A 72,089-nucleotide genomic window follows, 5' to 3' on the forward strand; every position below is an offset into this window, starting at 1 on the left:
GGCCATCATCACCGGTGGCCATGGAGGAGTATCCCGGAGAGGCCATCATCGCCATGAAGGCCAAGGACCAGAGGGAGAACCTTTCCCCATCCAGGGGCTAGGCCATGGAAGAGGAAGCACAAGGGGGAGAACCTCTCCTCCTCTCTCTTGGTGGCACCGGAGTGCCATCGAGAGGGGAATCATCGCCGCGGTGATCGTCTTCATCAACATCACCATCATCATCTCTTTTACGCGGTCCACTCTCCCGCACCCTGCTGTAATCCCTACTTGAACATGGTGCTTTATGCCACATATTATGATCCAATGATGTGTTGCCATCCTATAATGTTTTGAGTAGATATCCTTTGTCTTTGGGTTGATTGATGATCTAGATTGGTATGAGTTGTATGTTTTATTTTGGTGTTGTCCTATGGTGCCCTCCGTGTCGCGCAAGCGTGAGGGATTCCCCGCTGTAGGGTGTTGCAGTATGTTCATGATTCACTTATAGTGGGTTGGTGAGTGACTGAAACACAAACCCGAGTAAGGGGGTTGTTGCGTATGGGAATAAAGAGGACTTGATGCTTTAATGCTATGGTTGGGTTTTACCTTAATGATCTTTAGTAGTTGCGGATGCTTGCTTGAGTTCCAATCATAAGTGCATATTATCCAAGTAGAGAAAGTATGTTAGCTTATGCCTCTCCCTCATATGAAATTGCAATGACGACTACCGGTCTTGTTAACAATTGCCTAGGACAATTCCGCACACCGATCCACCATTATTCCACACTCGCTATTTATAATATTTAGTAATATATTCTAACTTTATGATAACAACAACTACTTTTATATTTTAGCTCTCCGATACCATGCAAAGTTATCCTCTTCATACCCACAACGTAGTTTTATTTCTCGTTTCTAGTTGGAAGCAAACGTTCGGTATAGTAGAGTCGTATCAGTGGCAGATAGGGCTTGAGAGAATATTGATCTTACCTTTAGCTCCTTGTGGGTTCGACACTCCATACTTATCACTTCCACCTTTGGAAATTGCTACGATGATTCCCTGCACTTGGGGATTATCATGGACGACCGCCCATCCTTCACGGTCTTCATGAAAACATATAGATAATCATCGTGTTCTGGTTTAACCTTTGCATGCCCACCAATCATGTAGTTTGAGAGGTAATCTTGAGTAAACTTCTTTGGCAACCACTGCAAAGGAAAACGATTCAGACATTGTCATCTAACACAACTCATTATGGGCAGTAAAAAGAAGGCTGCAGAGTTCTTACTTACCATCCTGCAGTTTGCTATTGTCTTGGATAAAGTGTAAACAAATAGTTTAATTGCCATCTTTGGACCCATTTTACTAACAATCTTTATTAGCTTCCTCACTTGATGCTGGTTCATCGATATCTCATTGCCACATACATAGAAAGGGTTGAAACGCGGATCTTTACCAATGACGTATGTACCTGAAAGCACCAAGTTAATATTAGAAGCTAAACAGCAATTGCACAATGATGTAGTACAACACTCTTTTATAATATGTCTATATACATCCATATGTGGTAGTCCATTTGAAATCTCTAAAAAGACAAATATTTAGGAACGGAGGGAGTATCTTATACCATCCAATATACTCACATATTAGATGAATTAACATCTTATATTATGGGCCGGAAGGAGTTTAGTTCATTCTTACAAATTATCGACTGATTAACTGCTGTTGTATCCATGGGTTACAGTTAGTTTGAGCTAGTTCGGGCTCAAATAGCCCTAAAGTATATCTAAACATGAGGGCCAGTTTGAGCTAGTTGCGTCTATAACCCACCAAAAAAAACTATCCAACCCAAGAAGTGCTAATTGGAGCTAGTTTTCCTAGTGCATTTACTGTCAATCTAACCATGCCATCCAAACAACTCTTTGGATGGAGTTAGTTCAGGGTTAGTAATGAGCTAGAAACTAATTTTAACCTCTAGCTAAGTTGAGTATCCAAACAGGGCTGTGTTGTTGCTGTTGCTGTTGCTGCTCTTCTACGTATATCTAGACATCATTAGAACATTAATGTAACACTCTTCCTTGTTGCTATGAAGCCTAGGATTGCATATTGAGGCATTAAGTACAGTGCATGTTGCTATGTAGCCTTAGATATATTACATATGGCCCTAGTTAACCTAACGAAAGATGGGTTGCAGATATATTCAATTGAAAGTCCGATTCACCGATTAGTCCCTTATCAGCCGCCGGCCTATATGGTACCAGCTACCGATATCCTGAACAGTGAGCAGATATAAGCCATGGGATGAAACTAACGTCGATGGAAAACAACAGTCATTCCCAAAATTGTCCTGTGTAGGTACATCGAGAAGCATGTTAAGCACAACAGGCTAAACATCAACCAAAATTATACATGGCAGACAAAATAATCTCCAAAATATAGCTTTAGTGTGCAGGTTTAAGCACGCTAGTAAAGCAAAACAAGTGGAAAGGTGTGCTAACTGCAACAGGCCTAACATTTAACAACAAGCAAACATAGTCATTCAAACTGCTATTGTGCCGGTCTAAGTACACTGGTTATGGTTAAATAAATATGGAAAGGCGTGTTAACTACAAGATGCAGCAACCAAATGTAGTCATTCGTAGTGGTATTGTTGAAACTGGTACTGATGAAATTGAACTGCACAGTTCATACTTGCACATATAGAACATCACGTTGTGAATAACTGGAATAAATAAGGCATACTACGAACAACCAAAGATAGCATTTGAAACTGAACATATGCTAACTACAAACAACTGAACAATCAAAAAACTTTAAAAGAGGCATATGCTAGCTATAACAGGCTTAACAGCAAGCACATATATGCATTCCTATCGGTATGTTTAAAACTGGATTGATGAAAGGTACTGCACAGTAAATAATTGCACATATAGAGCATCACATTGTGAACAACTGAAATAAAGAAATCATGGGTTTCCTCACTTGTCACAGATGGGCTCGTTCCCGTGGGAAGAGCACGGACCCTGGATGCGCTCCATGTTGTTGCAGATGGGCTCCTTCCCATTGGAAGAGCATGGTTGTAGGGTGCCCTCCCTGATGTCGCAGACGAGCGCTTTCCCCTTGGAAGAGCAGATGGGCTCCCCTTGGAAGAGCCGAAGAGGGTGCCCTCCTCGTGGTCGCCGTCGATGAGGTCTGACTTGGAAGCAGTGGATCCCAAGCTAGCATCGCAGAACGTGTCCTTCAGAAATGACAAAAGGGGCTCGATGGCGATGTAGAATGGAAAATTGTTGACAGTGAGCCAAAGGAGATCAGCGCGGGGCCATGGATGAGATCGATGGCGGTTGAACCCGAGGGGTTGGGGGTGGGCCACTTAACCCGTGACACAGCCTGCCTCAGGCCGTCGCTATCGATGACCTCGATGTCGTAGCCGGCAGCCGAGACATGCCCGCATACTCTAGCCCGCTGCTTGAGTGCCTGCCGCCAGTAATGGTCGTCAGCTTCCTCGGCGACGTCGGACGAAGAGACCGCTGTCGGATTTTGGGTTCTAGCAAAACCCTTGAGGTTCGAACACTGGGGTGCACGCGAAGATCTCCCCTACCAAATCACGCCCTCAGCCTCACCGCGATCTCTAAGGCTAAACTCGACGAACTCGCAACACAAGGGACACAAGATTTATACTGGTTCGGGCCACCGTTGTGGTGTAATACCCTACTCCAGTGTGGTGGTGGTGGATTGCCTCTTGGGCTGAGGATGAACAGTATAAGGGGAAGAACAGCCTCCTGAGATGAGGTGTTCTTGTGCTTAGTGGGTGTGAGAATTGCTCAAGCTGAGTTGCCTCCTATGGTGGTGGCTTGTCCTATTTATAGAGGCCTTGGTCCTCTTCCCAAATATTGAGCGGGAAGGGATGCCACAACGGCCAGTTTGAAGGGGGACAACTAGTACAAGCTATCCTAACAAAAGGTGGTCTTCGCCTGCTAAAGGCTCTGGCGGTGATGCCGTCTTGGGCTCCACGGTGACCTCCGTCTTGCCGTCCTGCTGGTCTTGGTCTTGTTGCACCCATACGGAAACCTTTGCCTAATGCCTCGGTACTCCGCGCCTGTGCTTGCCTCCTTAGCACCAAAGAGGAAATGAGGACACTGCGCGCGCTGGCGCCCGCCTGGTCTTGGTCGTCATGGCTTGCATCATGGGAACCTCGCGAGGTTCGCCTTGCCTTGATCTCTCCGCCCCTCACAAGCCAGCCTAGTGAGGCCGCTCCCGAGGAGGTCTTGTGTCATCCGCCTCGCAAGGCTTGGTCCCTCGCGACGGTCTTGAGTGTTTGTTGGTGAAGAGGGGCCATACTGGGCCGTGAGTGGAGCCACACCATGGGCCGCAGGCAGGCAAGTCTGGGGACCCCCATTCCCAGAACACCGACAGTAGCCCCCGGGCCCAAGGCGCGCTCAGACTTGGCTTCGAGGTGAAGCCAAAGGGCAAGTGCGGAGCGCCACGGGCCCCAACAGCCTGCGGCCTTGGTCGACGCATGGCGATTGATTGGACGTGGGCGGCCCCGCTTCCCCATGCAACCTTGAAATCCGCCTGGCTAGGCGGCCACGGCATCCTACATAGTTATTTCCCCATTGCTGGCAACACATTCCCCAACTTCTTCGCTTCCTCGTACCTCTGCTTCCTCTTCCAATCCGACTCGAGCTCAGTCCTCTCTACCGCCATGGCACCGAACCGGACGGAGAAAGAGAAGAAGCCCCTGTCCTCAGCCAGCCCACCTCTGGCCGTCGAGCCCGCTGTCGGCCGATCGCGGGTGCTCAACCAGGAGGCCATGGATAAGGTCCGCCCGGCGCTCGCTACCGACTTCAACGAATGGGGGGGGGGACGGTGGCCTAGCCTGCGTCCCGATCCACAATAGAAGGACAGCCACCGAGGTCCAGTTCTTCGTTGACGCCCTATGGGCTGGCCTGGTTCCTCCCTTCTCCGCCTTCTTTGATGCCGTGCTTTCCCATTACCAGATCCATATGCTGCACCTTGATCCCCAATCTGTCGCCCTTCTCGCTGTCTTCGCCTTTGTCTGCGAAGCCATGGTGGGCATCGGTCCTTCTGTGGCTCTCTTGCGCCATTTCTTCTCGCTGCACTTGACCAACCCTCGGCAGTGCTCGGGGTGCCTGAGCTTCCAGGCCGTGGCGGCGACAGCTGGCTCGGGGATTGACTTTGATCTCCCGCCGTCTTCGAGCGAGTTTCGGATGCGGTGGGTGTATCTTGATGTCGGAGTACTCAGCCCCCTGCTCTCGCCTCCATTGTCACCCGCCGTCCCCAGCTCCGGCTGGGGTCACGAGGAGCTCGTGAGCTCCCGTCTTTCTTTCGTCTGGCTCCGGCTGAGGAGGCTAAAGGATCTTGGTGTGACCGTGCCCAAGGTGATGAAGGAGTTCCTCCGACGCCGCATAGCCCCACTCCAGCACCATTCCCAGCCGATGTGGGCCCTGACCGGCGACCAGGATCACATGAGGCTTCAGGCGTCGGGGCTTCCAGCCGAGGCACGAAGAACGGTGCTCGAAGTCTTGGCTGGTGACCCCTCGCCAGGTGATTTGCCGCAGGAGGGTTGTTGCTTGTACAACTGCTCAAACAAGGTGGAGTTCGCGGGGCAGATGCCCTCCTTCGATGAATGGGGGTTGCGTCCAACCAGCCTTGTGGGGCCCCGTGAGAACCCCGTCATCATGGTTCCTCTCCTTGTGACCGGCGCCGAGCTTGCCCCAAGAGTGGACGCAGGGAGGCAAGCACCGCTGGAGACCGGAGGCGTGGGTGCCGAGGTATTGATGCTGCCTGAGGCTCCCGAGGCGTCATCCTCTGGAACCCGTGATTCTCGCCCTGGAGCGGCAGCTGAGGGGGTAACGCAGTCTGCTGCTCCTGAGGCCGAAGCTCCTGAGGCCTCGATAGGCCGCCGTGAGGCGGAGCCCGATGGCTCTCCCCAGCTTGGCCCTCCTGAGGTCGCCTCCTTGGGTGCCTATCCAGTCGCGCCCCGCGCTGGTTGCCACGTCCAACGCTTGGGCCGGTTTCGCGTGGACTTCACGGCGCTCCGCAAGAGGAAGGAGTCTCTGAGCTGCAGCAGTGGCACCGTCCGGCCGTTGAAGCGTAGGAAGTACATCGCCATAGACGAGTGAGTACCTCATCTTTGTAACTCTTTGAGTGTTGCTTCCCTTCGTGACGGTGGCTCTTCAGGATCCCTTCCGCCAAGGCCGTGGAGTCTCCTGAGAAGCAACCTCCTCTTGCCTCGTCTCCCCCGCTAGCCTTGAGCGCCCCAAGCCTGCACGCCGCCCCTGGCGCGGGGTCAGCTGGAGAAGCAAGCCTGCCTGCCAGGCGCCTCGAGCCCGTGCCCTTGCCGTTTCTTATTCGCGGCCTTGCTTGGAGTGCGGCCAGCGTGCCAAGGGCTCCTCCTCTGATCGTGGACGGCGGATAGTTGGCTTTGATCCTGGGCCCCTCTTCAAGCAGCGGGCCTACGCCAATCCAGGCCTCTCGCAGAGCCTGGTCGGCGGCCGAGGGGGCGCCAGCCCCCAGCCCCCTGCTGAGAGGGGGTGAGCCGCTTCGGATCCCGTTGACGGCCCCCATGATGGAGGACGACATCGGCCGCGTGCTCAAGCACGCGCGCGAACGAAGCGCCGTCCGCCACGGGCTCTTTCAGGAAGCGATGGGTGCGATGAGCCGGCTCGGTGGAGAACTCGCGGAGGTAGATGCGCACCTCGAAGCCGAGGGCCTTGCCTGATGGAGGAGTGGCATAAGCTGAAGGTGGCCATCAGCCTCGGGCGGCACCAGCGCGAGCTTGACAATGCGAAGGCCGAGGTGTCTCTCGCGACCTCGCGTGAGGCCTGCTCCTGAGCCTTGGAGGAAGCCCGGGAAGCCGACCGCCGCCGCGAGATCGCGGAGAAACGCGCGTGGGAGCTCCAGGCCTGGAGCGCCTCCTTGGAGCAGCAGGTGGAGGCGTGCCAAGCCGCCCTTGCGTCGATGAGGGGGACGCTTGCCGAGGAGGAAGAGATCCTGAAGCGCGAGGAAGCGCTGGCACTGGAAGCCATGGAGCGCAGCCTTGAGCTTGAGAGGTTGGAGATGAGGGAGCGCCAGGTTGCCCAAGCGGAGGATGCCACTAACGCGCGCGAGGCGAGGATCCAGAAGGAGGTCGACAGCAGGGTGGAGTAGGCGCGCACGGATCTTGTCGGCATGTACGACCTGAAGCTGGAGCTTGTGGAGACCGAAGCCATGGGCCGGACTACCGCCCTCAGGACGGAGTTGGCTGAGGTGGAGCAGCGTGAGAAGGCCACCGCGGCCGCCCTGATCTCGACGCAGGCTGAGCTGACCTCCGCCCGCGCCGAGCTGCTTTCTCTTCAGCAGCGAGTCACCAATGCCGAGTCCATCACGCATCAGAGTAGGGAGGAAGTGCTTCAACGGTGGAGCTAGAGCGCGTGCACGCCCCCATGCTCCAAGACCTCAGGAACAGGGCCAACACAGCGCTGGGCTTCATCTGCGACGAAAACGCCCCTCATCCCCACGCGAACGACTATGCCAGTCACCTCCGCTTCTTCGCCGACATGGTGACATGCCTGGAGAATCGTTCCGAGAGGGCTCACCAGCTTGTTGAAGAGAGGAGCCGCAGCCTGCTCGGGCGCGCATTCTCCCGCGTCTTCAGCCATCTCCAGAACACCTACCTGGACTTCGATTTTGACGCCGCCATTGCTCCCGTACCCGCGGCCATCCCGGGCGACCTGGCGCGATGGGTGGAAGACAATGTGGACGCGCTGGTCAGGGCCTTCGCTTCTGATGACGACGCGGTGGTGGTCGCAGCGGATGAAGGCGACGTGGTCGACGACAGCGAGGGCGGCGCCGGCGAAGGTGATTATGATGCCAGTGACGGCGACAGCGACGCCAGCGACGCATCTAAAGGCGACCCGGGGGGGCGCAGTGAGCGACATGTCCGATTGAACCCGTGCTTCCCTGCTGTTTATCTTGCACGCAAAAGCTCTGGTGCGGCCCTGGAAGTTGTGAGAGGATTTTGGGAGGGGAAGCCCCTCGTGTAAAAAGATTATTGCTTCTATTCTTTGGATCGAGCTGGGGATGTACTTTCGCGAACCCGCGAGTTCTGCCATGAGCTTACCATTGTGATTTACCTGAGTCAGGACGAGTTCCACATTGGCTCGTGAGGCCGTGAACTTTTGCCGATCCGCCCGAGTGGGCCTCGCGAGGAGCAAGCGCCAGCCTTGGTAGGTCGTGCGCGTGGCGCGCGTGTGCTTCGACCAGCCCCCACTCGCGAGGAGCTCACGAAAGGAGGCAACAAGCACGACTTCCAAATTAAGGTGAGGAACCAGGTTGCAAGAAATCGCACGAACGAGAAAATATACCCCCCGCGCATTCGAATGAAAATTCAACTTCGAACTTAAATCCAAGGCCAGAAAGCAAGGCTACAGAAAAGAGGTTAAAAGCAAATGGCCGCGTCCGGCGCGTAGTCTAGTCTTCTTGTCTTCTCACCAGCGCGGAGCTAAGTGCTGCCACTAGGACGTGGGAGGGAGCCCCAGAGGCCCGAGGGCGGCACTCCTGAGACTCCAGGGCCTGTGCAGCCCCACTCATTATTACGTGAGAGTGTCACGAGCGGAGACCTTCACAGGCGCGAGCCTTACTTCATATCGCCAGACGAGGGCCCCGCCTTGCGCCGCCCTCGACCACCATTGAGGGCATCCGGAAACCAGAACATCGCCAAGGGGCAAAGGGGACGCCAGCGGCGCCCTCGGGGACCATGGGTCCTCTGCCGGGGGGAAGGCTCTCCTGCGCCTCTTCGGAGAGGGCCTACCTCTGGGGGACTCCCTGCTCCGTGCGTCGCGGGAAGGGGCCCTGCTCCTGGCCCCTCTCCTGCAGCCCCTAGTGCGCTCCTCCTGGCGGAAGGGAGGCTGCCAAGCTGGGGCCGCCATCCGCTGCTGTGACCTGACCCTCCTGCGACCCATGGTTAGCGTAAGCTTGCTCCTGAGAAACTAGTGGTACCCTGTAACTGTTGTCGCCGACGCGGTCTGTGAGGCTCTCGGGAGGCCCCTGAAAGGTCTCAACTTCTAGCGCCTCCTCCTCCAAGCCCGGCTCAAGGAACGAGCTGGGGTCGTCTTCCAGCGCGTACTCCTGGTCCACCATGTGGGGCACGTAGGCTTTCAAGGCCGTCGCCTCAAAGAGCTCGCCGTAGTGCCCCATGCTCCATGTTGCCCGGCCCAGCGCGCCGCCATGAGGATGGTAGGGAGGCAGCCCGCCGGGGCTGTAGGTGGCGACGCTCGTGCCCGCGCTTATCGGAGGTGGCGCGGGTGCGAACGGGCGTTCGGTACCGTTGGTTGCGCCGGTGTTGATGAAGCCTGAGGGCGCGCCAGGGGGCACGCGGGCACGGCGAGGCCCGCCGTGCGATCTGGCCACGGCTTGTGGTGTAAGCAGGGAGCAGAAGGGCGGTGCTCCCGAGGCCGCGGCGTCCAGGAGCTCGGTGACGCGCTCTGGCAACGCATCCCAGCCGCTCTCCATTAACCGGCATCGCAGCAGCTCCCGAGCCACCGTGAGCGCGGCCCTCATGTTTGCTTGTTCCTGTCGGGTGTGTGGCGCCGTGGCCGCGGCGTGGCTTGAGGCCCTTGCGGCTGCCCGCGCTTGTCGAGGAGTGATGGCAGAAAGCGTGTGACCGCGCTGCCCGCGCCCCATAGCGTTTGGCGGTGCACGTGCTGCCTGGAGCGCGGGGTTGAGGTCTTCTTGGGCAGGCGGCACCGCCCGGGCTGGCCAAGCTGCCCAGCGGTCGGCGTTGGTCCTCGGGTCGCCGGACATTGGAACCGCGGAGTGTCGGTGGATCAACCGGCGGAAGGAAAGCTCCGGCGCACCCCTACCTGGCCCGCCAAATGTCAGATTTTGGGTTCCGGCAAAACCCTTGAGGTTCGAACACTGGGGTGCCCGCGAAGATCTCCCCCTACCAAATCACGCCCTCAGCCTCACCGTGATCTCTAAGGCTAAACTCGATGAACTCGCAACACAAGGGACACAAGATTTATACTGGTTCGGGCCACCGTTGTGGTGTAATACCCTACTCCAGTGTGGTGGTGGTGGATTGCCTCTTGGGCTGAGGAGAACAGTACAAGGGGAAGAACAGCCTCCTGAGATAAGGTGTTCTTGTGCTTGGTGGGTGTGGGGATTGCTCAAGATGAGTTGCCTCCTATGGTGGTGGCTCGTCCTATTTTTAGAGGCCTTGGTCCTCTTCCCAAATATTGAGAGGGAAGGGATGCCACAACGGCCAGTTTGAAGGGGGACAGCTAGTACAAGCTATCCTGGCAAAAGGTGGTCTTCGCCTGCTAAAGGCTCTGGCAGTGACGCCGTCTTGGGCTCCACGGTGACCTCCGTCTTGCTGTCTTGCTGGTCTTGGTCTTGTTGCACCCATACGGAAACCTTTGCCTGATGCCTCGGTACTCCGCGCCTGTGCTTGCCTCCTTAGCACCAAAGAGTAAACGAGGACACTGCGCGCTGGCGCCCGCCTGGTCTTGGTCATCATGGCTTGCGTCATGGGAACCTCGCGAGGTTCGCCTTGCCTTGATCTCTCCGCCCCTCAAGAGCCAGCCTGGTGAGGCCGCTCCCGAGGAGGTCTTGTGTCGTCCGCCTCGCGAGGCTTGGCCCCTCGCGAGGGTCTTGAGTGTTTGTTGGTGAAGATGGGCCGTACTGGGCCGCGAGTGGAGCCACGGCGTGGGCCGCAGGCTGGCAAGTCTGGGGACCCCCGTTCCCAGAACGCCGACAACTGCTATACACCTCTTTTGGGCCAGTCGCTCCTCGAGCTCCACAGGAAGCGTAGCCGGGCTTAGGCTGCGATGCTCTGGAGTGGGGGATGGTGATGGGGATCTGTGGGAAAGGGGGCGTTTGGCAGGCGTCATCTAAGAAACTCAGGGCGGTCTGGGTATGAGATCGGTGGGTAAGCTGCACGGGCAAACCGGCAGATGTTGACAATGGAGGCCTTGCGGCGGCAGCGACGGCGGGGAACTTGCTAGAGTTTCGAGCGAGGGAGGGGGTGTGTGTGTGTGCGCGTGCACGCCCGAGGAGGTTTTGGTGTGTGTGTGTGTGTGTGGAGGGGGGCGCAGGGTATTTGAGGAAATGACGCGGGTACTGAAAATTTTACTACGCGGGAGTCAAACGTGGGAGTGAAATGTCGGGCTATTGAAAATTTTGATGATAGTGCATCACACACGGTCCGGAGATAACACCCGCGTGTTATGAAACAGAAAACCTCGAGGCGGGCAGATATTTTCTAGGGTTGCAGGCGGTATTGGGAACAAGAAACATCGCACACGGTCCGGAGGTAACAACTGTGTGTTATGAAATAGAAAAACCCTCGAGGCGGGCAGATATTTTTGAGAGGGGGAGCCTCGTGGAGCCCAATGTACTGTGCGGATGTGTGCGTGACAGGTGCACCGGCGTGGCACACGGTTAATTTGAGTGAACTGTGTCTTTTGCGTCATCCGACTTGTCTAATGTTCATAAATTTGGCGAAAAATGACGTGGGAGAGGGTCAGAACACGAACACACTTGCATGTGGACCAAATTTATGTATCAAAAGGGTGGTTTGATTTTCAAATACCAAATGCAACTTCAATGTGGCACCTCTCTCACAAAGCGCACGGTATTGCTTGCCCCCCCTCGTGTCGGCACGAAGGGAATCCTAAACTATGAATGCATGTCCCCTCCCCCCAACTGAGGTTCACCTAGCAAAGTGCAAAGTAGCTAGGATCCCCCCTCCTCCCTCGTGTCGGCACGAAGGGAATCCTAAGCTATGAATGCATGCCCCCCAACCGAGGTTCATTCACCTAGCAAAGTGCGAAGTAGCTAGCAGCCCCCCTCCCTCGTGTCGGCACGAAGGGAATCCTAAGCTATGAATGCATGCCCCCCAACCGAGGTTCACCCTAGCAAAGTGTGAAGTAGCTAGCAGCCCCCCCACCCTCGTGTCGGCACAAAGGGAATCCTAAGCTATGAATGCATGCCCCCCAACCGAGGTTCACCCTAGCGAAGTGCGAAGTAGCTAGTAGCCCCCTCCCTCGTGTCGGCACGAAGGGAATCCTAAGCTATGAATGCATGCCCCCCAACCGAGGTTCACCTAGCAAAGTGTGAAGTAGCTAGCAGCCCATCCCTCGTGTCGGCATGAAGGGATTCCTAAGCTATGAATTCATGCCCCCCAACCGAGGTTCACCTAGCAAAGTGCGAAGTAGCTAGCAGGCCCCCTCCCTCGTGTTGGCACGAAGGGAATCCTAAGCTATATATGAATGCATGCCCTCCCCCCCCCCCAAACTGAGGTTCACCCTAGCAAAGTGTAGCGACCCGAGTTGGCAAGAGTCGAAGTCTCTGTGCTTACCATGCTAGTCCCTGGATCGACTTGCTAGCACACAGTACTCGATGAAATAACAGAAATAACACACATCTCTTTATTACATCGTTAGTCCAGGAGCAATACATTTATTACAAAATAGGGCATAGAGCCAATAAACAAATACTGCGGAAGCAAAGTAGTAAATGAGTCCAACTCCACGAGCAAGGTTGAGTGTAGAACATCGACCTATCGCACCTTAATCCTCGTCGGATATATCTGCAATGTGATAAGTTGCAGCCATATAGGTCAGTACATTGAATGTACTGGCAAGTCACATCATAAGTGTAAAGAACCTACTTGTACATGCAATTTGGCTGGTGGAAAGCTCTAAGTTTAGTTTTTTGCATAAAGCTAGTTTTTCCCTATTAGGAAAGATGTTATTCTACTACTACACATCTCCATAGGATGAGTTGGCAAACCCAACTCCATCCGTTCCCAAGTTTCATTTAAAACCCAACTATTTAATTAAAGGTGAGGAGATCTCCCGGCATTTTCACTACTAGATGCTCAAGTTGTCCGTAACCGGGGACACGGCTAATCGATTAGGTTGACACTCTCCAGAGGTTGCGCACTTTTCCCCACAAGACTCGACCACCTCCATGATCGGAAGATCGAGACATAGTCTTTCGAAAATGTTCCCCCTTAACACACGGATAGGCCGGTACACCTACATCATTCTACATCTGCTAGCCCATCCCGAAAGGGGTCACACTAACTACTCAACTAAGCCAGAGCCCATATTGGCTTGTGGCTGCACACGTAAGCTTCTAGACATGAGAATACGATTGATCTCTTTGAGCCTGAGCAGACGGTCCACTAGCGGTGCACCACCATGGATTTCCCATGCGTGCCCCACTGTACTTCGCCACCATTCCAACAAGTTTCCGCCCAGGCAGTTCATTGATTATCTTAGGTCCTATTTACTACATTGTCACTCATACTTTACAATTATCACTCCCCAAATCCGCGTCTACTTAGCGAAGCAACATAATGTAAAACGATGGCGACAATGTTATAAGGTTTAGACCTACCTCAATGAACTACTGGGTGAAAAGCATAGTCATGCGGCATCAATTCCTACCATGCAGTCCTACCGCAAAGAACTAAGTGCATAATAGAAACATAGGTAATGAAACATGATCAAGTTGCAACTTGCCTTGGTACTGCTGGTTGAATTCTAAAGACTGATAATATTCTGCTTCGCACTCCGCGCAATCTATCGCAAAGAAGATAAACAAACATAAGCAAACATTTCAGAGAACCAAGAAGAACGTGCAAAGCAAGAAGTCTCGGAAAAACCAAATGAACAAACAACACTTAACTTGCACGAAAATATTCTAAGTGCCAAAACAACATAGGCCTATAGTTCAAGAAGTGATGTGAACTATAGTGCATACTATGCATACTAGTAAAAATATTAATGGACAGATCCTAGTGTGTGTAAAATATTGTGACAAAGGTCCAGGTGATAGGGTTTGTCTACGGTGACAGAATGCAAAAAGAATCAACTTAATCGGAGCTACAGTTTGAGAGAGATGGCCATTTGAAGTTCGAATTCAAATCTGAATAAATTCAAATTTGAATCTGACAAAAGTTTGCAAAAAGGATACCACTGGATAGATCTAAATAATACGAAGAATTTGCCGCTGGTTTCATCGAGTTTGGATCTACGGTTTAAAAGTTATGGCTAATCTAATCTCAGGGACTAATCTGTGATAAAAGGGACTAAACAGTGAAGAAAAACTATCACAAACAGGTCCCTGGCGCGTGGCAGATTCCTACTGGCTGAAAGGTGTTCACCGCGTAGCTTATACAGCGGACGGCCACAATCTAAGAAAAACGACGGCGGCGGCTAACTTATACACAAACCGATCGGTTTTTTAGAAATAAACCCGCGGTTAACCACGTACCGGTTCAACTAAAAAAAACTAACCTAATCTAATCTAGGTCGTCGGTGATCGATCTAACAGGCGGGAGTGGGGCGGCGGCATACAATGGCTGGCGACGTCGGCGACGAGCAGAGGACGGAGGCGCGGCGTCGGGCGGTGGCGGGGCAGCGGCTACGGCGGTCCTCGGCGTCGGGGAAGAAGACGGGGAGACGGTGGTGTCGGCATTTGTCGGCGGCGTCGGGACGGGGCGAGGCGAAGACGGCGGCGTTCGGTGCTCCGGCGGTTCTGGCGTCGACGGTGCGGCGGCTCCGACGGGACCTAGGGGCAAAAAACGTGTCAAACAGATGCGCGTTATCGCGGTGATCCAATTGAAAAAGGAAGGAGAGCTATGGGGTGCCATAGACGACGAATTGGACGAGAAGTGGCGCGGCTCCGGCGAGATGCGAATGGCGACAGCAAGCGGTAGGGGCGGCGTGGGAAGAAGCGGGGCGGCGAGGATGGAAGAGGGGGTCGAGGGGCATTTATAGGCGAGGGCAGAGGGCTCGGGGTCGACGGATAAGCATTATCCGAGCGCGAGGCGGCCGGCGGTTGCGGGAGCGCGGCGAGGATGTTTATCCCGCGGGTTGCGGGAGGTTGGGGATGGGCTGACGTGCGGGGCCCGCCTGGCAGCGGCAGCAAGAGGAGGCGAGCGAGGGCGAGCACGGGGCGGTCGACCGGGCGGAAGGCGTCGGGCGCTGGGGTGCTGGGGCGCTGGCCTTGGGCCAAATGGCCAGCTCGGCCGGTTGGGGCGCTCCTGGGCCGAACCCAGTTTCGTTCCAGGCTGCGGTGAGTGCGTGCGTGCGTTTTTTTAAACCGAAGACTAAAGTGGCCCTAAACAATTCTAATGAATTAATAAAAACACCACAATAATTTCTAAAATAACTATACAATATTTAGAGCCTAATGAACATTAACTTAAGCACAAAATATTTTGAAAATATTTTCCTAATGCAATTAATGCATTTTTTGCAGATAAAATAAATACCAATAAACTCCAAAACTTCAAATAATATTCAAAATAAAATTTCCCACTCTTGTATAAATTTGAGGAAGTCATCTTATCCCCTCTCATTTGTTTTTTTTCTCGAGTGGAAAAATATTATTTGAATATTTCAAAAACTCCAAAATGCAAAGAAATATGATATGCATTGAATGATTCTATTAACATCCAAATTTAATAAAAATTGGGATGTTACAAACCTACCCCCTTAAGATGAATCTCGTCCTCGAGATTCGGGTTGGCCAGCAAAAAGGTGTGGATGGTCCTGTCTAAGATCTTCCTCTCGTTCCCAAGTAGCTTCCTCCTCGGTGTGGTGACTCCACTGAACCTTGCAGAACTTGATGATCTTGGTACGAGTGATTCTCTCTGCAGTCTCAAGAATCTTAATAGGTTTCTCCTCATAAGTCAGATCATTCTCCAACTGAATTGCCTCCAGTGGCACTGTATCTCTCAAAGGAATGTCCGCCATCTCTGCATGACACTTCTTCAGCTGGGAAACATGAAACACATCATGAACTCCCGACAAAGCCTCTGGTAATTCCAACTGGTACGCAACCTCTCCTCTATGTTCCAGAACTCTGTATGGTCCCACAAACCGTGGTGCTAACGTACGTTTGACTCAAAATCTCTTAATACCTCAAAGTGGAGACACTCGAAGATATGCTCTATCTCCTACTTCATAGATCACTTCCTTGCGTTTAGTATCGGCATAACTTTTCTGCCTTGACTGAGCTATCTTAAGTCTGTCACGAATCAACTTTACCTTCTCCTCAGAATCCCTAATCAAATCAGGTCCAAACAATTTGCGATCTCCAACTCCATCCCACATCAAAGGTGTCCTGCATTTCCTGCCATACAATGCCTCGAAAGGGGCCATCTGCAAACTGGCTTGGTAGCTGTTGTTGTACGAGAACTCTACGTAGGGTAAGTTATCATCCCAACTAGACCCATAGTCTAGCGCACAAGCTCTCAGCATGTCCTCCAGAATCTGATTGACTCTCTCTGTCTGCCCATCAGTCTGTGGATGGAAGGCTGTACTGAACTCTAGCCTGGTACCCAAAGTTTCATGCAACTGATTCCAAAACTTTGAGGTAAACTGTGTTCCTCTATCTGATACGATGCTCCCCGGAACTCCATGCAGACATACGATCCTGGTCATATATATCTTTGCCAGCTTAGCACTTGTATAGGTGGTCTTCACTGGAATGAAGTGAGCAACCTTGGTCAAACGATCCACTATCACCCAAATGGAATCATAACCTGAACGGGTCCTGGGTAACCCCATGATAAAGTCCATACCAAGTTTATCCCATTTCCAATCAGGTATCGGCAACGGCTGAAGTAAACCTGCTGGTTTCTGATGCTCCGCCTTTACTCTCTGACATACATCACATATTGCCACATACTCAGCAATCTCTCTCTTCATACCGGCCCACCAAAAAAAATTCTTCAAGTCCAAGTACATCTTGGTGTTGCCTGGGTGTATCGAATATGGTGAGTCATGAGCCTCCTGAAGAATCAACTTCCTGATCTCCGGGTCATTGGGTACACAAATCCGTTGCTCAAACCATATGATTCCATTTTCATCCTCACGGAATCCTTCTGCTTTCCCTTTGCTCATATTTCCTTTATCTCAGCAATACCTTGGTCCAACTTCTGGGCCTCTCTGATCCTTCCCAACAAGGTGGACTGTACCTCGAGTGTAGCAACATAACCTCTTGGAACTATTTCCAACTGAATGTCTCTAAGCTCATCACATAACTCCTGAGGTAAACCTCCTGCTGTAAGGGTATTAACATAACTCTTACGGCTCAAAGCATCCGCCACAACATTGGCTTTTCCTGGATGATAATGCAGACTCATGTCATAATCCTTTATAAGTTCCAACCATCTCCTTTGCCTGAGATTCAACTCCTTCTGCGTGAAAATGTACTTCAAACTCTTGTGATCCGTGTAAACATCACAACGATTCCCAATAAGATAGTGTCTCCATGTCTTGAGCGCATGCACTACGGCTGCCAACTCCAAATCATGCGTGGCATAGTTCAACTCATGAGGTCGAAGCTGTCATGAAGCATCAGCTACAACCTTTCCCTCTTGCATAAGAACACCTCCAAGTCCCAGACGTGAAGCATCACAATACACCTGAAAGTCCTTGTGCACGTCAGGCAGGATTAGCACTGGGGCTGTGACCAAACGCTTCTTCAACTCTTGAAAGCTGGCTTCACACTCTTTAGTCCAAACAAACTTGGTGTCCTTCTTCAACAACGCTGTCATGGGCCTTCCAATCTTGGAAAAAATTTCAATAAATCTCCGGTAATATCCAGCAAGTCCAAGAAAACTACGAATCTCGCCAACTGTGGTGGGTGCATTCCATTCTGTGACTGACTCTACCTTGGTAGGGTCCACTGCAATCCCTTCGCCTGACACTACATGTCCAAGGAATCCGACTTCCTTGAGCCAAAACTCACACTTGCTAAACTTGGCATAAAGTTGATGTTCTCTGAGCTTCTCCAAAACTAAGCGCAGATGTTCAGCGTGTTCCTCCTCATTCTTGGAGAAAACCAATATGTCATAAATGAATACCACAACGAACTTATCCAAGAACTCCATGAACACCTTGTTCATCATGCTCATAAAATAAGCAGGGCCATTAGTCAAACCAAAGGACATGACTGTATACTCATAAAGCCCATACCTTGTGGGAAAAGATGTCTTGGGTATATCCTTCTCACGGATCTTCAATTGGTGATAACCCGATCGAAGATCGATCTTGGAGAAAACACTAGCTCCTTCTAGCTGGTCAAACAAGTCATTGATCATCGGTAGGGGATACTTGTTCTTGATGGTCACCTCGTTCAAAGAGCGGTAATACACACACATCCTCAAGGTTCCATCCTTCCTCTCCACTAAGAGTACCGGGGCTCCCCAAGGTGATGAACTCGGGCGAATATACCCTTTCTCTAGCAACTCCTTAATATGTTTCTTGACTTCCTCCAAATCATTAGCGGGCATCCGATACGGCCTCTTGGAGATAGGTCATGTACCTGCCAGCAACTCAATCAAAAACCCAATCTCCCGATCTGGCGGCATACCCGGTAACTCCTCCGGAAATACATCGGGATAATCCTTCACCACTGGTACTTCTTCCTGGACAACTCCCGTAAGAGAGTTCACCTGAGTCCTCTTAGGCTTAAGCCTAGATACATACTTGATCCTCTTCTTCTCTAGGGTGGTGAGAAAAATCGATCTCCTAGCACAATCAATGTTCCCCTCATACTTGGACATCCAATCCATCCCTAGGATTACATCCAACCCTTGTGACTCTAGTATGATCATGTCTGTGGGAAAAACATGTCCCCCTATGTTCAAAGGCAACTGGAAACATCCCTAACTAGCCATAGACTCGGCTCCTGGGGAACTCACTAGAATGGGTGACTTAAGAGCTATGGTAGGCAACTTATGTTTATCCACAAATCCCCTTGATATGAATGAGTGCGATGCACCAGTGTAAAAAAGAATGAGTGCTGGAAATGAATTAACCAAGAACTTACCAATCACTGCGTCAGTCTGCTCATAGACCTCTTCCACATTGACATGGTTCACATGCCCCTTAGTGAAAGGATTAGGCTTCTTGCCTCCAGAATTCCCATTTCCATTCCCATTCTGCTGCTCGGGACACTCATTGGAGTAGTGCCCTGTCTTCTTGCATTTGAAGCAAGTGATGTGACTCAGATCTTTCTTCATTGGTGTAGAAGAGTTGAAATGCTGCTGGTTGCCATTCCCTCCATTGCCATTGCCATTGCCATTTCCATGCTTGTGACCATGGTGGTTGTGTCCATTTCCTCCATGTTGAATGTGGCCTCCATGGTTATGATGATTCCCTCCAAACTTGCTAGTGCCTGATCCAGAACTTCCTGAGTACGGGCTGTAGCGGGGTTTCTGTTGAATTCCAGAGTTATACTTCCCGTGACCGTACTTCCTATTACGATTCTCCATCTGCTGTTGCTTGCCTTCGAGAATGGTAGCCTTATCAACCAGCTCCTGATAGTTCGCAAAGGTCGCCACAGTCAACTGAACTCCCAACTCATCGTTCAGTCCCTCTAGAAACTTCTCTTGCTTGGCTGCATCAGTGGCCACGTCCTCTGGGGCATAACGGGCCAACTTACTGAACTCATCAACATACTGGGATACTGTGCGTCCTCCCTGGCGCAAGCTGCGGAACTCCTTCTTCTTCAGACTCATGGCTCCAGCTGAGACATGAGCAGTGCGGAACGCCTGCTGGAACTGAGTCCAAGTCACACTCTCCAAGGGGTATGTGGTGGTGTAGTTCTCCCACCAAGCAGCGGCCCGGCCATCCAGCTGATGGGCGGCAAACTTCACCTTCTCAGCATCATTGCATCCTACCGTGGCCAATTCCCTTCCTATCTTGCGGAGCCAGTCATCTGCGACAATCGGCTCCGTGCTGCTGGAGAACACGGGTGGGTTCAGCCTCAGAAAACGGGTAAGACTGTCAACTGGGGGTGGCGGCGGTGGGTTGTTGTTGTTGTTGTTCTGGTTCTGGTTCTGGTTCTGAATCAGCATCTGCATAAGAGCATTCTGCTGCTGGATCAATTGCGTGAGCTCCGGCGGAAAGTTGAATCCGGGGTCACGTCTTGGAGGCATCTGATGGGTTTAGAGTGGATGAGGAGTTAGAATAGGATAAGGCCTAGTGAGTAAAATCACACTACCCATATGCACATGATAGCAATAAAACTTCAAATCACTCCAATTCAATTTCAAACAAAGAGGTTCACACAAATAATCAAACCTAAGGTAAGCCATGTCACAAGATTTGACAAGGTCTTACAAATGAAGTAAAACTAGTCGGATAACGAAATCGAATTTCTAACTCTCATGGTGGTATAAAATCTAACTCTCATCGGATGAAGAGCAGTCAACCATGTTGACATCAGGTGTCCTTGCATCACTGTCTGTGTCGTCATCTCCAAGCTCATCATCCTGGTCCTTGTCCTAGCTGACGTAATCTCCATAAGAGTGATCCTCCTGGATGTTTTCTCCCTCATCCAGCTTCTCCTCGGCCTCCTCAAGCTCAAGCTTCAGGTCGTCGATCTTCTCCCGCAGCGCGTCCAGCTCTCCCTCATGCTCGATGCGAGCGTCCTGGAGTTCCTCCTCGAGATCGGCCTTGCGAGTCATGAGGTTCTTGATGACGATCACGTTGTCAGACAGCTCCAGCTCCATCATACGAATGTGATCCTCCATGTCCTGGATATGTGATGCTATCGTCTCGTCCTCCAGGGTACGCACCACATCTCCATTTGCGTCGTGGCGTCCGTACATCACGAAGGAGGTCTTCTTGAGGTCCTCGTCATACTCCTCCCGAAAGCTCTAAGTTTAGTTTTTTGCATAAAGCTAGTTTTTCCCTATTAGGAAAGATGTTATTCTACTACTACACATCTGCATAGGATGAGTTGGCAAACCCAACTCCATCCGTTCCCAAGTTTCATTTAAAACCCAACTGTTTAATTAAAGGTGAGGAGATCTCCCGGCATTTTCACTACTAGATGCTCAAGTTGTCCGTAACCGGGGACACGGCTAATCGATTAGGTTGACACTCTGCAGAGGTTGCGCACTTTTCCCCACAAGACTCGACCACCTCCATGATCGGAAGATCGAGACATAGTCTTTCGAAAATGTTCCCCCTTAACCCACGGATAGGCTGGTACACCTACATCATTCTACATCTGCTAGCCCATCCCGGAAGGGGTCACACTAACTACTCAACTAAGCCAGAGCCCATATTGGCTTGTGGCTGCACACGTAAGCTTCTAGACATGAGAATACGATTGATCTCTTTGAGCCTGAGCGGACGGTCCACTAGTGGTGCACCACCATGGATTTCCCATGCGTGCCCCACTGTACTTCGCCACCATTCCAACAAGTTTCCGCCCAAGCAGTTCATTGATTATCTTAGGTCCTATTTACTACATTGTCACTCATACTTTACAATTATCACTCCCCAAATCCGCGTCTACTTAGCGAAGCAACATAATGTAAAACGATGGCGACAATGTTATAAGGTTCACACCTACCTCAATGAACTACTGGGTGAAAAGCATAGTCATGCGGCATCAATTCCTACCATGCAGTCCTACCGCAAAGAACTAAGTGCATAATAAAAACATAGGTAATGAAACATGATCAAGTTGCAACTTGCCTTGGTACTGCTGGTTGAATTCTAAAGACTGATAATATTCTGCTTCGCACTCCGCGCAATCTATCGCAAAGAAGATAAACAAACATAAGCAAACATTTCAGAGAACCAAGAAGAACGTGCAAAGCAAGAAGTCTCGGAAAAACCAAATGAACAAACAACACTTAACTTGCACGGAAATATTCTAAGTGCCAAAACAACATAGGCCTATAGTTCAAGAAGTGATGTGAACTATAGTGCATACTATGCATACTAGTAAAAATATTAATGGACAGATCCTAGTGTGTGTAAAATATTGTGACAAAGGTCCAAGTGATACGGTTTGGCTACGGTGACAGAATGCAAAAGGAATCAACTTAATCAGAGCTATAGTTTGAGAGATATGGCCATTTGAAGTTCGAATTCGAATCTGAATAAATTCAAATTTGAATCTGACAAAAGTTTGCAAAAAGGATACCACTGGATAGATCTAAATAATACGAAGAATTTGCCGCTGGTTTCATCAAGTTTGATCTACGGTTTAAAAGTTATGGCTAATCTAAGCTCAGGGACTAATCTGTGATAAAAGGGACTAAACAGTGAAGAAAAACTATCGCAAACAGGTCCCTGGCGCGTGGCAGATTCCTACTGGCTGAAAGGTGTTCGCCGCGTAGCTTATACAGCGGATGGCCACAATCTAAGAAAAACGGCGGCGGCGGCTAACTTATACACAAACCGATCGGTTTTTTAGAAATAAACCCGCGGTTAACCACGTACCGGTTCAACTAAAAAAACTAACCTAATCTAATCTGGGCCATCGGTGATCGATCTAACGGGCAGGAGTGGGGCGGCGGCTTACAACGGCTGGCGACGTCGGCGACGATCAGCGGACGGAGGCGCGGCGTCGGGCGGTGGCGGGGCAGCGGCTACGACGGTCCTCGGCGTCGGGGAAGAAGACGGGGAGGTGCGGCGCGTCGAGGGCATCGCGAAGGTGGTGTCGGCGTTCGTCGGCGGCGTCGGGACGGGGTGAGGCAAAGACGGCGGCCTTCGGTGCTCTGGCGTCGACGGTGCGGCGGCTCCGACGGGACCTAGGGGCAAAAAAATGTGTCAAACAGATGCGCGTTATCGCGGTGATCCAATTGGCAAAGGAAGGAGAGCTAGGGGGTGCCATAGACGACGAAATGGACGACGGAGTGGCGCGGCTCCGGCGAGATGCGAACGGCGACAGCAAGCGGTAGGGGCGGCGTGGGTAGAAGCGGGGCGGCGAGGATGGAAGAGGGGGTCGAGGGGCTTTTATAGGCTAGGGCAGAGGGCTCGGGGTCAAATTTATGTATATCAAAAACTCCAAAATGTGGCACCTCTCTCGCAAAGCGCACGGTATTGCTTTTGGAGTTCTTGGACCAAATTTATGTATCAAAAGGGTGGTTTGATTTTCAAATACCAAATGCAACTTCAATGTGGCACCTCTCTCGCAAAGCGCACGGTATTGCTTGCCCCCTCCCTCGTGTCGGCACGAAGGGAATCCTAAGCTATGAATGCGTGCCCCTCCCCCCAACCGAGGTTCACTTAGCAAAGTGCCAAGTAGCTAGCAGCCCCCCTCGTGTCGCCACGAAGGGAATCCTAAGCTATGAATGCATGCCCCCTCCCCCCAACCGAGGTTAACCAAGGAAAGTGCGAAGTAGCTAGCAGCCCCCCACCCCCCTTGTGTCGCCACGAAGGGAATCCTAAGCTATGAATGCATGCCCCCCGCCCCCAACCGAGGTTCACCTAGCAAAGTGCGAAGTAGCAACCCCCCCCACACACACACACACTTTTAGTTGGCGGGCCAGAGAGGCATATATCTCACCAAGATGGACCGTAAAATGGACCAAGAATAATCCACTTTGGTCGTACAACCTCTTTCTTGTTGTTGGTCAAAGTGATGGCCGTCCATGCGACCCCGGAGATGGGCTAGCTTGCCAATAATCACGCAAGTAGCTAGTCCCCGAAGACAACCACTGCATGCGTGTGGCCCAAACATATGTATGGAGAGGTGTGTTTTTGAGTAACAATGGAACAACTTTGATGTGGCACCGTGATTTCGAACTAGAAATCCACACACTGAGTGAGGGTTAGGTTGACGATGCATATGTATGTTACACCACACTTCAAGCCAATGACGGGGATTCATGCATGCATGCGTGCATAGTATATGCGCTCAAACTTAATTAGGCCTGAATCTCACCATGACCTATACTACGATAACACGAACCAAATGAAGAATCCGCCATGGTAACCTATCTTGTTGTTGGTCAAGGTGATCATGGATGTCCACGCGGGCCCACAGATATATAGGCTTGTCACCGATAACCACGCGAGGGAGTGTATCGTTCGAAGGCAACCACTACATGCATATGTATGGAGGTGATGCGTGCATGCATGTTTGAATACACAACATTGATGTGGCGCGTGTGTCAAAAATCATACACTAGCTCCCCACACAGAGCGAGATCGGTTCAGGATGTGTCGTTGTACTAGCCACTTTGACTCGATGGGAGGGATTCATGCATACACATGCATGTGTGTGTGCTCAAACTGTATCATGCATGTCATCCCAGAGCAAAAATAATAATCCCCTCCTAAGTCAAATTAACCTCTCTTGTTGTGAGGCAAAAAGTAGTGATGTACCAAGCGGGCCCACAGATGGAAAGCATCAATATCGCCGATAACCGCTTAAGTGGGTGCGAGAGGACAACCACCACCGCTTTGCATGTGGACAAACATATATATATATATATGTTGAATACCCAAAATGCACAACTTTGATGTGCCACTTGCCTCAAGAACCGTAAACCATGCACCCACACAGAGTGAGGTTCATATCAAGCGTACTACATATGATGGTCCCCTTTCCCCTATTCACCGCATACTATATGCTCCTGCCGTAATATATGTACAACCCAAAAGAATCCTCATCGATGGTGAAATTAATTAACCTCTCCCGATGTAGGTCAAAGTGATGCATGCATGCATCGACGATGGTCTCGTGGGCCCACAGATGGAAGCGTCACACGTGAGTGTCCTAGCTAGGATATGCATGTGGCCCAAAAAGGTGTTGTGTGATGTTTGAATAACCAATTTCACAATTTTGATGTGGCACGTGCCTCGGTAACCAAAAAGTCCCGACACTGAGTGAGGTGTACTTGTTCACGGACGCGTACGTATAGTATATATGCTAGTCCCCTCCCACCTCTTCGACGCGTACTATATACCACCATAACAAAAACAAAAAAGATTCTACCTTGCTGGTCAAATTAACCTCACTGTCGGCTGTTCGTCAAAGTGATGCACGACGACCTCGCGGGCCCACAGAATTCGTCACACGCGTGTATCGAGTGTCGTGTAGGACAACCATCGACTGCATGTGGCCAAAACATTTATGTATGAAAGGGTTGTGTAATGTTTTAAATAATGATTTCACGACTCTGATGTGGCACCGACCTGCCTAACAAAACGGCAAACCCACATGGTGGCTCACAACTCGTAGTGTACTGCGAGCCACCCGCCACCCCAGACGCACACACCCACACACACACCGCGAATCCACCGCAACTACGATGCATGTTAAATTAATTATCCCGTGGTGAACATACATGTTACCAAATGAGGGACGTTTTAATTTCAAGAAAATCACAGAGATCATTGAGACGTTTTAGTACATTGATTGATTTTCTATGGGTATAATGTGCAAAAATCAAATTTGAGCTACATGCACACGTGACAGTGCACCTAAATGGATTGCAAAAACACATGTGTCTCACTGGGTGCATGTTTACTCCTCGTGCAAAAAAATTCAAACATTGAGAATCTTGATTTTTAAATTCTAGTCCATCCAAAACTTATTTGAAGTTCATGAAACTTATCGTGTTGTCATATGGACACCAATACAAAGTGGCATTGTACCTTTTTGTCAAATTTGAGACCAGTTTTGATGTAATCTTTATCTAATTACAGATGGGAGATTATTAATAATTGGGAACCAATATCCCAAACGGATTATTTATTCGAACAGTGAGCGTTAGACCAACAATGGATACGTGCCATGCTTCGGTTAAGCAATAAAGTGGTAGCATAAATCATCCAAATAGAAAAAAAAAATACGTGCCGCGCCGCGACCCGTGTGGTGTGCGAGCAGGCGTGAGTTGATGGGACGCATGCGAGCGGTCCGCCGCGCATGCAGACGGGGAGGCGTGCATGCAGGTGTGTGAATTGACGGAGGCGTGCTCCCTGCGCAGTGTCATCGGGAGGCGTGCGAGTGGCTGTGTGAAACTTTGGTAGGCATGCCAGCAGTCCGGTGCATAGGCTCACCGGGAGGCGAGCCATCGGTTTGACCGCGGCCCGCCTCTCTCCCACAACTCCCACTACTCCAGATTAATGGTGCGCCCGAGCGGCCGCACCCCCCATCCTCGCTACGCACACACAATCCTCTCTCTCCGCTTGCATCCTCGACTCCGCTCTCAGTCCTCAAAGCCGTCAGTGTATGAGGATGCCGCCGAAGCGCCCCATCGGAGGGAGTGGCGACGCCGGGGCTGCTAAAGCACCGGAGCACGGCGTGGAGATGGAGACAGAGGTTGTCGTCATCGCCGGCGAGTTATCGCTGCACCCTGACGTCATCGACGGCGTCGAGCTTCTACAGCCGGTGGCGGAGTTCCACACCGACTTCGACGACCACTCCGGCGATGACTCCGACGACCACTCCGGCGACGACTCCGACGACGACGGACAGCTGGTTAGTCATCTATACCCAGTTATGTGTCAAATAGATCATAGGGTTTCTCTGGTTACTCCTGCCTCCCCCTTTTTGTAATAGAAATCATGTGGTTATATTCTCCCAATCCATGAAATCTGAGTAAGTTTCGTTAGATCCGTGTAGTGTATTGATTGTTTGAATGGTACAGGTGATAAGTGATTAGTTGTTTCATCTGTGCAAATGATTTCTGCTAGTAATCCGACTAGGGTTAGTGTTCGTGCTAATAATTCCTAGCCAGGACTTGACAATTGATTTTGAATGACCTACATATGTTTGTGCCATTATTTTCTTCAAGATTGGTCTGTACATAGACGACTGTGCTTAAAAATTGAACCATAATATCTGGATATGTATAAATAAATAGCCATAAATTCCTAATCATACTTCACGGCATGTAATCAGTGATTTGATGCCAAATTTGTTTTACTACTTGTATAGGTGTTGTCTGACGATGTGGACAACGAGAATGAAGATGCCCAGAGGAGGTACAAGAGGCGAATCCTGAGGGAGCTTTATGCAGGAATGCATAACAAGCATATTAGGACCTGGAACGACGGCTATGGATGCCCATTTTGCAACCACAAGCCTCATGAAGCGTATCTAAGTGTTCTGGCGCATGCAAGAGGACGGGTTGTTGGCTCCTTCAAGCAGAAGTATTCTCGCAGGGTGGCGCACGGCGCGTACGCCGAGTACCTGGAGACGCTTCAGGATCGTGCCGGCCGCATGTGAGATGAGATGTGGGATGGATCGAACTATGTACGCTTGAGTATGCTTAATGACGGTTGAAGTATGTACTTATGGTTGAACTATGCTTATGTACGTGTACGCTTATTATCTATGTCTGAGTATGTTACATATTTGGTCAAAATTTGGTAAAAATTTCAAAGGGGGACCAATAAACCAGGAAACGGAGGTAGTATGTCAATCACACACGGTTCCCAAAATTCGAACCGTGTGCAATGGCTTTTATTTTGCTTGTTGCGTCAATCACACACGGTTCGCTCTAGCAAATCGTCGCCTCCAAAATTCTTTGTGGGACAGAAAACCCTCACCACCCAATTCAAAAAAGAAAAAAAGAAAACCCTCACCATCCCCACGTCACAAAAACCCTCACCCCGCCCGCCACCCCCTCCGGTACGGTCCCATTCATACCTGCACAAGCTCCACCGCGTCTATGCCATGGCACCGCCTATCGCGACGGTAAACACTTAGCTCGACGCCTACAGCCACCGCCAGGCTGCCGGCAAAGCCCACCACATTTCACCACTTCCGCTTGCCGCCACCTATCGCCATCGACTTTCTCGACGCTGCTCGCGGTCGACCCAGCTCCGCTGGACGACGAGGTAACAAATTTAGCGAGATATTATCTCATCTCTTATCCTAGTTCATCTGCCTCCTTTAATCACTCGGCAGAAATCGCCGTGAATTCATTTTTATTCGAGCTGATTTGAGGGTTTTCTTTCATTCATAGAATGTACAGTGCGCCGACACTTCAGGACTTTGCGACTGCCGCCAGAGATTCCATCTCATCGTACCAGATAACTTGAGGACGCGCGCGGTATGTTCAATCTCACCCTAAATCGGTTGGCATGGCCTACTTTCCTGAACATATTCTAAATATTGCTACATTTGGATAAAAAGTGCCACATGCACCATAAACGTCAAAGGGGATTTTCCCCTCTTCTTTCTATATTAGGCAAATTAATGATGTATTGTTCTTTCGATTACTCTCATTTTTCCATGACATCATGTTTACCCTATCTATTTAATTATAGATTTTTGTCCTTCGATTTCAACTGTTGTATAGTTCTTTCAATTTGGGCCCATATTTGCATCTTACCATATTTTCTTTAACAATCCTACCATTTTCTGCAGAACATCCCTCGCTATGCAACAGATTATGTAGTGCACATTTTTTCCCTTTACATAGACCAAGGCTCCACGGATGTCATACTGCACACAAACCATGGATTTGCAATCGTTAGTACTATAAGACTTGATGAAGGTGGTGACTCCTATTTTGCCACTGGCTTTTGGAATGAAATTGCAAAGTTTTATGTACTGAAAGCTGGCACTAAAATTGCACTGCACATAGAAGGGCCCGGTCATGAGATATATGCCAACTTCCCCGACAAAATCATCCGTCCAGACTTCGTTCGAAGTAAGTTTTCTTTTCAACTATCTGCATATGTTGTCTTACCCAGCAATGTCAAATGAATTGTGTAGTATTTAAGCAACCAATTGTTATTCCCTTTTCTTACTATATTCCTACCTAATAACTTCTAGTTACCAATACACTTTTCTATTGCCCTGTTTTAACTAAATATTCCCTGTACTCCCATTTCTATCAGAAAGCACCGCTGACAAGGAGACTCCAGAGGTGGAGAATGGGGCTGCCAACAAGCGGAGGTGGGGCGAGCTAGAACCGCAAGCGACTCCAGCAGGCCTAGACTTAATCAGAAGCCTCCCCGATGATATGTTGAGAGTCATCATCTCCCTCCTCCCAATCAAATATGGGGCGCGGACAACCCTCCTTTCCCGGCGGTGGCGCCCCCTATGGAACTCCAACCCTCTCGACCTCATCGACACCCACGAGCTCTGCCATGGCTATCGCAAAAGCTTGGATGTGTTCTCCAAGATCCTCGGCAGTCACCTTGGCCCAACCAAAGGCCTTAGAATGGGCAAGTTCTGTTCCAATGGCAAGGACCGAGCCAAGCTTGACGACTGGTTCTGATCCCCCGCCCTAAATCAGCTCGAGGAGCTCACTTTTGATGATGGGCATATGCGGTTGTTGCCAACGTCTGCACTCCGCCTCGCGCCCACGCTGTGCGTCGCCAAGTTCACGAACTGCCATTTCCCGCCCCTTAATGATGCACCCGCTCTTATTCTACCATGACTGAAGCACCTCGAGCTCGTCGCCGTCTGCCTCTCAAAGGGTGACATGGAGCGCCTGCTCCGTGGCTGTACTGCACTCGAGTACCTTTGTATTCAGGCGATCAATGGGTTGAGTACCTTCCACATCACCTCCATGACTCTCCGGACTATTTATGTGTGTTGCTGGTGCGGCAGGAAGACATCACAAAAGGTGGACCACGGTATGGTCATCCAGGACACACCTGCACTTGAGAGATTACTTATAGTTGATCAAGAAGGTCCAACAAGAATCAATGTCATTTCTGCACCAAAATTGACACTGGTGGGCTACTCGTCTGACAAATACTCCGAACTTGTTATTGGATCCACACCCGTTCAGGTACAACAGCCGCCTTCTACCTCTCCTTCTACAAATTAACATTATTTCTAATTTTGAAGATGTTTGTTCGTCTGTCATTCAGAAAATGATTCCGACAAGCTTGACCCCGAAACTGCGCACAGTGAACGTCTTGGAACTAGAATCTATTGGCCCCGACCTGGAGCAAGTTGTCAGTTTCCTGAGATGCTTTCTGTGCCTGGAGAAGCTATATATCGAGGTGATGTTCCTTTCCTGTTAAATGTTAACCATAAGGGAGTTCAATCTGTGACACCTTTTTCCAAGTTTACAATGACAATGTACTACGATTTTTGAAGGTTCTTTTGGAGGATTTCAGTACATACATGTCCCCCCCCCCCGATATTGGTTGCTTGATCCATATGGTTACAATCAATAAGCATTTCTCTTTGGATTCATCTGTACTAGTTTTCTTAGGGAACTTTTCTTCCACTCCAACCTCTTCTGATGAAGGCTACATTTTTCTAGAATGTAATCAAATGCCCATGTTAATCATGTCAGATCGAAGATGGCATGTTAGTGCATTTTACAAATCCTGCAAACCAAATAGCTAGGCCTGTAGTAATGTTCAAAACTGCATGTAGGCACTAACAAGTTTTCTTCTTTTGTAGATAAGATTAGGCCCAGTGGTGGATAATGTGATACAATATAACAATCACGTCGAATGCCTAAATCTGCATCTCTCGGAAATTACTTTGAACTCCTACCGAGGGACCTTATCGGAGATTATATTCGCCAGGTTCTTTGTTCTCAGAGCAAGGGTGCTAAAGGCAATGAGGTTTGCCCTACATTTATTTCACAAAAATGAATGATTTGTTGATCAGCGCCGGCGCCTGCGGCAGAATGGACTAGGCTCCAAAAATGCTGAATTTCACTTCGGAACTTCAGATGATAGAGTAATCGGAAGTCATCGTGTAAACCCCATACATGACTTCTCAGTGGCTGGCCCCTTTGCAAAAATTGTGAGGTTTCGAAGCCAGACTTAGAAGCGGTGATATTGGTTTGAACCTCTTTGATATCCATGTTCAACGAATCAGTGTGAGCGTTTGCAGCTGATGAGCTGAATTTCATTTCTAATATTAGTTTGAACCTTGTAATCTTCGAATTTGAGCCATATAACTCTGGTATTTGAACCTTGTAACATTTCGAGCTTTTGTGGTACAATCGTTGAAATGGCATCGTATGAGACTCGTATATTGCTAGCACTATTTTGACCTTAATATGCAATGGTCTTAGATTTTATTAACCATTCTCGAATCAGTTTACCTTGTCGATCTCACAGCACACGATCTATATAGCTAACTCGACTGTGATCTTCGACATTATTGCACACAGTTGGTTTCTTCCACCGTGTGCACTGTAGAGCGCATAATTAATTATCGCCCTCAAGTGTCCATCATCACCCTTATGTGTAACTTTCACCTCATCACCCAATGGTAAACTTATAACCGAAGTCATTCCACACACTTAGTTTTTACAAAGCTTTTTGCCAATAAACGCCCACAATTTGTCCCTCTTCTAGCCGACGCGTGACCAAACTAGCCAGGCGGGAAGCTTGCGCGGTAAACAGCGCGGTAGCGCGGGAACAGGCTCACCGACGATACATTTGGCGCCTCTTCGAGCCCACGCATGCGGTGCGGTGTTGTCAAGCATGCACTGGATTCTGGAGTCCTCCGCTATGAACGCCGTGACAAGACGTGACGATTACAGGCCGGCCGGCCCCCATTTATTACAGCGGCCATTTAACCTACCCTTGTGTCCCTTCAACCTTTCGATCGTGCCCGCCATTGCAAGAAGAACACCCACCACAAGAAATTCTTAGAGGGTATCCTGCGCGGCTCCAATGGCGCTCCGAGCGGCTGCCGACGATGAGCAGCAATTCACCATGCGTGTCGTGGTGGACACCCACAGAAGGTTCATGGACCTCTCGGTGGTGTACACCAACGATCCGGTCTGGGTGGAGCACTCCATCCACATCATGGAGTTGTTGCTTGCCGAGGAGAAGTACAAGGTGGTCAGGTTCAACCTCGAGCACACCCGCGCTCGTGCCGGGTCTCGTCCCAAGGTCATCGTCGCCCAGATGTGCGTGCGCCTTCACGTCCTCGTCTACCACTACTGCCTGGCCACAAGGCCTTGCGAGCGTTTCGCCAGGTTTGTCAACAGCCCCCACTACATGTTCGCTATGATGGACATCACCAACGATGTAAAGGTGCTCGAGAGTCCGGGCATCGCCTGCCAGAATCTTGTCGACATCCAGGGCCAATACAAGATCTGGGGCAGCAAGGAGCATGAGAAGGACTCACTGGTTCACCTCGCCGAGGCCATCATCGTCCCCTACTACAGAGAGATGAAGGATTCGTGCAACAAGGACAAGCGTGCCTGGCACTCGGCCTAGATGGAGAAACTCGACAAATCTCACGTCGTGTACGCGGCCAAGGAGGCGTACACGAGCTAGGACATGTACAGGCGGATCGTTGACATGAGGAAGTGCCTCCTTCCCCAAAACGGCCAGGGATCCAGCCGGAAGCAGAGCAATGGCAAGTGTCGTTGCAACAATAAGTAGATGATTAGATCCTTGTTTCTCCTACTTTAGTATGCATGTAATTGCTTACTTTGGTGTGTGCAAATGTTATGTGTGTAGTCACTTGTGTAATTGTATGCTTAATTTGGTTATGCAATGCTGTCTTTTTAAGTATATATGTTGATGCTCTGTAGACAGAGCGTAGATGGTGTGTGGACAAAGAAAATCACATCGCACATGGACTAAACAATGGCATCCGTCGGTGATGTTTTCATCAATCACTCACAATTGTATACCAGCAATCGTTTGCTCACAACACACACGACTTGTTAGAGTAATCGTCTGTGTTCTTATCGATCTTCGCACACGTTTCCGACTACAGACCTATTTGCCTTGTATCACACACATCTTGTTCATTTGAACCGTTTCTGTTCTCATGTTTCAACGCAAACAGTTCATCCGAGTGGACCACATGTCGTATATCGCACACACCTTTGATCTGGCTGACCGTTTCATTTGTGTTGCCCAATCACAAACAGTTCATCCGAGTGAACCGTATGCTGTACATCACACACACCTTCATCTGGTTGCCCGTTTCTTTTGTTCCTCCTCATCGCAAACAGTTAATTGAGCTAAACCGTATGCCCTGCATCGCACACGCAACTAAAATCTGAACCGTGTTTGATGCATCCTCCATCGCAAATGTTTTGCACCTTTTTTGACAGTTTTTTACACCACCGTTTGCAATTATGGCATCGCAAACAGTTTCGTCGAAGGGTCTCTGATCGTAGTGTCGCGTTAACAGCATCCTGCAGTAGTGAGTATTGTACCTAGCTCTAGCATCGCCCTTTAATGAGAAAGGAAATAATTTGAGAATAAAGTAATACCGAGTTTTCTCATCATGAGTAAAAAGGGTGGCTATATCATTCAACTTAGTAAGATATGCCACAACGGTTTCAGTTTCGTAACCATGGAAAGGATCAGATTCAACCAGAGTAATTAACGCTGGGTTGATAGAGAATTCATAATCCTTATTAGCAATATAGATAGGCGAAGTAGCAAACTTAGGATCACATTTCATTCTAGCATTTAGAGATTTTTCTTTATACTTTTGTAGTAATTTCTCTAGATCATCTCTATCATTGCAAGCAAGAATATCTCTTGTGGATTCTTCACTCATAACATAACCTTCCGGTACCTTAGGCAATACATATCTAGGAAGGCTAGTTCTAGCAGGTGTTTCAGGAGTTTCAGTTTCAAACTCATCATCAGATTCAACAACATCATGTTGTATAACTCTAGCAATTTGTTCATCAAGAAAATCACCAAGTGGCACATCATCATTATCAAGCAAGGTACTAGCATCATCATAAGCATCATTCATAGTAGAAGTAGCATCATCAATAACTTGCGACATATTATAATTCATAGCATATGGTGGTGTTGCAAGTTTACTCATAACAGAAGGTGAATCTAAAGCAGAACTGGATGGCAGTTTCTTACCTCCCCTCGTACTTCAGGGAAATATCTTAGGCTTAGGATCCTTTAGATTCTTCATAGTGATAATACGATAATAATCCCAAGTGACTGAACAAATATTGCTATGCTCCCCCGCAATGGTGCCAGAAAAAGGTCTTGATAACCCACAAGTATAGGGGATCGCAACAGTTTTCGAGGGTAAGTATTTAACCCAAATTTATAGATTCGACACAAGGGGAGCCAAAGAATATTTGAAGGTATTAGCAGCTGAGTTATCAATTCAACCACACCTGGAGATTAATTATCTGTAGCAAAGTGATCAGTAGCAAAGTAGTTTGATAGTTTTGATAGTAGTGACAGTAGCAACGGTAACAGGAAACAGTGATAGCAGTAATTTGTAGCAAGTGTAACAGTGATGATAGCAGTAGTAACTTAGCAGAAACAATATAAACTAAATTCGTAGGCATTGGATCGGTGACTTGTTGGATGATATTCATCATGTGACAGTTATAACCTAGGGTGATACGGCAGTAGCTCCAGTTCATCGATATAATGTAGGCATGTATTCTGTAAACAGTCATACATGCTTTATTAAAAGAACTTGCATGACATCTTTTTTCCTACCCTCCCGTGGTAGTGGGGTCCATATTGGAAACTAAGGGATATTAAGGCCTCCTTTTAATAGAGAACTGGAACAAATCATTAACACATAGTGAATACATGAACTCCTCAAACTACGGTCATCACCGGGAGTGGGCCCGGTTGTTGTCACTCCGGGGTTGCCGGATCATAACACGTAGTAGGTGACTATAACTTGCAAGATCGGATCTAAAACATGGATATAATGATGAATTCATAAATGGTTCAGATCTGAGTTCATGGCACCCAGGCCCAAAGTGACAAGCATTAAGCATAGCAAAGTCATAGCAACATCAATCTAAGAACATAGTGGATACTAGGGATCAGGCCCTAACAAAAGTAACTCGATTACATGATGAATCTCATCCAACTCCTCACCGACTAGCGAGCCTACAAAGGAATTACTCACTCCCGATGGGGAGCATCATGGAATTGGCGATGGAGATTGGTTGGTGATGACGAAGAATGAAGATCCCCCTCTCCGGAGCCCCAAACGGACTCCAGATCTGCCCTCCCGAGGAAGAACAGGGCTTGGCGGCGGCTCCGTCTCGTGGATCGCGATAATTCTTTTTTCCTGATTTTTTCCTGGATAAATGTGAATTTATAGTATCAAGGGGGTCATCAACGGGCCCACCAAGTGGGTACAACGCACCTGGGCGCGCCAGGAGAGGGGGGGCGCCCTGGTGGGTTGTGCCCAACCAGGGGCCCCTCTCTGGTGGTTCTTGGCTCCAAAAATTCTTATTATTGATATAAAAAATCCTCGCAAAGTTTTGTTCCATTCTGAGAACTTTTATTTCTGCACAAAAACAACACCATGGTAGTTCTGCTGAAAATAGCGTCAGTCCGGGGTTAGTTTCATTCAAATCATGCAAATTAGAGTCCAAAACAAGAGGAGAAGCGTGAGAAAAAGTAGATACGTTGGAGACGTATCAGAAGGAAGGGGGGCCGAATCCTACTTGGAGTGGAGTCCTAGTAGGACTCCCCCCATGGCGCGCCACCCCTAGGGCCGGCCACCTCCCCCTCCCCTCCTTTATATACGGGGCAGGGGCACCCCAAAGGCACATAAATTGTTCTCTTAGCCATGTGCGGTGCCCCCATCCATAGTTTACTCCTCCGGTCATAGCGTCGTAGTGCTTAGGCGAAGCCCTGCGCGGATCACATCACCATCACCGTCATCACACCGTCGTGCTGACGGAACTCTCCCTCAACCCTCTGCTGGATCATGAGTTCGAGGGACGTCATCGAGCTGAACGTGTGCTGAACTCGATGGTGTCGTACGTCTAGTACTTGGATCGGTTGGATCGTGAAGACGTTCGACTACATCAACCGCGTTAACCCAACGCTTCCGCTTTCGGTCTACGAGGGTACGTGGACACACTCTCCCCCTCTCGTTGCTATGCATCTCCTAGATAGATCTTGCATGATCGTAGGAATTTTTTTGAAATTGCCTGCTACGTTCCCCAACAGTGGCATCCGAGCCAGGTTTATGCATAGATGATATGCACAAGTAGAACACAAAGAGTTGTGGGCGATAATAGTCATACTGCTTACTGAGGGAGTCCTGGATAAGGGGGTCCCCGGGCGTCCGGGCTATGTGACGTGGGCCGGACAGGTGGGCTGTGAAGATACAAGATAGAAGGCTTTCCCCCGTGTCCGGATCAGACTCTCCTTGGCGTGGAAGGCAAGCTTGGCGTTCGGATATGAAGATTCCTTTCTCTGTGAACCGACTCTGTACAACCCTAGGCCCCTCCGGTGTCTATATAAACCAGAGGGTTTAGTCCGTAGAGGCAATCACAATCATATTGGCTAGACATCTAGGGTTTAGCCATTACGATCTTGAGGTTGATCAACTCCTGTAACCCCTATACTCATCAAAGTCAATCAAGCAGGAAGTAGGGTGTTACCTCCATTAAGAGGGCCCGAACCTGGGTAAATATCGTGGCCCCCGCCTCCTGTTACCTTCGATCCTTAGACGCACAGTTCGGGACCCCCTACCTGAGATCGGCGTGTTTTGACACCGACATTGGTGCTTTCATTGAGAGTTCCGCTGTGTTGTCGATAGAAGGTTCGATGGCTCATTCGATCATCTACAATAATGCTGTTTCAGGGGAGACTTTCTGCCCAGGCCAAATCTTCGTATTCGGCGTCTTCGCACTGCGTGCCAACTCGATTGGCCAGTTGGAGCAGATCGACAGCTACGCTCTTGGTCATCAGATCAGTTTTGGAAATCTGAACTATGTCGCTGATATCTACGGAGACTTGATCTTCGAAGGGTTCGCGGCCCCAACCGCCGCTCCAGCCTTAGATCCAGAGCACACTACCAGGTCCGAAGATGGGAGTTTCGAGCCCACCGGACTGTCTGCAGTTATGGAACTTGCTACCGGAGATCTGGAGGGGACGGCGTCATCGGCAAACCCGAAGACAAACCGAGCTCCCCTTGTCGCTAAAGTGCCGGACTCTCCCTCAGACTCTAAATCCGAACTCTCTACGTCCGCGTCGAGCGGGCGCGGCCAGCGGCTCTCGCCCCGGTCAGCCTTGCGGACCCTCGCTTTTCTGTCCAAACCTCGCTCCTAAACGAGGCTTTGGACTTCATGCGATCAGTCGCCATTATGGAAGGACCGCTTCCGAATTATGCCCAGCCCGGACTAGGGGCTGAGAGCGGGGAACTTTACGTCCCACCCACCATCCACTTCATAGCCACTGTCTAAGATCTAACCGACATGCTGGACTACGCCTCCGAAGACATTGACGGTATGGATGACGATGCCGGAGACGAACAGGGCCAAGACCCTCCGTTTACCGGACGATGGACGACCACCTCCACATACGACGTGTACATGGTGGACACACCCAAAGAGGATGGCGACGACGGCAAGGAGGACCCGGTTGAGGACAAGCCTGCTGAAGCACCTCCGAAGCGTCGGCGTCAGCGGCGCCGCTCAAAATCGTGTCGCGACAAAGACAGCAACACCGGTACTGGAGACAATAACACTCCGGAGAATGCCGAAGACCCCGAAGCCCCTGTCGAGCCAAAATCCGAACAGGATGATTGGGAGGAAGCGCAAGTTAACCCCGACGATCCGGTCGGGAACTAGGACTCGGAGGATAGTAATTACCTACCGACCTCCGAAGAGGATGTGAGCCTCGGCGACGAAGACTTCATCGTGCCAGAGGAACCCCTGGAATAAGAGCGCTTTAAGTGTCGGCTAATCGCCACTGCGAGAAGCCTAAAAAAGAAGTAGCAGCAGCTTCAAGCTGAATAGGATTTACTCAATGACAGATGGACTAATGTCCTGGCTGCCGAGGAATACGGCCTCGAACGCCCAACTAAGAGTTACACGAAGTGCAAGCTATTACCACAATTCGACGACGAGGCCCTTGAGCCAATACCGCCAAAGAATAAAACTGATGACGAACCTGACCACCCACCACGTGGACGGGACAGACCAACTATGTACGCCGAACACCAGCCCGCGCCACCCGGCTGTCAAGGCAAGGAGGCAACAGCCCCGGGCTATACCTATGACCTACACAAGGACCTGGACAATAGAGACGGCCAGACAAGATCAATCTATGGATCGAGGGGACGTTCTCCAACGTGAGAGGACGACCATCAGGCCTGGCGCGACAGGCACAACCTCACACGGACCGAAAACGCATACGGACTTCATCCGAACTGCGTCGTGATATCGCCCGATACAGAGGCACCGCACACCCCTTATGATTCACCAACAAGGTGATGGAGCACCAGTTCCCAAAAGGGTTTAAACCCGTGAACATTGAATCATACGACGGTACGACGGATCCCGCGGTATGGATTGAAGATTTTCTTCTCCATATCCACATGGCCTGCGGTGATGATCTCCATGCCATCAAATACCTCCCACTCAAATTAAAGGGACTAGCACGGCACTGGTTAAACAGCCTCCCAGAAAATTCTATTGGTAACTGGGAAGACTTGGAGGATGCCTTCAGAGACAACTTCCAAGGCACCAATGTTCAGCCTCCAGACGCCGATGACCTTAGTCACATAGTCCAGCAACCCGGGGAATCAGCCCGGAAACTCTAGACTAGGTTCTTAATTAAAAAGAACCAAATTGTGGAGGAGATACAAATGGCCGCACAGGAGGAGAAGTAATTCAAGATAACAGACACAAATATATTACAAAAGCCTTGGTTTATGATAAATGTCTGGGTAGCTCGGATACATTTACTCGAACATAATATCCTTTGAGCATTGACCCTCTATCAAATGGGCACCCTCAAGGACATCGTCGAAGTAGCGCTCCAGCGTCCGGTGGACCTTGCCTCTGGGCGGACCTTCAACGGCCACGCTGGCGGCCTTCATCTTTGCCCAGTGCATCTTGACATGGGCAAAGGCCATCCACGCGCCCTCAATGCATGCCGAGCGCTTTACTGCCTCTATTCGGGGCAAGGCGTCGCCGAGTCGCTTGACCAGGCCAACGTAGCTGCTCGGAATGGGTCCGGCTGGCCATAGCCAGACTATGATGTCCTTCATGGCCAAACCGGACATCCTGTGCAGCTCCGCCAGCTGCATCATCTGATTGTTCAGTAGCTTCGGTTGCTCCGGCGCCAAATACTGCGACCAGAATACCTTCTCCATCGCGTTCTCGTCTTGGGCCCAGAAATATTGGGCGGCATCAGCAGCACTCCTTGGGAGATCCGCAAAAGCGTCTGGAGCACTCCACAGTCGATTTAGAAAAGCATATCTCCGACCGCCAAATATACTCTGTAAAAGAAAAGGCTTACCGGCCGCTATCTGTCCGGCTTGCTTGACCTCCTCACGAGAGGGTCTCGGACCGCACCTCCTTCGCAGCTTGAAGAGCCTTGGTGAGTTCGGCCGCTTGGGCCTTCTTACTCTCCTCCAAGGACTCACACTTGGTGGCGGCCTCCTAGAGCGCTTGCTCTACTTCGGTCACCCTCGCCTCATACTTAAGCGGGCGGCCTTTTCGGCCTCCACATTCGCAGCCGCCTTCTCTGCGGCTGCTTTGCTTACCCTCGCCTCCTCCTTGGCTTCGGCAAGGGCACTCTTGAGGGCCTCGACCTCGGTCGCGTTGCCTACAATCATTTATATAGTTGCGCGTGAGCTTAAAACTCTGAGTTTGCATTATAATTCGGGCTTGTAAGGGGTCTTTTAAAAGCATACCTTGGGACTCATCGAACCGCTTGTTAATACGGTCGATTTCATCATCAGCCAGCTTCAGTTTCCGCCGGAGTTCGGAAACTTCCGCGTTCTTGGCTGAAGCTGCTAGCAGTAAAGCCTGTTCACCAAAATAGACACGTATGTTACCTCTGGAATATTCGACCCTCTGTCCGGCCCTTTCTTCAAAAAGCCGAACAGAGTCTCAGGGGCTACTATCTATACACGGGCGTATTATTATACAGGTCCGCTTTTGGCGGACTGAACCTTTTCAACCACCGTACCCATCAGGGCACGGTGTTCATCCATGATGGAAGCACGGTAAAGTGCTTCCCTCAATCTATCCGATGCCTCCGGATTGATGGAGGTCGTCGGTGGAGTCGGCACTCCCCCCTCTTTCGAAGGGGCTGCTCGCTCAGGTCCGGAGCCGTGCGGGACTCCGGAGCAGTATTCGGCTGGGGGCCGGACTAGTCAAGGCCCCTGCCGTCAGTCTCCATGGGAATTACACCCCCCATGTTTTCGGCCGCCGAGGCATTGCCCTCTGGCGCCGTTTCAGCGGCCTTCCGCACCTCTCCCTGGCCCGGAGAGGTCCTTTGGGATAACACCTCGGTGTCATCCGTGGCATGTGGCGGGGAGGCTCGTGGAGGCGACTCGCTCTCCATCATCTCCGGCGCCAAAGAATTCCCCGAAGACAATGATTGTTGGGGGAGATCACTGGCCGGACTGAAAAACATAGATGATATGTCACCCTACAATTTATAAAAGGCCAAATATATACATTATCTTTGAATATTTATGATTCGGCCTGGGGTGCCAATCGGGGACGGCTTCGGCGTCCAATTCTGAATCGTCCGAAAGCGAGAGCTTCCCCTTCTTGGACGCCGCCGCCTCTGGGTCCTCCGAAGCCCCCCTTTTATTCTTTCCCCCCTTAAGGGGAGAATGGCTCTCCTCCTCCTCCTCTTCGTCTTCATCTCCTTCATGGGAGGAGAGAACTTCGGTATCTTCGGATGCTATGTCCGAAGTACCTTTACGGCGAAGGCCACTTCTGGCCTCCTTACCATTCTTCTTGGCCTTCTTCTCCGGCGCCTGGTATGGCGCCGGAACCAGCATCTTCTTCAGAAGAGGAATAGCTGGGTCTTCGGGCAGTGGAGCCGGACACTGGATCCGCTCCGCCTTCTTCGTCTAGCCCTAAAGGATAAGGGGGAGGCTTAGCATACCCTTTGGATCTATAAGCTGAGGATATGATTGAAAATCAGAAAAACTTACTGGAGTAGCCGGATGAGCGCAGTCGAGGCCGAGGTCTTCGGTCGTTTCCGGCCACGTCTTCTGGGCCTTGAAAAGCAGCTTCCATATGTCTTTAGTAAAATCATTTAACCCGAATAGAAGAGAGATCAGAGTCCCAGAGTATAGGTCAAGGAATAAAAGATCCTAATACCACCCAATGGCGACGTGGGCCAGTAAGCCACACATCCATGTTAGTAAAAGTTTTTCAATGACTAGACTCAACTTCGGCCAAGGAGTTTGGAAGGGGGATTCCTACAGGCAGTCGGCTCTGATACCAACTTGTGACGCCGCCGATTCAATCGTACACTAATCATACACGCAAACGTGTACGATCAAGATCAGGGACTCACGGGAAGATATCACAACACAACTCTAAAATAAAATAAGTCATACAAGCATCATAATACCAGCCAGGGGGCTCGAGGGCTCGAATACAAGTGCTCGATCATCGATGAGTCAGCAGAAGCAACAATATCTGAGTACAGACATAAGTTAAACAAGTTGCCATAAGATGGCTAGCACAAACTGGGATACAGACCGAAAGAGGCGCAGGCCTACTGCCTGGGATCCTCTTAAACTACTCATGGTCGTCGGCGGCCTGCACGCAGTAGTAGGCACCCTCGGTGTAGTAGGGGTCAACGATGGCGTCTGGCTCCTGGGCTCCAACATCTGGTTGCGACGTCCGAGAAGAAGATGAAAAGGGGGAAAGAGGGAGCAAAGCAACCGTGAGTACTCATCCAAAGTGCTCGCAACCAAGGATCTACACTACATATGCATGGGTATCTGTGTAAAGGGGCAATATCGCTGGACTGAACTGCAGAATGCCGGAATAAGAGGGGGATAACTAGTCCTGTCGAAGACTAGGCTTCTGGCAGCCTCCATCTTGCAGCATGTAGAAGAGAGTAGATGGTAAGTTCACCAAGTATCATCACATAGCATAAACCTACCCGGCGATCCTCCCCTCATCGCCCTGTGTGAGAGCGATCACCGGGTTATATCTAGCACTTGGAAGGGTGTGTTTTATTAAGTATCTGGTTCTAGTTGTCGTAAGGTCAAGGTACAACTCCGGGTCGTCCTATTACCGAGGATCACAGCTATTCGAATAGATAAACTTCCCTGCAGGGGTGCACCACATTACCCAACACGCTCGATCCCTCTGGCCGGACACACTTTCCTGGGTCATGCCCGGCCTCGGAAGATCAACACGTCGCAGCCCTACCTAGGCACAACAGAGAGGTCAGCACGCCGGTCTAAATCCTATGCGCGCAGGGGTCTGGGCCCATCACCCATTGCACACTTGCGCGTTGCGTGGGCGGCCGGTGAGCAGACCTAGCAACCTCCATTACAAAGGAAGTTGCGTTACGCGGTCCAACTTGGCGCGCGCCGCTCAGTCGCTGACGTCAAGAAGGCTTCGGCTGATACCACGACGTCGAGTGCCCATAACTATTCCCGCATAGTTGGTTAGTGCGTATAGGCCAGTGGCCAGACTCTGATCAAATACCAAGATCTCGTTAAGCATGTTAATTGATGTAACCGCGGACGCCGACCAGGGCCAGGCCCACCTCTCATCTAGGTGGTCTCAACCTGCCCTGTCGCTCTGCCACAAAGTAACAGTCGGGGGCCGTCGGGAACCCAGGCCCACCACTACCGAGATGGAACCACCTGTCCTTTCAGCCCCCACATCGGAATCACTTTCGGGTACTCTACGAGCCGACCCGACTTTAGTCACCACAATGTATCATGTATAATAGTGTAGTATGTATATACCCGTGATCACCTCCCGAAGTGACCACGGCCCGATAATATAGCATAGCAGACGGACAAGAATGTAGGGCCACTGATGGAATACTAGCATCCTATACTAAGCATTTAGGATTGTAGGTAAGGGTAACAACTGTAGCAACAATGACAGGCTATGCAGCAGAATAGGATTAACCGAAAGCAGTAACATGCTACACTACTGTAATGCAAGCAGTAGAGAGAAGGAATAGGCGATATCTGGTGATCAAGGGGGGGCTTGCCTGGAAGCTCGGTTGAGAAGGAAGGGTCGTCGTCGACGTAGTCGTACTCATGGGCATCAGCGTCGGTCTCGGGGTCTACCGGAGAAGAAGAGGGGGAGAAACAGTAAATGCGGAGCAAACAAAGCATCACAAATCATAACATGACAATACGCGGTGCAAGGGGTGGCCTATTGCAGTGCTCGGTGATACAGATGAAGAGGGATAACATCCGGGAAAGTATTCCCGGTGTTTGGCATTTTTGGTCAGATGAAACGGAGGGGAAAGGTTGCATGTTCACAATGCTAGGGATGTGTGGCAGACGAACAGAGAGCATATTCGGATTCGTCTCGTCGTTCTGAGCAACTTTCATATACAAATTATTTCCATCCGACTTACGGTTTATTTTATATGATTTTCTAAAGTTTTAACAATATTCTAGAATATCTGGATTTACTATTATTTCGAAAATAAAACAGTAAAATTACTCTTGTCAGCTAGTGTAGTGCCAGCCACAGTCAATGACATGTGGGGCCAGGTCAAAGTCAACAGCACAGTCGGTGTTGACTGGGTCAATCAGTGAATAGTGCATGGGTCCCGCGTGTCATAGATTTAAGCATTTTTAACTTGTCTGATCATTTTAATTTACAGTAGGGTCCACTTGTCATAGGGTCTAGACTAACTAATGAGTTAAACCAAAATAAACTAAACAGGAGGGTATTATGGGCTAATCGGGGATTAGCCCCTTAATTGGGCTGGATGGGGGCCCGCTGTCAGAGGCACAAAGGCCAGCCCCAGCGTGGTTGTGCGCAGGCACGCACGAAGGCCAGGCGTCGTGAGCGGCCGGACCCAGCGGTGTGCCGGTGGCCAGGGCTAGCAGGCCACGCGGGCGGCCGGGCGAGCGGGTGGCGCAGCCGACAGGAGCTGCTCCATGCTGCGGCAAGCAGGGGGGCGGCAAGAAGCAGCGTCGGCTGCTAGCGTAGCGAGCAGCAGCAGGCAGAGCAACACAGGCGGGAGCGGGGGTGAGGGACGTCACGAGGTAGCAGCGATGGCAGAGCAGCAAAAGCAGGTACGGGAGCGGACATCGCGGCTTACCAACTGCATTCGTAGTAGGAAGCAGCAGCCGCAGCAAACCAGGTGCGGCACTAGGCGAGGGCGCGAGTTGAGCAGTAGCAGGCGAGCAGCGCAGGCGGCTACGGCAACCGGCGAGGCTGTGCAGGCGCGCACATGGACGCGGGGTTCTGTGACGCGGGCCACACGCGGACAAGTGCACACGGAAGCGCAAGTGAGGAGCAGAGCACGACCATGAGCGGCAGTAGTATAAGCATGCGCACAGACATGGCCATGGACGAGCTCTGGTCTCGGCGAGCAACGACACGCAGGGGAACAAATCAAGGCCGGGAAGAGGGGGAATCGAATGAGAAGCTCGCCGCGAAGGCACACGGTGGCCCGGCGAAAGCTTAGGAGCTGCTGACGGCGCCGGAATCGGAGGAGATCGCCGGCGACCCGAGGAGGAAGGAGACGGCATGGATCCGTGCGGTGGGGCTCCCCGGCTTGCGCTCGTGGCCGTAGTTGATGTAGAGGAGCCCGACGGGGCATCTTGACACAGTAGCGCAGCGAGGATGGGCCGGTGTTTACGCGGGAGAGCAAGCGGAGGCGACGGCAGTGGCGTCCATGGCGGAGAGAAGGAGCAGCATCGCGTGGGGGGAGGTGGATCTGAGGAGCGCGGGGGAGGCAGAGATCTGGGAGGAGAGCGGGGGGTGAGTGGGAGAGGGAACCGAGGAGCCGTGGTGCTGGCGGCCTTATCCCACCGGCGGGGACGTCGAGGGGGTTCGACGGGGACGCGCCCCTGTTCATGGCGTGGTCGGAGGAACAGGGCGCGGGGGAAGAAGACGACAAGGGGGGATGGGGGAGTGGGCCTGCTCGGTTGGGCCGGTTAGGCTAGCCGGCTGGGCCGTTTGGCCCAGTTGGCTAGGGGTCCTTTTCTTTCTCTTCCTATTTTATTTCTATCTTTATTTTTATTTATCTTTCTTTTACTGTTTTATATTTTATTTAGTTTTTTAAAATACAAAAATGATCCCTAAATCAGTATTACCACTAAACCCACTTCCACGAAAAGTTTAACCCCTAGATGAGATAGTTTAACATTTTATTAATCATAAAGACATTTAAATATATATTTTTGCTACTGTTTTATTCACGTTAGAGTATTTTAACATTTTAAAAAAATGTGGTTCCTCCACCGTAGTTACTTCTGCATTATTTGGCACAACTCGAACATTTTAGTTTTAAAGTTTGAGAACTTTTGATGTTTGCCTTTAATTCAATTTTGAATTTGAATTGGTTTTGAACTAACGCGAGATTAACAATAGTATTCATGGTGACGTAGCGTCATTAGTAGAGGGTTACTGTAGCTTAATTATCCGGGCGTCACAATTCTCCTCCACTACAAGAAATCTCGTCCCGAGATTTAAGAGGTGGAGTAAGGGGGAAAGACTAGGTTGCGAAATTCTAACGGGTCTTCTCGGTCTTGGTTGCTCTTCTCAAAGAGGTCGATCCATTACGTTGATGTCTCATTTCTCTGCTTCAAGTCATCATGATGAAGTCAGCATCCTTTCCTCGGGAACTCCATCCTACTTACGAAAGAATAAAAAAAGGGGTATTCCGGAGAACAGACCTCTGCAAGGTTGACTATCTGGTCGATAACATCGGGGAAGGTGGCTGAAAGTACCTCTCGAATTGAAACTTAATAAAATATCGAGAGCAAAGTAAGGAGGTATCATGGGAAGTTTCGAGCGGGTAGGCAATCGCTCGATGCCTGAAACAGGGCGTGAAAGGGGTTCAAAGCAACGGGTTTAAGTATTGTGTTTGATACCAGAATTGATGATCTCTCGGAAGGTGGCTCGTGAATTACATACGAGGCCACGCGCGAGGAATAGCTTTGGAAATCAAGGGTGTATAGGAGAGTCAGGTTTCGATCCTGTGGAACTGTGGGTTATGGGCCCACCATGTGGGTTAAAAGTAGGAAGGGCGATGATATTCTACACAGTCATGATAACAAGGCAGGTGAGAGGATAGCCTATCAGTTATCTTGGTAACAATGTCGGTACCAAGGGCGAGGGACGAAGAGAACCATTTTCCTGCTCATTGAACGAGGCGGGCCAATAGGCAAAGTTCTCGTCCATCAGCGGTTACCGGAATGTTTTCAACAATAGTAACAGGGTCTTACTGACAGAGTTGTACACCGAGGTGTTTACATAAGAAAAAAAATATTACTGCTTAGATCATATAGATCACAAGAAAAGTTAAACAAGACAATGGAAAGGAAATGTGATTATCAGATTAAACAGAACAATGGACAGGAAAATTTGTTTAAACACATATTTCAGGGGTATATCCTTCCCAAGGACAAGCAGAGAAGAAATATCCATGACAGGATGTAAAGTAGAAAACCTTTAGGTAAGGGGAGAGAAATTTCACAACATTACCCATACAACGGTGTTTGGATAATTGATAAGGAAAATTTAGTATTGTGCTTCCAATGTTCTTGTTGACGACTGATTACCACAACCTTGCTTCGGGATAGCATTGACATAGTCATCATGTAAAGGACAGACTTTGGATACACAACGGGTCCATCAGGAACAACTTATAGAATAATTCTCATAATTTCCTCATGGAAGAATGGCTAACCTTGCTAAAATGGAACTATAACAATAGGTCCTTCGCTAGGTGTGCTAGGCATGACATCACCTTATCGGGTCATAAAAGACCAGTGTTATAACTCTTGGGAATATGTTCCAACCATCATATCTGACCGAGATTCATATTTGATTGGTGTGAGGATACCTCGGACTCATGATGCCTGAGAAGGAAGGGGTGCAACACAATTTGACGAGATAGCGTTGCAAGATTCTCGGGAAATGAATTATGGAAGCAAGTTCCGAATCATGAGTTCATCATTAAACCAAGGACAGGATGAGGAGATGGCTTATGAACTTAGCGACAATTCGTTGAGATTTCCAAAATATGGATCTCCATAATTAGGTGAATAAGGAGATAACATTTGTCAGATCAAATGATATAATGAGGTATGCTCGAGGAAAACATACACAATTAAACATTGGTTGTAAGGTGCACCCAAGATATGTGCTTAGGTAGAATGATCAATGTTAGGATGGTGATTCAATAACCAATGGTCTAGGAATGAAATGTCGACCATTAACTTCAAAGCAATAGGGTTGCCAGAAGTTTTGAATTTGCCCGTCATAGATCAATTGTCGGTTTTCCGGTTAACAACAACACGGGGACCAAGGAAGAATGGTGATGGTGAGACGTATCACTATATCAATAATTTTTAAAAGGTGGAGCAATCTGCACAACATCCTTGACAATAGACAGTAATACTTCAAGGTAGATCATAATACAAGCTGGATAGCAAGTTGCATCCATAACATGAACAAGTTTGTGTGAAAGGAAGGTAATGATGTTGTCTATGGTAGCTCAAATCATCGAGGGGCAAGGATTGTATTTCTCATCACGAATTCAATTGATATCCTGTAAGATCTCAGAATGTTGATGATGATCACGACACAATTGTCGAGAGATTTCATGAAGATGTAATCGATCGGCGATGACATCAAGTCAAAGGAATGATGAAGCGAAAGGTTATTGGAACCACGAGTACGATACAAACTCGAAATCAAGCTTGTTGTTCAAGGTGAAATGATATGACAAGGAAAATCGACGTAAGCTTAGCTCATCGTCGAAAGTGGTGCTCCGGGAATAAGGACCAGGTAGCACAGTTAATAATTAGCATGATAATGATATAGCCGATCAGGCTAGGAATGACTTGAAGGATTATAAACTCGTAAGCAACGAAATTTCTTAGAGTTATTTAATCGGAGTGCGGAATCGATTCACTTATCGGTGTTCTCGACTGACTAATAACTCAGAGCCTGGGGGAATCTGAAATCGGCGAGAAGAAATACTATATGAAGACTCATAGGAAGCACACAGTTCTTTGATATTCTCGAGATAACAGAGGCAATACTTGAAGGTAGAACAGAATAAAAGTTGGACTGGTGAATTGATCTTCGAAATGCAAGTGCTTTAACTTGCCCGAGAAATGGGATCAAAGAAGAACAATCATGGTCGGAACCACGGTTGCAAAGAACCAAACATAGATACAAGATGAACTTATCACAAGAGGATTATTATTATTACAAGAAGCTTACATGATAAGTTACATATCGGGTCCATGGGCATGAACTCAAAGGTTCAATGTCGACTCCCACTTCTCCAATACACAACTTTTTATTCACTTCTCGCTTTTGAAGAAGTTGTAGGTGTTGAAATTTTATCTGACGAAACGCCATTAGAGTATAACTCGTGAAAACTCTCGGGTCCACACGGATTAGGGAAGGCATAGGTTCAACCCATAGGGGCGACTTGGGAACATATTCCACAAACTTCAGGGTTAAATAACTCGAGCTCAGAAGCAGAGCATGGTTGACAAGGCAGAGGATACAATTTACCAAAGACATTATGTATCCGAAGAAAAGCTCATAAGGTTATTGACTATGAACAACATTGTCAGATAATAATCCAACAATGGATCTGGTGATCCTCAACCAAGCTGATGTGAGCATCGGCACACAACTAGAGGAAGAATAATGTGAAGGCATTGGATTGTAGAATCAACTGACAAATTCAAAGCTCAAATGCAAAGGAATTATGATTTCCAAATCAAGGGATCAGAAGCAAGAGTTCTGATTGAGGATGGATAAGTTGAGTAGGCTTAGGGGTGAAATCGATGGCAATTTGATTGGTCGAGATCCAGCTCATGTTTAAATGGCATCTGAGCTGGAAGGAAGAATCTAGGACCTGATTGAGGATTGCGAGAATTCGCAACATATTGAATCAAGGGACTCGCAATGACAATGACGAAGGAAACTATGAATATTGCTAGTCATATGGAACTTATCCATAATGCAAGCAGACAAGTATTTGCAGAGCAATAGCGGGTAGAGGATTATCGGAAGATCAGATAGTATTTCAATGTATCTTGTGAATCATATGAACAATGGGGGAAGAGCGGATACTCGGTAAGTGCAAGGAATTATCCGTAGGGGGTATTCATTAGGCAAGAACTGCAGGGCAGTAAGCTCAAAGGATTCTCGGAACAACGGAGAGCAGTTCGGGGCATCTTGTAATAACAAGACCAATGGGATTGAATGTAGGCAAGTGTATGCAGTTATCCATACGTATATGATAGTGTTGCAAAGGCGGTCGGCACAAGCGTCTCGGGAAAACAACGAATAGCATCTTCGGAACCTTCTGGTGCAGCAGGCGATCATTTGTAATAAGGGGCTCTCCGGGAGGAAGTAGTTACGAGAACCTAGAGTCAGATTTAGTAAAATCATTTAACCCGAATAGAAGAGAGATCAGAGTCCCAGAGTATAGGTCAAGGAATAAAAGATCCTAATACCACCCAATGGCGACGTGGGCCAGTAAGCCACACATCCATGTTAGTAAAAGTTTTTCAATGACTAGACTCAACTTCGGCCAAGGAGTTTGGAAGGGGGATTCCTACAGGCAGTCGGCTCTGATACCAACTTGTGACGCCCCCGATTCAATCGTACACTAATCATACACGCAAACGTGTACGATCAAGATCAGGGACTCACGGGAAGATATCACAACACAACTCTAAAATAAAATAAGTCATACAAGCATCATAATACAAGCCAGAGGGCTCAAATACAAGTGCTCGATCATCTATGAGTCAGCGGAAGAAACAATATCTGAGTACAGACATAAGTTAAACAAGTTGCCATAAGATGGCTAGCACAAACTGGGATACAGACCGAAAGAGGCGCAGGCCTCCTGCCTGGGTCCTCCTAAACTACTCCTGGTCGTCGGCGGCCTGCACGTAGTAGTAGGCACCCTCGGTGTAGTAGGGGTCAACGGTGGCGTCTGGCTCCTGGGCTCCAACATCTGGTTGCGACGTCCAAGAAGAAGAGGAAAAGGGGGAAAAGAGGGAGCAAAGCAACCGTGAGTACTCATCCAAAGTACTCGCAAGCAAGGATCTACACTACATATGCATGGGTATCTGTGTAAAGGGGCAATATCGCTGGACTGAACTGCAGAATGCCAGAATAAGAGGGGGATAGCTAGTCCTGTCGAAGACTACGCTTCTTGCAGCCTCCATCTTCCAACATGTAGAAGAGAGTAGATGGTAAGTTCACCAAGTATCATCGCATAGCATAATCCTACCCGACGATCCTCCCCTCGTCGCCCTGTGTGAGAGTGATCACCGGGTTATATCTAGCACTTGGAAGGGTGTGTTTTATTAAGTATCCGGTTCTAGTTGTCATAAGGTCAAGGTACAACTCTGGGTCGTCCTGTTATCGAGGATCACAGCTATTCGAATAGATAAACTTCCCTGCAGGGGTGCACCACATTACCCAACACGCTCGATCCCTTTGGCCGGACACACTTTCCTGGGTCATGCCCGGCCTCGGAAGGTCAACACGTCGCAGCCCTACCTAGGCACAACAGAGAGGTCAGCACGCCAGTCTAAATCCTATGCACGCAGGGGTCTGGGCCCATCGCCCATTGCACACATGCACGTTGCGTGGGCAGCCGGTGAGCAGACCTAGCAACCTCCATTACAAAGGAAGTTGTGTTACGCGGTCCAACCCTGCGCGCGCCGCTCAGTCGCTGACGTCAAGAAGGCTTCGGCTGATACCACGACGTCGAGTGCCCATAACTGTTCCCGCGTAGTTGGTTAGTGCGTATAGGCCAGTGGCCAGACTCTGATCAAATACCAAGATCTCGTTAAGCCTGTTAATTGATGTAACCGCGGACGCCGACCAGGACCAGGCCCACCTCTCATCTAGGTGGTCTCAACCTGCCCTGTCGCTCCGCCACAAAGTAATAGTCGGGGGCCGCCGGGAACCCAAGCCCACCACTACCGGGATGGAACCACCTGTCCTTTCAGCCCCCACATCGGAATCACTTGCGGGTACTCTACGAGCCGAGCCGACTTTAGTCACCACGATGTATCATGTATAATAGTGTAGTATGTATATACCCGTGATCACCTCCCGAAGTGACCACGGCCCGATAATATAGCATAGCAGACGGACAAGAATGTAGGGCCACTGATGGAATACTAGCATCCTATACTAAGCATTTAGGATTGCAGGTAAGGGTAACAACTGTAGCAACAATGACAGGCTATGCAGCAGAATAGGATTAACCGAAAGCAGTAACATGCTACACTACTCTAATGCAAGCAGTAGAGAGAAGGAATGGGCAATATCTAGTGATCAAGGGAGGGCTTGCCTGGAAGCTCGGTTGAGAAGGAAGGGTCGTCGTCGACGTAGTCGTACTCATGGGCATCAGCGTCGGTTTCGGGTTCTACCGGAGAACAAGAGGGGGGAGAAACAGTAAATACGGAGCAAACAAAGAATCACAAATCATAACATGACAATACGCGGTGCAAGGGGTGGCCTATTGCAGTGCTCGGTGATACAGATGAAGAGGGATAACATCCGGGAAAGTATTCCTGGTGTTTGGCATTTTTGTCAGATGAAACGGAGGGGAAAGGTTGCATGTTCACAATGCTAGGGATGTGTGGCAGACGAACGGAGAGCATATTCGGCTTCGTCTCGTTGTTCTGAGCAACTTTCATATACAAATTATTTTCATCTGACTTACGGTTTATTTTATATGATTTTCTAAAGTTTTAACAATATTCTAGAATTTCTGGATTTATTATTGCTTCGAAAATAAAATAGTAAAATTACACTTGTCAGCTAGTGTAGTGCCAGCCACAGTCAATGACATGTGAGGGCAGGTCAAAGTCAACAGCACAGTCGGTGTTGACTGGGTCAATCAGTGAATAGTGCATGGGTCCCGCGTGTCATAGACTTAAGCATTTTTAACTTGTCTGATCATTTTAATTTACAGTAGGGTCCACATGTCATAGGGTCTAGACTAACTAATGAGTGAAACCAAAATAAACTAAACAGGAGGGTATTATGGGCTAATAGGGGCTTAGCCCCTTAATTGGGCTGGTTGGGGGCCTGCTGGCAGAGGCACAAAGGCCAGCCCCAGCGTGGTTGTGCGCAGGCGCGCACGAAGGCCGGGCGCCGTGAGCGGCCCGACCCGGCGGTGCGCCGGTGGCTAGGGCTAGCAGGCCACAGGGGCGGCCGGGGGAGCGGGTGGCGCGGCCGACAGGAGCTGCTCCAAGCCGCGGTAAGCAGGGAGGCGGCAAGAAGCAGCGACGGCTGCTAGCGTAGCGAGCAGCAGCAGGCGGAGCAACACAGGCGGGAGCGGGGGTGAGGGACGGCGTGAGGTAGCAGCGATGGCAGAGCAGCAAAAGCAGGTACGGGAGCGGGCATCGCGGGTTAGCAGCTGCATTTGCAGTAGGAAGCAGTAGCCGCAGCAAACCAGGTGCGGCGCTAGGCGAGGGCGCGGGTTGAGCAGTAGGAGGCGAGCAGCGCGGGCGGCTACGGCAACCGGCGAGGTTGTGCAGGCACGCACGTGGACGCAGGGTTCTATGACGCGGGCCACACGCGGACAAGCGCACGCGGAAGCGCAAGTGAGGAACAGAGCATGACCATGAGCGGCAGTAGCATGCGAGCGCGCGCACAGACGTGGCTATGGACGGGCTCTGGTCTCGGCGAGCAACAACACGCAGGGGAACAAATCGAGGCCGGGAAGAGGGGGAATCAAATGAGAAGCTCACCGCGAAGGCACACGATGGCCCGGCGAAAGCTTAGGAGCTGCTGACGGCGCCGGAATCGGAGGAGATCGCCGGCGACCCGAGGAGGAAGGAGACAGCGCGGATCCATACGGTGGGGCTCCCCGGCTTGCGCTCGTGGTCGTAGTTGACGTAGCGGAGCCCGGCGGAGCGTCTTGACACAGTATGGCAGCGAGGATGGGCCTGTGTCTACGCGTGAGAGCAAGTGGAGGCGACAGCAGTGGCGTCCATGGCGGAGAGAAGGAGCAGCATCGCATGGGGGGAGGTGGATCTGAGGAGCGAGGGGGAGGCGGAGATCTGGGAGGAGAGCGGAGGGTGAGTGGGAGAGGGAACCGAGGAGCCGCGGTGCTGGCGGCCTTATCCCACCGGCGGGGACGGCGACGGGGTTCGACGGGGATGCACCCCTGTTCATGGCACGGTCGGAGGAACAGGGTGCGTGGGAAGAAGACGACAAGGGGGGACGGGGGAGTGGGCGTGCTCGGTTGGGCCGGTTGGGCTTGCCGGCTGGGCCGTTTGGCCCAGTTGGCCAGGGGGGTCCTTTTCTTTCTCTTCCTATTTTATTTCTATCTTTCCTTTTATTTATCTTTCTTTTACTGTTTTATATTTTATTTAGTTTTTTAAAATACAAAAATGACCCCTAAATCAGTATTACCACTAAACCCACTGCCACAAAAAGTTTAACCCCTAGATGAAATAGTTTAACATTTTATTAATCATAAAGACATTTAAATATTTGTTTTTGCTACTGTTTTATTCACGTTAGAGTATTTTAACATTTAAAAAAAATGTGGTTCCTCCACCGTAGTTACTTCTGCATTATTTGGCACAACTCGAACATTTTAGTTTTAAGGTTTGAGAACTTTTGATGTTTGCCTTTAATTCAATTTTGAATTTGAATCGGTTTTGAACTAACGCGAGATTAACAATAGTATTTGTGGTGATGTGGCATCATTAGTAGAGGGTTATTGTAGCTTAATTATCCGAGCGTCATAAGTAGTTGGCGACGAGGGGGAAGTTTGAAACTTGGGCGCTCGAGCTCGAGGGCTGATGGGTTAAGGAGGAAGAAGGCGTGGGGTAGAAAGATGGATCATTATCTTCTTATAAAGGCAGTGAATATCGAGCGTCCCCCCACGAGCCTTAAAACTCGCCTATTCCCAAGGGGTCGTGCAAACGGCATGATTGGATTACCCAAACCCATATAGATGAGAATCCCGCAATAAGGGGACACGATCTCTGCTTTGACAAGACGTGTCAATGAAGACCGCGCCTCTGAACGCGAAGCGGGGGGCTGGAAAATGGTTCGAAGTAATAATAAAGCCAGAACACAACACCTCGACGGAAAAGCTATCAGAAGACATAACCTATCTTTTGTTTAAGTATGCCCTTGTGGTTCAGGGTTGTAACTATTATACAGAGCTGGATATAGTTCTTTTGATCAAACTACTTTGAAGTGTTCGTAGGAGGAACCCGCCTTGCAATGTCGAAGACAATCTGCGTGCTGGACACATCGTCATTGAAGCTTGGTTCAGGGGCTACTAAGGGAGTCATGGATAAGGGGGTCCCCGGGCGTTCGGGCTATTTGACGTGGGCCGGACTGGTGGGCCGTGAAGATACAAGATAGAAGGCTTTCCCCCGTGTCCGGATGGGACTCTCCTTGGCGTGGAAGGCAAGCTTGGCGTTCAGATATGAAGATTCATTTCTCTGTGAACCGACTGTGTACAACCCTAGGCCCCTCTGGTGTCTATATAAACCGGAGGGTTTAGTCCGTAGAGGCAATCACAATCATATTGGATAGACATCTAGCGTTAAGCCATTATGATCTCGAGGCAGATCAACTCTTGTAACCCCTGTACTCATCAAAGTCAATCAAGCAGGAAGTAGGGTGTTACCTCCATTAAGAGGGCCCGAACCTGGGTAAACATCGTGTCCCCCGCCTCCTGTCACCTTCGATCCTCAGACGCACAGTTCGGGACCCCCTACCCGAGATCGGCCGGTTTTGACACCGACACTTACCACCAACGTCTTACTTTGATTTGGCGGTATTGTTGGATGAAGCGGCCCAGACCAACATTACATGACCACGTTCATGAGACCGTTTCTACCGACGTGATTTGCACATAGGTGGCTGGCGAGTTCTGTTTCTCCAACTTTAGTTGAATCGAGTTTGACTACGGTCGGTCCTTGTTGAAGGTTAAAACAGCACACTCGATGAAAAATCGTTGTGGTTTTGATGCGTAGGTAAGAACGGTTCCTACTAGAAGCCCGTAGCACCACGTAAAAATTGCAACAACAAAGTAGAGGACGTCTAACTTGTTTTTGAAAGGCATGTTGTGATGTGATATGGTCAAAACATGATGTGATATACGTTATTTTATGAGATGATCATGTTTTGTAAAAGTTATCGGCAACTGGCAGGAGCCCTATGGTTGTCGCTTTATTGTATGAAATGCAATCGCCATGTAATTGCTTTAGTTATCACTATGCGGTTGTGATAGTTGTAGAAGCAATAGTTGGCGAGATGACAACGACGCTACGATGAAGATCAAGGTGTCAAGCCGGCGACGATGGAGATCATGACGGTGCTTTGGGGATGGAGATCAAAGGCACAAGATGATGATGGCCATATCATGACACATATTTTGATTGCATGTGATGTTTATCTTTTATGCATCTTATTTTGCTTAGTACGGCGGTAGCATTATAAGATGATCCCTCACTAAATTTCAAGGTATCAGTGTTCTCCCTGAGTATGCACCGCTGCTACAGTCCGTCCCCCATGGCGCGCCACCCCTAGGGCCGGCCACCTGCTCCTCCCCTCCTTTATATACGGGGGCAGGGGGCACCCCCAAAGGCACATCAATTGTTCTCTTAGCCGTGTGTGGTGCCCCCCTTCGATCATAGCGGCGTAGTGCTTTGGCGAAGCCCTGTGCGGATCACATCACCATCACCGTCACCACACCGCCGTGCTGACGGAACTCTCCCTCGACCCTCTACTGGATGAAGAGTACGAGGGACGTCATCGAGCTGAAAGTGTGCTGAACTCGGAGGTGTCGTACGTTCGGTACTTGGATCGGTTGGATCGTGAAGACGTTCGACTACATCAACCGCGTTAACCTAACACTTCCGCTTTCAGTCTACAAGGGTACATGGACACTGAGACCGAAAGGTCGAACGTGAATCATATAGTAGATATGATCAACATATAGATGTTCACCATTGAAAAATTTTAACATCCCAAAATTCTAAATTTTGGAATGTTATAATAAACAGATAGATTGGATTGATTGTTTGATTGATTGAGTGAAATTGAGTGGAATTCAAAACTTTTTGAAAGTTAAATGAGAGGGAATAAAAGGACTTTCCCAAACTTTCATTTTTGCTGTTATGATCTCCATGAATTCAAATTCTTTTCACCACAAAACCCTGGAGAGAAGATGACATGACTTCTTCCATTTATTTAAATGACAAGGGGTGTTGAAAATATTTGAATTTCATTTGAAAACATTTCCAATTCTAAAACTTTATGCAACTCAATGATTTTCACGAGAGAAGATAAAATGACTTCTTCAAAATATATGAAATATGAGTTGGGAGTTTCAAAGAAACTCAAAATTAAAATCCATTTTGAAATTATTTTCAATATTGGAGTTATTTGAGTTTTATTCAAATTATTTTTCTCCAAAAATAAAATATATGGAAATTAGGGTAAAATGATTCCCTACATCAGAAAATTGGAGAGAAATAAATTTGAAATCATTTTGGTATTTTTAAAATTATTTTTATTGGATTTTATTAAGGCACTAGCACCGTTTGATCTATTTAAATTTGTGTGGATTTTATTTGACTTTACAAAAATGTTCATGTCGTAGAAAATCTTTTTCTGAAATTTTTGATATATTATATGCCTATAGTTTATTTTATTTTATTTGTGTTTATTCGTATTTTTGTTGTGAGTAAAAAAATGTTAAAAAAAAACTCTCTTCTTCCGTACTGGGCCGGCCCAGCCGAGCCAGCCCAGCCGGCCCAGGTCGCCGGCGCCTCCCTCCTCCCGTGCGCGACCGGGACTCCTCCCGGAGTCCGGTGCCGCCACGTCGTCGCTGCCCCTCGCCCACGGCAGGCCTCGCCTCCCGCGCCTATAAATAGCGCCGCCCGGAGCCCCGCGCCGCCCCCTCTCCTCGTCGCCCCTCGCGCCGCCGTCGCTGCACCTCGCCTGCGCCACCACCGCCGCCGCCTGCTGTGTCGCTCCGCCGTCATCGCACTCCGCCAGCGCCACCGCCTCGCGCAGCCGCCGCTCGCCGCTCCTCCTCCTGAGCCACGCCGCCGCTCGCCTTGCCCGCGCGCTGCCGTCACCGACCGCCGTCGCCGGAGCACGCCACTGCCCTGACCTCGCCGGACCCGATCCGCCGCCGAAAACCGCCGGTTTTCGATGAAAACCCAACCGGTATAAACCGTGAACCGCCCCGGTTTATTTTTTTATTCGTTTTTGGTTTTATTAAGAAAACCTAGATCTTTTTTTTAGGATTAGTTATTTAGCGACCGCTCGCTAGTTTAGGTTTTGTAGCAAACGGTTTCGTCGCGTAAGTTTCTGTAGCGAACGTTCGCTATTTAGTTTTTTCTTTATTTCAGTTTTTCGCCAAGGACCTATCTGTGATGATTTTTATTTACCGTTTAGCCCCTGTTTTCAAACGACCACAACTTTTTACTCGTTTGTCCAAATCCAACGAAACCAACGCCCACGTCTTTGTTATGATCCCCTCTATCCAGTAAATCCAACTCAAACATGTTGTTGAAAGTTTAAAATTTTGAATTAGATCAGATTTGAATTCAAACTTCGTTTGATCGTAATTTGAGTTTCGTAGCTCTGTTTGAGTTGATTCTTTTTGCAAATCGAAGCTCTTGACCTAAACTTTCTGATAAGTCCAAATTCACATAATTTTGGTGCTGTTAGAAATTGTTTTATGTTGCAAGAGTTAATTGCTTGGTTTTGGTGTTTTACGAAGTATCTTCTTCGTTCTTCTCGATCTTTTGAGTGATTGCTTATGTGTGGTTATTATTGCTTGCTCACGATAGATTGAACGGAGTGTGACGAGTAGAACTATCAAGAGTTATGAGTGCGAATCATCTTCATCAACATTGCAGGCAAGTTCACACTTTGATCATACATCTTCATACCCAGTTTTATTGCATTAGATCAATCCTCAAACATTGCATGATTAGGATCTAATTAAACTGTGGGTATTGGGAAGTAGTTGAGGTAGTACCTGTTACCTGTTTTATTATCAGACCCTTGGGAGTTACTTCTACGTTGCTTATATCGCTATGCTATGCTTGTAGACGTGGATTGGGTTTGAGAGATATTCATGACAGATGTGAGATTGTTAATTAATGGTTTACTTAAGGTGGCAACTAAAACTCACATCTGGGTGGATTGAGGCACCTGGGGAACCCAGTGCTGCCTGTATTTTTGGATATCCCGGAGTACCCGTGTGATCATCCTATGGACCGCCACCCAGGCTCAAAGGGATCATGAGATTATTCATGCTAGAAACTTCCGTGTGGAGCCACAAGCTATTATGGGCTCTAGCATAGTTGATTAAGTTGTGTGAGCTCTTGAAGAGGTAGACTAGCAGATGTAGGGGATGTAGGTGGTACGGTCTACCCAGAGTAGAGAGTTTACGCTTCTGAAAGACTGTGTCTCGGTCATCCGTTTCTCAAACATCATGCAGTGCGAGAATCAAGCGGAGGCGATCGAGTCTTGTGGGGAAAAGTGCACAAACCTCTGCAGAGTGTACAAACTAATCATGGTTAGCCGTGTCCCCGGTCATGGACAATTTTGAGTCTCTAGTTCTTGGATTATCCCGTTGATCTCATCATGTTACTTTAATTAATTTTGTTGGGTTAATGATGTTACTTAATTGGGATTGAGTTGGAGGTACCTTCTCAATGTTTAACAACCACCATGATAGTTAAATAAAATTTATTCCTTTGCAGTAGGGAAAAATTGGCTTTTTGCAGAAACATTATAACCATATAGCTTTTCCACCAGCCATATATGCATGTAGTGATAGCCTTTGTTCATCTTTTCTCTATGGTGTGAATTTGCCAGCATATTCCATGTGCTGACCCGTTTTTCGGGCTGCAACGTTTCATGTTGCAGGATTCTTACCACGAGTAAGTGATACGTTAGGGTTACGATTTCTACACTCAACTTTGCCGTTGGTGTTGATGGGAATCCACAACCTTGTTACTTCCGCTATTTGGATTGAGGTAATAGTATTTACGTTACTTTATACATGTGATTTACCTCTGTTATAAATCCTCGAGTACTGTGTGTGTCAGCATACCGATCCAGGGATGACACTTAAGTACAGAGACTTGATCCATTCGGGTCGGGTCGCTACAAGATGGTATCAGAGCACATGTTGACTGTAGGACGTGACCCTAGAAACTGGCAAGCCCATAGGAAGGATTTTCCTAAAACTTTCCTTTTCAAAAAGATCTTTTACCTCTCTCCTTTTCTGAGCTTATTCAAATATTCCCTTTAAGTGATACCATACCCTTTTTCCTTTTGGACCACTCGAAGATTCGACGGATAAGACCACTTCAAGAAGTACAAGATATCGGACAACTAAGACCATTCGGAATGAAGAGGATTTTACCGTGCATTATGATAATGGAAACTACAACGATTGAAGACTCGGAAGACTGGGAGAATTTGAAGGCTCTGAAGAATTGCCAGATGTGTATGACCTAGGAAGGTTACCCTTATGGAACTTGGCAGACTATGGAAGCCGTCAATGCCCGAGATCAAGGTGTATCGGAGAAAGACCGAAACATGGAGAGTTAGAAACTCAAAGTTTTTGTTAAGAAAACCCAAAGACAGGAGATATCAGTTATGGAATGAAAGCTCATGGCAGTAACATGGGCATAAACACGGCTATCCATGATGTTATCGTCCGCTTATGCTATTGTCACCGTGCCGAGTTAAGCATGCATATGCATGGAAGGATTGGATGGTAGAAGGCTGATGGAGCACCTATCAGCAAGATGAAGTTTTAACTTTAGACCGGTGTATCACCAGGATCTGGAGTATTACATCAAGTAGTTAAGATGGACCTGCAGGAAATAGTATTTGATAAGGAAGCATTTCGTGAAGAACTCAAGACGCTGAAGCTGAAAGTAGCCAAGCTAGAGGAGCAAAACCTTGAGACATCAAAGATTCGTCAGGAACTGAAGGACAGTAGGATCATGGTTCATGTCAAGGATGTTGAAACCCAGAAGTTTGGAACGCAACTCCAGAAATATAAAGGACGTCACGAGAGACTTCGCGTCAACAGAGATGATTTGGCAAAAGAACTTGAGAAGGACAAGCATTATTGGAAGAAGCCATCGGAGACATGAACAAGAATCGAAGAGTTTGGCGACTTTGAAGATTTATTGACCTTTAGAAGACCAAACCCCTATGATATGCCTACGTTAGATGCGACGTTTGTGAGCTGTCATTTGTTTGTTGTTTTTTCGACAGCCACAATAAAAACCTGTCTCTTCAAAACTATTGTTTGTATTGTGTGCATCCCTCTCGATCTCTCTTATCCCACGCCAAACCCATGGACCCAATAGAGGATGAATGCAGATGAGCTTGTAATTTCTGGACCGATGAGTCAATTGGAGACGGACCGATGGATTCAGAACATGGAGGATCACATGAAGAATAACCCTATAGTTGGAAAGGATATGACCCGGCATGCTCTTCAAGGTTTTGAAAGAGGTGCTGCTACTTGGTGAAGGATGTACCAAACCATCAATGGATGGCAAGAAGTAACCACTTGGAAAGAATTTAAGTGGACTCTACAATGATCTCGTCTTGTGTCCCAGAAATTGAAGCCTTATGGAAAGGATATGAAGAAACCTTGTGCATACAAGCCTTGTGGAGAAATAGGACACAACCATAAGGAACACAAGGATGAATGCCCAAATTGTGAAGGAAGTCACCCAGTTGAAGAATGCCCAACTAGGCAGATCACTTGTTCCTTGTGTGAAGGAACTACCCACTACCCTGCTCAGTGTCACATCTACCCCAGGGTACAAAGGACCATCCAGTAGAAGAAAGAAGCAATGAAAAGAGCCCTCATGGAAATTTTAGAGGAATCTGTGATGAAGGAAGAGGTGGAGGACACACTCAAAGAAGAACCAATTAAACCCTGCACCAAGTCATGCTATTCATGTGGAGAAGAAGGACACATCTCCCAAAAATTGTCTGAATGGGGATTTAGTAGAATTCCCGACAGAGGAAGTAGAGTATGACCCACAGGAAATAGAAGCCCTGATTGGAACGGAAAAGTCTAGGAAGAGAAGTAGATTGGATCCCAGGAACAACCCAATTTCTACAAAGAAAGACCTGAGTCATATCACATGTTTCAGGTGCAAAAATTCAGGACACTACTTCAATGATTGCCCAAAAGGGAAGATGAGGACCCCAGGAGGCTATATAATCACAAGGAGACCTCGAGATATGTCAGAAGTAATATGTTTCCGTTGTGATAAAGCAGGGCACTTTGCCAGAGAATGCCCCAAGGAGACGGAGACTTGTGACGAATAGTTGAGTGCAACGAGAAAAATAGTAGTAGTAGTGTGGACATTTCTTTTATTAGTGAGGTGTCGGGTTGAGGCATGTAATGGAATGCAGGAGATTGTAATAATTTGAGAATCAATAAAGTTAGCATCATTGGTATTGATTTGGATTCTATGAGTTGTTACTCTATGAAGAAATATTTTGACCATTTTTGAGGATATGAGAAATATGGTCTATGGAAGATTGTGCAGTTTAAAGGTGGTAGTACCCTGTGAGGAAACTTGACCCTTGGAAAAGGTAATGATATTCCACGAAGTGGATTTAGAACAAAATAAGTATGAGTTTTATCTTGATATGTTGGATACCCCAAGAATATGAGGGTATGGAGTATTATTGGATGTAAAGGAGGTAGTCTATGAAATTGGAGACAGAGCATGTCTTCGTGTGTCCCCTCTGCGCGGAATTAAACGATTTGGAGTTAAAGGAAAGTTAGCCCCGAGATTTGTAGGACCATACCGAGTTTTGGAGCGTATGGGAGAAGTGGCCAACAAGTTGGAGTCACCCGAAGGACTGTCAGGAGTTCATGATGTGTTTCACGTTTCCCAGTTGAAGAAGTGCCATGCAGAGATGGCCAATATTCCCCTGTAAGGACGCTTGACCCTGGAAAGGATAATGATGTTCCACGAAGTGGAGTATGGACTTCATAAGTATAAGTTTTTTTTCGGTATGTGGGATATTCCCCGAGGATGAAGAGATGAAGTACTATTGGATATAAAGGAGGTATGATGTTGGAAATATGGATCAATGGAATTCGATGATGAGTCTGAGTAATCATGTCCTAGTGGTGCCAATAGAAGGAAGGAAGACAGTACAATTGGATGGATTTAAGAATACTAGGAAGTTGGATGTTGGATTAAGGATCAGTTTCCCCGATGATGAGTTCAAGGTTTACCAGTGATGAGATGGGCCATAACCCATAGGCCCCAGGACCTGCCAAGAAGCAAGCACATTCTTGCTAAAGGAAAAACCCTGGAAGAAGTTACGCTTTTATCAGCAGACGATCTTATAGGAGTTACGCAAAACCTGAGGGTTGGGAAGGAACGATAGATGTTTGTTTGGCTTGCAGAATCCATGGATTTATCCGAACCTAGTTCATTGACAAGAGAAATTCTGCAATGCTTGCGAGGATGACCAAGTGTTAGAATGCGAGATTCGCTAAACCATGTACAAGGTAATGATTTGGGTGCGGGATGGATTGATCACCATACCGACTTACTCTTATTGTTCGCTTTGCTATATGGGATGGTAAATCTGAGTGACCTACCTATAGTAGAGAGACGACACGGTATTAAACCTTGCTTGAACCTTAGAATGGTATAAGAATGTTTCCCTTGTACACGGCATTTGATGCCAATCGTAGGTTATACGGTGAGGATCAACCAGACCCATTTCCTGCAGGAAAAAACATAAATTGTTGACCACCAGGAGATGTCGATAGTTGTTTAGTATTGGCGACTGACCCGTCAGCTAAGAAGACCCAGTCATGGAATAACCTTACCAAGATGAAAGGACAGAAGAATTGTGGTAAAGTTTATGCCACCACCGGAAGAGCCCAGAGAAGGAATTATACTGAAGATCTGAGAAGACCGACACTGTCAGGAATAAGGATGGAGTATATGAGTTTTGATGGAACGTAACCATGCTTCTAAGGGTGGTAGCAACCCAGACCCCGGTGATGATCGGTGGATTTTGAGAAGACCCCAAACCCTAACCTATTTCTTTCTAGCCTCTCCGAATCTCGAGGACGAGATTCATTTTAAGGGTGGTTTGTAACATCCCAAAATTCTAAATTTTGGAATGTTATAATAAACAGATAGATTGGATTGATTGTTTGATTGATTGAGTGAAATTGAGTGGAATTCAAAACTTTTTGAAAGTTAAATGAGAGGGAATAAAAGGACTTTCCCAAACTTTCATTTTTGCTGTTATGATCTCCATGAATTCAAATTCTTTTCACCACAAAACCCTCGAGAGAAGATGACATGACTTCCTCCATTTATTTAAATGACAAGGGGTGTTGAAAATATTTGAATTTCATTTGAAAACATTTCCAATTCTGAAACTTTATGCAACTCAATGATTTTCACGAGAGAAGATAAAATGACTTCTTCAAAATATATGAAATATGAGTTGGGAGTTTCAAAGAAACTCAAAATTAAAATCCATTTTGAAATTATTTTCAATATTGGAGTTATTTGAGTTTTATTCAAATTATTTTTCTCCAAAAATAAAATATATGGAAATTAGGGTAAAATGATTCCCTACATCAGAAAATTGGAGAGAAATAAATTTGAAATCACTTTGGTATTTTTAAAATTATTTTTATTGGATTTTATTAAGGCAGTAGCACCGTTTGATCTATTTAAATTTGTGTGGATTTTATTTGACTTTACAAAAATGTTCATGTCGTAGAAAATCTTTTTCTGAAAATTTTGATATATTATATGCCAATAGTTTATTTTATTTTATTTGTGTTTATTTGTATTTTTGTTGTCAGTAAAATTTTTTTAAAAAAAACTCTCTTCTTCCGTACTGGGCCGGCCCAGCCCAGCCGGCCCAGGTCGCCGCCGCCTCCCTCCTCCCGTGCGTAACCGGGACTCCTCCCGGAGTCTGGCGCCGCCACGCCGTCGCTGCCCCTCGCCCACGGCAGGCCTCGCCTCCCGCGCCTATAAATAGCGCCGCCCGGAGCCCCGCGCCGCCCCCTCTCCTCGTCGCCCCTCGCGCCGCCGTCGCTGCACCTCGCCTGCGCCGCCGCCGCCGCCTGCTGCGCCGCCCACAACTTTTTACTCGTTTGTCCAAATCCAACGAAACCAACGCCCACGTCTTCGTTATGATCCCCTCTATCCAGTAAATCCAACTCAAACATGTTGTTGAAAGTTTAAAATTTTGAATTAGATCAGATTTGAATTCAAACTTCGTTTGATCGTAATTTGAGTTTCGTAGCTCTGTTTGAGTTGATTCTTTTTGCAAATCGAAGCTCTTGACCTAAACTTTCTGATAAGTCCAAATTCACATAATTTTGGTGCTGTTAGAAATTGTTTTATCTTGCAAGAGTTAATTGCTTGGTTTTGGTGTTTTCCGAAGTATCTTCTTCGTTCTTCTCGATCTTTTGAGTGATTGCTTATGTGTGGTTATTATTGCTTGCTCACGATAGATTGAACGGAGTGTGACGAGTAGAACTATCAAGAGTTATGAGTGCGAATCATCTTCATCAACATTGCAGGCAAGTTCACACTTTGATCATACATCTTCATACCCAGTTTTATTGCATTAGATCAATCCTCAAACATTGCATGATTAGGATCTAATTAAACTATGGGTATTGGGAAGTAGTTGAGGTAGTACCTGTTACCTGTTTTATTATCAGACCCTTGGGAGTTACTTCTACGTTGCTTATATCTCTATGCTATGCTTGTAGACGTGGATTGGGTTTGAGAGATATTCATGACAGATGTGAGATTGTTGATTAATGGTTTACTTAAGGTGGCAACTAAAACTCACATCTGGGTGGATTGAGGCACCTGGAGAACCCAGTGCTACTTGTATTTTTGGATATCCCGGAGTACCCGTGTGATCATCCTATGGACCGCCATCCAGGCTCAAAGGGATCATGAGATTATTCATGCTAGAAACTTCCGTGTGCAGCCACAAGCTATTATGGGCTCTAGCATAGTTGATTAAGTTGTGTGAGCTCTTGAAGAGGTAGACTAGCAGATGTAGGGGATGTAGGTGGTACGGTCTACCCAGAGTAGAGAGTTTACGCTTCTGAAAGACTGTGTCTCGGTCATCCGTTTCTCAAACATCATGTAGTGCGAGAATCAAGCGGAGGCAATCGAGTCTTGTGGGGAAAAGTGCACAAACCTCTGCAGAGTGTACAAACTAATCATGGTTAGCCATGTCCCCGGTCATGGACAATTTTGAGTCTCTAGTTCTCGGATTATCCCGTTGATCTCATCATGTTACTTTAATTAATTTTGTTGGGTTAATGATGTTACTTAATTGGGATTGAGTTGGAGGTACCTTCTCAATGTTTAACAACCACCATGATAGTTAAATAAAATTTATTCCTTTGCAGTAGGGAAAAATTGGCTTTTCGTAGAAACATTATAACCATAGAGCTTTTCCACCAGCCATATATGCATGTAGTGATAGCCTTTGTTCATCTTTTCTCTATGGTGTGAATTTGCCTGCATATTCCATGTGCTGACCCGTTTTTCGGGCTGCAACGTTTCATGTTGCAGGATTCTTACCACGAGTAAGTGATACGTTAGGGTTACGATTTCTACACTCAACTTTGCCGTTGGTGTTGATGGGAATCCACAACCTTGTTACTTCCGCTATTTGGATTGAGGTAATAGTATTTACGTTACTTTATACATGTGATTTACCTCTGTTATAAATCCTCGAGTACTGTGTGTGTCAGCATACCGATCCAGGGATGACACTTAAGCACAGAGACTTGATCCATTCGGGTCGGGTCGCTACAAAAATACTCCATCTCACGTGATGATCGGACATGGTTTAATTGATATGGATGACATGATCATTTAGATGACTAGAGGGATGTCTATTGATACGTCTCCAACGTATCTATAATTTTTTATTGTTCCATGCTATTATATTATCTATTTTGGATGTTCAATGGGCTTTATTATACACTTTTATATTATTTTTGGGACTAACCTATTAACCAGAGGCCCAGCCCAAATTGTTGTTTTTTGCCTATTTCAGTGTTTCAAAGGAAAGGAATATCAAACGGAGTCCAAATGGAATGAAACCTTCGGGAACGTGATTTTCGGAACAAACATGATCCAGAGGACTTGGAGTGGACGTCAAGCAATCAACGAGGAGGCCACGAGGCAGGGAGGCGCGCCTGCCCCCCTGGGCGCGCCCCCCACCCTCATGGGCCCCTCGTAGCTCTCCTAACTGACCTCTTTCACCTATATATACTCATATACCATGGAAACATCAGAAGAGGAGCCAAAACACTATTTCCACCGCCGCAACCTTCTATACCCGTGAGATCCCATCTTGGGGCCTTTTCCGGCGCTCCGCCGGAGGGGACATTGATCACGGAGGGCTTCTACATCAACACCATAGCCTCTCCGATGATGTGTGAGTAGTTTACCTTAGACCTTCGGGCCCATAGTTATTAGCTAGATGGCTTCTTCTCTCTCTTTGGATCTCAATACAAAGTTCTCCTCGATTCTCTTGGAGATCTATTTGATGTAATCTTCTTTTGCGGTGTGTTTGTCGACATCCGATGAATTGTGGGTTTATGATCAAGATTATCTATGAACAATATTTGAATCTCCTCTGAATTCTTTTATGTATGATTTGTTATCTTTGCAAGTCTCTTCGAATTATCAGTTTGGTTTGGCCTACTAGATTGATCTTTCTTGCAATGGGAGAAGTGCTTAGCTTTGGGTTCAATCTTGCGGTGCTCGATCCTAGTGACAGAAGGGGAAAGGACACGTATTGTATTGTTGCCATCGAGGATAAAAAGATGGGGTTTATATCATATTGCTTGAGTTTATCCCTCTACATCATGTCATCTTGCTTAAAGCGTTACTCTATTCTTATGAACTTAATACTCTAGATGCATGCTGGATAGCGGTCGATGTGTGGAGTAATAGTAGTAGATGCACGCAGGAGTCAGTCTACTTGTCACGGACGTGATGCCTATATACATGATCATACCTAGATATTCTCATAACTATGCTCAATTCTATCAATTGCTCGATAGTAATTTGTTCACCCACCGTAATACTTATGCTCTTGAGAGAAGCCACTAGTGAAACCTATGGCCCCCGGGTCTATTCTCTATCATATTAATCTACCGTTATTTCTATTACCGTTTATTTTGCTTTCTTTACTTTTAGTCTTTATCATAAAAATACCAAAAATATTATCTTATCATCTCTATCAGATCTCACTTTTGCAAGTGGTCGTGAAGGGATTGACAACCCCTTTATCGCGTTGGTTGCAAGGTTCTTATTTGTTTGTGTAGGTACGAGGGACTTGAGCGTGGTCTCCTACTGGATTGATACCTTGGTTCTCAAAACTGAGGGAAATACTGACGCTACTTTACTGCATCACCCTTTCCTCTTCAAGGGAAAACCAACGCAGTGCTCAAGAGGTAGCAAGAAGGATTTCTGGCGCCGTTGCCGGGGAGTCTACGCACAAGTCAAGACATACCAAGTACCAATCACAAACTCTTATCCCTCGCAATACATTATTTACCATTTGCCTCTTGTTTTCCTCTCCCCCACTTCACCCTTGCCGTTTTGTTCGCCCTCTTTTCCGTTCGCCTCTTTTTCGCTTGCTTCGTCGTTATGGCTAGTCCTTTATCTACTCCTTTGTCTCCCGAGTTCGAAGTTCTTCACTTCAAACAAAAACAAGGAGAAAATCTAAAAGATGCTTGGTATAGGATGATAGAATCCTATCGTGGTTGCACTATAGAGGGAGATTTCAAGGTTTTACTTCGCAATTTTTATGTTGGGATAACCGTATCCCATAGACAACTCCTTGATTTTGCCGCCAAAGGGAATTTTATTGAAACTGAAACTAGTTTTGCTTATGAAATTATAGAGGGGATAGTAGGAATACTTCCCCCACGAAAGGGACCAACTCTTACTCAAGAGGGAACCCAAATCTTAGAAAAACTATGCGAATTGCAAAAGTCTCTTGAACCTCTTAAAAATATTGGAGGAAACCTTAATCGCATGAATACCTTGATTACACTTTGCAACAAACGGTTGTATGCTCTAGATCTAAGAATCTCCGAGTATGAACGGAAACGTAAGGAACCTCCCAAATTCGAGCATAACTCCACCAAAAAGATAAATACCAAAGATGGCAATACTTAGATCTATCTTCGCTTTTATGCCTAGCTAGGGGCGTTAAACGATAGCGCTTGTTGGGAGGCAACCCAATTTTATTTTAGTGCCTTGCTTTTTGTTCCTGTTTAGCAATAAATATTTGATCTAGCCTCTGGTTAGATTTGTTTTTATGTTTCAATTAGTGTTTGTGCCAAGTGAAACCTATTGGATCTTCTTGGATGATAGTTATTTGATCTTGCTGAAAATTCCAGAAACTTTCTGTTCACGAAAACAATTGTTAAAAATCACCAGAACGTGATAAAATACTGATTCCAATTGCATTAGATCAATAAAAAAATTATCTAGGTCTTCCTATTTTGGTAGATTTTTCTGAGTTACAGAAGTTTGCGTTAGATACATATTACTACAGACTGTTCTGTTTTTGACAGATTCTGTTTTTCGTGTGTTGTTTGCTTATTTTGATGAATCTATGGCTAGTAAAAGAGCTTATAAACTATAGAGAAGTTGGAATAAAGTGGGTTTAACACCAATATAAATAAAGAATGAGTTCAATACAGTACCTTAAAGTGGGGGTTTGTTTTATTTCGCTAACGGAGCTCATGAGATTTTCTGTTGAGTTTTGTGTTGTGAAGTTTTCAAGTTTTGGGTAAAGATTTGATGGATTATGGAACAAGGATTGGCAAGAGCCTAAGCTTGGGGATGCCCAAGGCACCCCAAGGTAAAATTCATGGACAACCAAAAGCTTAAGCTTGGGGATACCCCGGAAGGCATCCCCTCTTTCGTCTTCGTCTATCGGTAACTTTACTTGGGGCTATATTTTTATTCACCACATGATATGTGTTTTGCTTGGAGCATCTTGTATGATTTGAGTCTTTGCTTTTTAGTTTACCACAATCATCCTTGCTGTACACACCTTTTGAGAGACACACACATGATTCGGAATTTATTAGAATACTCTATGTGCTTCACCTATATCTTTTGAGCTATATAGTTTTTGCTCTAGTTCTTCACTTATATCTTTTAGAGCACGGTGGTGGTTTTATTTTATAGAAATTATTGATCTCTCATGCTTCACTTATATTATTTTGAGAGTCTTAAACAGCATGGTAATTTTCTTTAAATGTGAAATTAGTCCTAATATGATAGGCATCCAAGATGAGTATAATAAAAACTTCCATATTGAGTTCATTGAATATTGTGAGAAGTTTGATACTTGATAAGTGTTTTGAGATATAAAGGTGGTAATATTAGAGTGTGCTAGTTGAGTAATTGTGAAATTGAGAAATACTTGTGTTAAGGTTGGCAAGTCCCGTAGCATGCACGTATGGTAAAAGTTGTGTGACAAATTTGACGCATAAGGTGTTCTTTTATTGCTTTCCTTATGAGTGGTGGTCGGGGACGAGCGATGGTCTTTTCCTACCAATCTATCCCTCTAGGGGCATGCATAGTAGTACTTTGCTTCGAGGGATAATAAACTTTTGCAATAAGTATATGAGTTCTTTATGACTAATGTGAGTCCATGGATTATACGCACTCTCTCCCTTCCACAATTTTCTAGCCTCTGCGGTACCGTGCATTGCCCTTTCTCACCTTGAGAGTTGGTGCAAACTTCGTCGGTGCATCCAAATCACGTGCTATGATACGCTCTATCACACATAAACCTCCTTATATCTTCCTCAAAACAGCCACCATACCTACCTATCAAGGCATTTCCATAGCCATTCCGAGATATATTGCCATGCAACTTTCCACCGTTTGGTTTATTATGACACGCTTCATCATTGTCATAATGCTTTGCATGATCATGTAGTTGACATTGTATTTGTGGCAAATCCACCATTCATAATTTTTTTATACATGTCACTCTTGATTCATTGCATATCCCGGTACACCGCCGGAGGCATTCACATGGAGTCATATTTTGTTCTAAGTGTTGAGTTGTAATTCTTGAGTTGTAAGTAATTAAAAGTGTGATGATCATCTTTATTAGAGCATTGTCCCATGTGAGGAAAGGATGATGGAGACTACGATTCCCCCACAAGTCGGGATGAGATTCCGGACTAAGAAAAAATGAGAGAAAAAGAGAGAAGGGACAATGTTACTATCCTTTTTCCACACTTGTGCTTCAAAGTAGCACCATGATCTTCATGATAGAGAGTCTCCTATGTTGTCACTTTCATATGCTAGTGGGAATTTTTCATTATAGAACTTGGCTTGTATATTCCAATGACGGGCTTCCTCAAAATGCCCTAGGTCTTCGTGAGCAAGCAAGTTGGATGCACACCCACTTAGTTTCTTTTGTTGAGCTTTCATATATTTATAGCTCTAATGCATCCGTTGCATGGCAATCCCTACTCCTTACGTTGACATCAACTGATGGGCATCTCCCTAGCCTATTGATTAGCCGCGTCAATGTGAAACTTTCTAACTTTTTGTCTTCTCACATAATACCCATCATTATACTTTATTCCACCCATAGTGCTATATTCATGGCTTGCACTCATGTATTGCATAAGGGTTGAAAAGGCTGAAGCGCGTTCAAAAGTATGAACCAATTGCTCGGCTTGTCATCGGGGTTATGCATGATGAGAACGTTTTGTGTGACGAAATTGAAGCATGGCCTAACTATATGTTTTTGTAGGGATGAGCTTTCTTTGGCTCTGTTATTTTGATAAGACATAATTGCTTGGTTAGCACATTTGAAGTATTATTGTTTTTATGTCAACATTAAACTTTTATCTTCAATCTTTCGGATCTAAATATTCATGCCACAATAAAAAGAATTACATTGAAAATTATGCTAAGTAGCATTCCACATCAAAAATTCTGTTTTTATCATTTACCTACTCGAGGACAAGCAGGAATTAAGCTTGCGGATGCTTGATACGTCTCCAACGTATCTATAATTTTTTATTGTTCCATGCTATTATATTATCTGTTTTGGATGTTCAATGGGCTTTATTATACACTTTTATATTATTTTTGGGACTAACCTATTAACCGGAGGCCCAACCCAAATTGCTGTTTTTTTTGCCTATTTCAGTGCTTCGAAGGAAAGGAATATCAAACGGAGTCCAAACGGAATGAAACCTTCGGGAAGGTGATTTTCGGAACAAACGTGATCCAGAGGACTTGGAGTGGACATCAAGCAATCAACGAGGAGGCCATGAGGCAGGGAGGCGTGCCTGCCCCCCCTCGGCGCGCCCCCCACCCTCGTGGGCCCTTCGTAGCTCTCCTGACCGACCTTTTCGCCTATATATACTCATATACCCTGGAAACATCAGAAGAGGAGCCAAAACCCTATTTCCACCGCCGCCACCTTCTGTACCCGTGAGATCCCATCTTGGGGCCTTTTCCAGCGCTCCGCCGGAGGGGGCACTGAACACGGAGGGCTTCTACATCAACACCATAGCCTCTCCGATGATGTGTGAGTAGTTTACCTCAGACCTTCGGGTCCATAGTTATTAGCTAGATGGCTTCTTCTCTCTCTTTGGATCTCAATACAAAGTTCTCCTTGATTCTCTTAGAGATCTATTCGATGTAATCTTCTTTTGCGGTATGTTTGTCGAGATCCGATGAATTGTGGGTTTATGATCAAGATTATCTATGAACAATATTTGAATCTCCTCTGAATTCTTTTATGTATGATTTGTTATCTTTGCAAGTCTCTTCGAATTATCAGTTTGGTTTGTCCTACTAGATTGATCTTTCTTGCAATGGGAGAAGTGCTTAGCTTTGGGTTCAATCTTGCGGTGCTCGATCCCAGTGACAGAAGGGGAAACGACATGTATTGTATTGTTGCCATCAAGGATAAATAGATGGGGTTTATATCATATTGCATGAGTTTATCCCTCTACATCATGTCATCTTGCTTAAAGCGTTACTCTATTCTTATGAACTTAATACTCTAGATGCATGCTGGATAGCGGTCGATGTGTGGAGTAATAGTAGTAGATGCAGGCGGGAGTCGGTCTACTTGTCACGGACGTGATGTCTATATACATGATCATACCTAGATATTCTCATAACTATGCTCAATTCTATCAATTGCTCGACAGTAATTTGTTCACCCACCGTAATACTTATGCTCTTGTGAGAAGCCACTAGTGAAACCTATGGCCCCCGGGTCTATTCTCTATAATATTAATCTACCGTTATTTCTATTACCGTTTATTTTGCTTTCTTTACTTTTAGTCTTTATCATAAAAATACCAAAAATATTATC

Source organism: Aegilops tauschii, chromosome 1 (assembly GCF_002575655.3).
Source record: "Aegilops tauschii subsp. strangulata cultivar AL8/78 chromosome 1, Aet v6.0, whole genome shotgun sequence".
Classification (NCBI taxonomy): Eukaryota; Viridiplantae; Streptophyta; class Magnoliopsida; order Poales; family Poaceae; genus Aegilops; species Aegilops tauschii.